A 72,089-nucleotide genomic window follows, 5' to 3' on the forward strand; every position below is an offset into this window, starting at 1 on the left:
TTTTTAGTTTGATATAATCCCATTTGTTTATTTTTCCTTTGGTTGCCCGTGCTTTTGGGGTCGTATTCATGAAGTCTGTGTTCAGTCCTACTTCCTGAAGTGTTTCTCCTATGTTTTCTTTAAGAAGTTTTATTGTCTCAAGGTGTATATTTAATTCTTTAATCTATTTTGAGTTGATTTTAATATATGGTGAGAAGTATGGGTCTAGTTTCATTCTCCTGCATATGGATATCCAGTTATGCCAGCACATTTTGCTGAAGAGGCAGTCTCTTCCCCAGTGTATAGGCTTGGTGCCTTTGTCAAAGATCAGATGGCTGTAGGTGTGTGGGTTGATTTCTGGATTCTCTATTCTATTCCATTGATCAGTGTGTCTGTTTTTATGCCAGTACCATGCTGTTTTGGTTATTATAGCTTTGTAATATAGTTTAAAGTCAGGTAGTATTATGCCTCCAGCTTTATTTTTTTTTGCTCAGAATTTCTTTGGCTGTGCTGGTCTTTTGTTATTCCATATAAATGTCTGGATAGTTTTTTCCATTTCTTAGAAAAATGTCTTTGGAATTTTGATGGGGATTGCATTGAATTTGTATATCACCTTGGGTAGTATGGACATTTTCACAATGTTGATTCTTCCAATCTAAGAGCATGGGATATCTTTCCATCTTCTTGTGTCCTCTTTAATTTCTCTCAACAGTCATTTGTAGTTCTCTTTGTAGAGATTTTTCGCATCCTTGGTTAAGTTTATTCCTAAGTTTTGTGTGTGTGTGTGTGGCTACTGTAAATGGGCCAGATTTCTTGGTTTCTTTTTCTTCATGTTTACTGTTGGAGTATAGAAATGATCCTGATTTTTCTGCGTTGATTTTGTATCCTGCAACTTTGCTGAAATCATTTATCAACTCTAAGAGTTTTTTTGTAGAGGCTTTAGGCTGTTCAATATATAGAATCATATCATTTGCAAACAGGAACAGTTTGTCTTCTTCTTTTACATTCTGGATGCTTTTTATCTCCTTCTCTTTTCTGATTTCTCTGGCTTGTACTGCCAACACTATGTTGAATAGGACTGATAAGAGTGGGCATCCTTGTCTGGTTCCTGTTCTTGATGATATTGGCAGTGGCTTATCATAAATGGCTTTAATTGTGTTGAGATACTTTCCATCTATACCTAACTTGTAGAGAGTCTTTACCATGAATGAATGTTGAATTATGTCAAATGCTTTTTTAGCATCTATAGAGATGATCATATGGTTTTTGTCTTTGATTTTATTGATGTGGTGTATCACATTTACTGATTTGCGTATGTTGAACCAACCTTGCATCCCTGGGATGAATCCCACTTGATCATGGTGTATAATTTTGTGTATGTGTTGCTGTATTCTATTAGCTAGTATTTTATTGAGGATTTTTGCATCTATATTCATCAAGGATATTGGTCTATTGTCTTCTTTTTTGTTGTACCTTTGTCTGGTTTTGGTCTCAGGGTGATGTTTGCCTCATAGAATGAGTTTGGGAGAATGGCCTCTGTTTCAATCTTTTGGAATAGTTAGCACAGAATTGGTATCAATTCCTCTTTGAAAGTTTGGTAGAACTCTGTGGTGAACCCATCTGGTCCTGGGCTTTTCTTTGTTGGAAGACTTCTGATAACAGCTTTAATCTCTTTTATTGTTATTGGTCTATTCAGGTTTTCCATACCTTCTTGGCTTAGTTTTGGTAGTTTGTATGTGTCCAGAAATTTATCCATTTCCTCCAGATTTTCAAATTTGTTGTCATGTAGTTGTTTATAGGAGTTTCTAATGATTCCTTGTATTTCTGAGGTACCAGTTGTAACACCACCATTTTCATTTCTAATTTTTGTTATTTGGGTCTTCTCTCTTCTTTTCTTAGCCTTGGTAAAGATTTGTCAATTTTATTTATCTTTTCAAAATACCAACTTTTTGTTTCATGGATCTTTTGTATCATTTTTTAGGTTTCTATTTCATTTAGTTCTGCTCTGATCTTAATTATTTCTTTCCATCTACTAACTTTGCATTGGAATGTTCTTGTTTTTCTAGTTCTTTAAGATGAAGTGTTATGTTGTTTACTTGCCATCTTTCTGTTCTTCTGAAGTAAGCATTTAATGCAATAAATTTTCCCCTTAGTACTGCTTTTGTAGTATCCCACAGGTTTTGGTATGATGTGTCATTGTTTCCATTAGTTTCAAGAAATTTTTTGATTTCCTGTTTAATTTCTTCTTGGGCCCATATGTCATTAAGTAGAATGTTGTTTAGTTTCCATTGTTTGTATACTTTCCAGAGTTTCATTTGTTATTGATTTCTAATATTAATCCATTGTGATCAGCAAAAATACATGTAATAATTCCAAGTTTTTTGAATTTGTTGAGACTTGACTTGTGACCTAATGTGTGGTCTATCCTGGAGAATGTTCCATGTGCTGATGAGAAGAATGAATATTCTGAGGTTGTTGGATGGAATGTTCTGTAGATATCTGCCAAGTCCAGTTGGTTTAAAGTATTGTTTAGATTTTGTGTTTCTCTATTGATTTTTTGCCTAGATGATCTGTCCAATGTTGAGAGTGGTACGTTCAGTTCCCCCATTATCATGGTGTTAGTGTCTGTCTCATTCTTTAGGTCTAATAGTGTTTGTTTTATAAATCTGGCAGCCCCAATGTTGGGTGCATATATATTTATGATTGTTATGTTTTCTTGATGGGTAGATCTTTTTAACATTATATAGTGGCCTTCTTTATCTCTTTTTATGGTTTTTGGTTTAAAGTCAATTTTATCTGATATAAGAATAGATACTCCAACTTGGTTTTCATTTCTATTTGCATAGTATATCTTTTCCATCCTTTCACGCTTAGTCTATGTGTTTCTCTACAGATGAGATGAGACTCTTGAAGGCAGCATATTGTTGAGTCCATTTTTTAATCCAGTCAGTCTGTGTCTTTTGAGTGGGGAATTTAATCCTTTTACATTTAGAGTTATTATTGAAAGGTGTTGATTTACTCCTAGCATTTTATTGATTTTTGCTTAGATATATTAAGTATCTTTTGTTCCCTTCTTTCTGATTTTCTGTTTGTGTTCTGTGTTTGTTGGTTTCTTGGGGTGGTATATAAACTATTTTTTCTCTTTATTGTTAGCATTTTTGTTTTACTGGTGGGTTTTATACTTTCTTGAGTATTCATGACAGTGATGGATTGTTTTTCAGGTACCAAACCCAGTAATCCCTTGAGAATTTTCTGTAAGGCTGGTCATGTGGTAGTGAACTTCCACAGTTTTAGTTTGTCTGAGAAATATACTATTTGTCCTTCATTTCAGAAGGATGGCCTTGCTGGGTAAAGTATTCTTGGCTGGCAATTTTTGTCCTTTAGTATTTTGAATATATCTTCTCATTCTTTTCTGGCTTTTAGGGTTTCTGACCAAAAGTCTGATGCTAGTCTGATTGGGGCTCCCTTATATGTGACTTGCTGCTTCTCCCTTGCGGCTTTTAAGATTTTCTCTTTGTCTTTGAGTTTTGCCAGTTTGACTACAACATGTCTTGGAGAGGACCTTTTTGGGTTGAATATGTTTGGGGATCTTTGGGCCTCCTGAATCTGAAGATCTGTGACTTTCCCTATACCTGGGAAGTTTTCTGCTATTATTTTGTTGAATATGTTTTCAATGCCATTTCCTTTTTCCTCCCCTTCTGGAATGCCCATGATTTGAATGTTTGAGCATTTAAGGTTGTCTGTTAGCTCTGTATGATTTTCTTCAATTTTTTAGGTTCTTTTTTCATTTTTTATTTTTGGTCCTCCTGTGTTAATTCAAACAGCCCATCTTCAAGGTCAGAAATTCTCTTTTCTGCTTGATCTAGCCTGGTGGTTGGACTCTGTGTTGTGTTTTTTATTTTGTTGAATGAATGCTTCAGCTCCACAAGCTCTGCTACATTCTTTTTCAGGGCATTGATTTTTTTGTACATTTCTTCTTTCAGGTCCTGTATATTTTTTCTCATTTCATTGTGTTGTCCAACTGAGTTTTCTTGTATCTCATTTAGTTTCCTTAGAATTGTTGCTTGAAATTCCTTTTCAGTCATCTCAAGGACTTCCTGTTCTATAGGATCTAGAGCTTGAGAGTTATTATTTTCCTTTCGTGGTGTCGTACTTTCTTGATTTTTCATATTTTCTGGTATCTTTCCTTTGGTGTTTAGTCATTGTGGCAGGGGTTATCATGATCCACTTGTTCCACCCTGATGTCTGGCCTGGATCCCAAAGGGACTGCCAATTCTGGGCATCAGGGACTGGCCTGGGCTGGGGGTCCTGCGGCACCTGCTTGTTCCATTGTGGCTGGCTCAAGGCATTTGGGCCTGGCAGCTCTCAGGCCTCTCTGGTTTGGGCTGGGGGTCCCTTGGCAAGTGGTGCCTTCCTGTCCTGGCATGGCTGACTTGGGGCATGTGGGCCTTGCAGCTCTCGGGCCTCTCTGGGCTGTAGGGACTGGCCTGGGCTGAGGGGGCCAAGGAATGCAGCTTCTGCCTGTGCTAGCATGGCTCTCAGGCCTCCTGTTGTTGCTTTTTAATAGTTGTAAATTGGTTGATTTGTGGGACAGAGTGACTCTAGGAACCATCTATTCTGCCCTCTTGACCAGAAGCCCCTATGACTTTTTAATTGGAGCATTTAAACCATTTATTATCAATATGTGAGGTCTTACTTCTGTAATTTTGTTAGTTGTTTTCCAATTTTTTTGTTCCTTTCTTCCTCTCTTAATGTTTATCCTTGCAGTTCAGTGTTTTCTGTATCAATAAGGTTTGATTCCTTTCTCTTACTAATTTGTGTTTCTACTCTACCAGTAAAATTGATATTTTCGGGTATTTTCATGATGTTTATGATGTTTCATGATGTTTCATGATGTTTCCATTCTCTTTAGATGTAAGACTCCCCTAGGCATTTCCTATAAGGCTGGTCTGGTGGGGTGCTGAATTCCCCTAATTTTTGCTTTTCTGAGAAAGACTTTATTTCTCCTTTATTTCTGAAGGATAACTTTATTGGATATAATATTGTCAGCTGGCAGTTTTGTTCTCTCATTACTTTGAATGTATCATCCCATTCTTTCCTGGCCTTTAGGATTTCTGCTGAGAAGTCTGCTGTTAGTCTAATGGGGATTCCCTTATAAGTGACTTGATGTTTTCTCTCACTGTTTTTAGAATTCTCTTTGTCTTTAACTTTGGTTAGTTTGACTACAGTGTGTCTTGGAGATGACATATTTGGGTTGAATCTATTTGGGGACCTTTGAGCTTCCTGGATTTGGATGTTTGCATCTTTCCCAAGACTAGGGAAATTTTCAGCTATTATTTCCTTAAATAGGTTTTCAATATCCTTTTTGTTTTCTTCTCCTTCTGAAACACCCATAATTTGAATATTTATTCAGTTTATAGTATCCCATAGATCTTGTAAGCTTTTTCATTCTTTTATCTTCCTGTGGAATTTCAAAATTGCTGTCTTCAAGATCAGAAATTCTTTCTTCTGCTTGATGTAGTCTGTTGTTGAGACTCTCAGATATATTTTTTTATTTCATTCAATGAATTCTTCAATTCCAGTATTTCTACTTGATTTTTTAAAATGATCTCTATCTCTTCGTTGAATTTCTCATTCAGATCATGAATTGTTTTTCTGATTCTGTTGAACCATTTGTCTGCATTCTCTTGTATCTCAGTGAGTTTCCTTAAGATAATTAATTTCAATTTCTTTTCTGGCAAGTTGACAATATCTGATTATTTGGGATCAGTTACTGGCTCAACATTTTGGGTTTTTTTGGTGGTGTCATGTTATCTTGGTTTTTCATGTTTCTTGTCTCCTGTTGTTGATATCTGTGCATCTAGTAGAACAGTCATCTTTTTTGAGTTTTGTAGAGTGTCTAGTGTGGGAAAAGACTTTCACATGCAAATGCATCCTAGGATATGGATTGGGTAAGGTGCATGCTCGCTGCAGCTTTTTTCATGATAGAAAAGATTGGGAACAAATGTTCATCAACAGGAATATGAATAACCATATGTGATTGACTAGTATTCATCACTAAAACAATGAACTACTGATACATGCATGAAAGTAAATGATATGAGAAGTATTCTAATCAATGAAAAAATTGGACACAAAAGAAGACTTACTGTACAATTCCATTTCTATAAAGTTCAAGAAAAGGCAAAACTAGTCTATGGAATAAAAAATCAGAATAGTGACTATCTTTGGAAGACAGAAACCAGAAAAGGATGTGAGGGAACTTTCTAAGGTAATGGAAATGCTTTATGCGTTGATTGGGGTATAAACATTTATCAAAACTTACCGAACAGTACACTTAAGATATGTACATTTTACTCTATGTATTTATACCTTAATTTAAAAAATAACTTTATTAGAGGCCTAAAATTAATGTACATTCTAATGCTACTTTAAGCTCTATCAGCTTGGAGACCACGATAAATGCATGCCTTAGCATGGGATATGTTTAGTTTACTGTAATCAACTAACTCCGCACATGGACACAAGCATGGATCCGCTGGCCAAAGAATGTTATCATTTTGAGGGAAACAAAAAGAAAAATTACCCTTTTCTGTTAGATCATCTTCAGAATTAAATTCAAAATAGCCCACAGTTCTCCATATAGTGTTGTCTTGCAGGTTAGATGCTGCAGGGACCAATGCTCTCCATGTATAAGGGTGCTTGGAAGCTTCACGTGGAACCACAATTTTCTTTCTTGTTGTGCAAGTTATAAAATGTAATTCCATTTGTACTGCCTAGGACTTTGGTGTGATTCTAAAGAATAATGTAATGCGAACACAATTGTAGGATAATAGAAGAAACCTAGTAGTAAGAAGTAGGAAAATTGATTTCTAATATTCTGGAAATGAAATAAATTCATGTATTTGGGGTTAGTAAAAGCATTTTTCATAGGTCTAAAACAATGAAAAAATATTTCTCAGTTCAACTGAATTCACATTGAACACCCACACCATAACCTTAAAAAAGTATTCTAGAATGTATTTTTTTATTTAGTTTTGATCAGTTTCCTATCTGTTTTTTGATTTTAAAAAAAGAGAAAAATGTCATGAAAAAATATTGTAAAAGGCCTCGTTTGATGGTTTGTTTAGACATTTTAGAAGAAAAATGTTGCCCTGCTACTAGTGAGCCTCTTCACACAGAAATTATGAAGAAAGTCCTTATTTTAATTGTCTCTGTTCCCCCAGCATTTTTTGGTGCTGGGCCTGGTATATAGTAGTTGGAAACAATGGATGGATCGATGAATGAATGGGAAAGAAACTTTGGAGCATCTATTGCCTACAACATCACAGACTTACAAAGAGAATTGGCTTCTGTTACTATTAATTCATACAAATATCAATTTGGATTTTATGAAAAAAACTGAAATTAAGAGGCTACAAATCTTCTACTTCAAAGGGTACCTTTACAGCTGTTAGGTACCACAGTAAGTCTCTGGACTGCTGGTGTTTTGTGAACTGAAGAAGAAAATGGTCCCTTGGTGAAGGGATAAAAGTTCTGAACAATGTCCAGTGTAGGTAACAGAAGTGAAAAAGACAACCTTGTAATTCTCCAAGGAAGCTAATTTCTTTCCTTCCTTTCCTCATTTCAATTTTCCTTATTCAGTTTTAGCTGCAGAAGTTATGATCTAGCAATAAGAAAAATGTGGAAAAATAATCAATAAAACCACGAAATCATTTAAAATTTACTCATCAGTATTCAACTTCATTCCCATGTGTCTTGTGGATTACTGCAATGGTCAAAGGAGAAAACTTTCTTGCTACTGCTCTGAGGTTAAAAGGCTATTGTCTCAGACCGATAGTATCTGTATGGTAATTTCATGTAAGTTGAGGAACTTAGATATTTTGAATGCACCCCTCTATTAATTCCTCCTTATATTTGTAAGAAGTCATGTTTATTAATATTATCTGTACAGAAGTAGCAACTAAAAAGCATGAATATTTACCAAATAGCACAACTCTTCAAACATTTTAGGTTTAGAGATTTTTAGCGAATACTTTATTTCCCCAGAGTTTTTATGTTGGTCACAAGAATTAGACCTGTCTTTAAAATCAGGAGGGAAAGAAAACTATATTGCTCTAAAATCTAGATGTCCGATTTACATCAATTTCAATTTCCTTTGTTATTCTGCTAAGAGTGGGTAATAGTCTTGTGGGTGAATAATGAACTACCTCATCAACTTGGGGTTGACTCCTTCACTATCTGAGTAGATCTATAGGATAAAGGTTACACAAGGCAACAGAAAGTCATCATGATCAAGCTATTTATCAAAACATAACTTTTGTTATATGGTTTTTATAAAGAGTAAATGACAGTTGTTCACACATAGAGATTACTTCTTGAGTGTTTAAAATGTCTTTGCACTTACTGTAAAGGGAATGACAGTTTACTGATTAGCCAACATTAAACCCAGTAATAAATGAAATAAAATAGTTATATCAATGTAAGTAAAAGGGAAAGTGAAGTAATGCAGAGGCAGTAGTGAAATATTATTGCTTAGCAAGAATGTGTTTCAGAAAATTGTAATCTTTCCTTTTTTAAATTTTGGAAAAAATGGCTAGATTGTGTTAACCAAACTCCGTCTTTCTTGAAATATGAATTTTATTTTAGGAAATGAATGAAGCAAAATTCTTTTTCTCCCACTAATGTCATGGAAGAGCATTGTCAAGCTCTGAATTTTCCTGTGCCTTTCTTGTGATTACACTCAGTGAGGTGTTTAGATATATCTTTTTCTGCCACCATTTTTTCTCCCACCCCTGTTACCCCAGCTGTGGCTGGTATTGTGCTTGGAACTTCAGGGGCAGCAGAGCTGGACATTGCTCCCCTTACAATCCAATGCCTCATTTACTACACTCTGCTGCCTTCTTTGTAGTCCTTTAGAATTGGTTGTTGCAAATAACCTATTTTTGTGTGTGTGTGAAGCTCCTCTCTAGTCTTGAATAGTATCTACTGTCAATTTTAAAACACCATATCCATAGGAAATTTCTGTCTGTCATGGTGGTCAACACTCCTTCTACCAAAAAGACCAATTCTGGCCACTTGTGGGTGGCAACTTCTCACTGTTTGACACAGTAACACCAATAGAAGCAAAGACTCTGCCCGTTTACCTTAATAAAGTATGAACTTGAACATGGAGCAGAGCTTTTGAGCTATTACAGGAAAATGTAATTACAAGGAGGATTTGGCTCTGGTTTTCAAATCAGCCTGAAATTGTAGGCAAATCTCGTGAATCCCACCCTAGATGTAAAGCCACAAGACCAAGGGAGGACACCAGATCTTGATGCCAGCTCATCAGATTTAAAGAAAAATAAGGAGGTCTATGTGTTTTTAAAGGTCTTCTAACTTTGCAGAATTAGATCACAAAACTTGAAATTTTAATGGGCTCTCCAGTTCACCATCCTATAATTATACCTACTATTTTCTTTATACTATGGAAAGTGAATCTGGCCTATTTTGTCTATTTCTATCAAGGAATGATTACTTCTAAGTTTTTAGATATCACTCTCTAAAAATGAAATACACATTTTTTTTAAATATAGAAATTATTCTTCTTCCAAAAGGGAGACTTTGCTAGGTATCAGGTGAAAATTGGCATTTCAACATTTTTGATGATGCTGGTGAGGATAGTGACAAATGTTAATGTGTTCTAGAGTTATTAAATTTCTTCTTTAATCTGATATATTTTATTTCTGACCTTGGCCTGTTATTTAACTCATCATCACTTTATTTCACCTGATTTTATTATAAATTATTTAAATTATTTTTTAATTTTCAAAATTGAGGAGAGGCATGTGGTCTCATCCTTTGCCTCTGAACATGGCTGGGTTTGGAGAATGTAAAGGTATAGATAACTATCTTGGCTTTAAAAGTCCCTCTAAGAAATGCATTTTTATGTATTTAAATTTTAGAATCTGAATAACTGATATTTTAATTTTTAGGGTTGTGGGTAGGGATTAGGAGGAGGACAGAACTTATGTCTCTAGCTCAAATTCTGGTATAGTAGGAAGACCTTGTCCTCAGCAACAAGGGTTAACTTCTACTACAAGAAATTAGTCATTCAATCACTCACGAAATATTTAATAAGCTCTTTTTATATGTGTAGTACCATGAAAATACAGAGAGTTATTTGGGAATAGAGAAAAGCAATGAAGCAACTAAAAAATGTCAAAAGAAAAAAACGCTAAAATTAAAAATTTTTAGGACAGTGGATCTATATGGAAGTCATGGTAGGAAAAAAGAAAAAAAAAATCAGCTGCAAGAAAATGAGACATATAAATAGAGATTATTCTTCCTAAAGGGAGAAACTTGCCTGGAATGCACTAGGCCAGAGGTGTCCCTAAGAATACACATTGGACATATTCAAGCAGAAAATACCAACATAATTCCCAATAAATGTCCTCCAAGTGACCAGCTGGCGTCAGATGTCCAATGAGTGTTGCAACCTTTATGGTTGATGCAAGGGAATGAGCCATATCATACAAAATTACAGCAAGACCACAACTAAAGACTGGCAGTGATTTGTTTTTGTGGAATCACAAACTATTATTATTGTGGATCATGGCAGAAGGTCTGGGGCAGTGGAAAACCTAAGGAACAGCAAAAATACAACCCAGCTAAGTGACTAAAAAACTATATTTATCATTTTGGAATCCCTGACATGATGATTTCTGAGAACAGATTTGTCAGTTCTTCACCAAAGTGTGCTGGTCTGATAAAAACATTAGGCATTTTAACACCATAAAATAAACATTCATGAAACATTTAAGTTATTCACAAAGTAACTGAGTAAGCAAATAATACCATGAAAGCTTCTCTCTGGTAAGTAAAAATTTATTTCTTGCTGAAAATATAGAGGGTCAAAGAAAATTATTACATTAAGAACAAGATCAAAATTATCTCTCAGTCTGTCCATATGTAGAAAAAGATTTTTGTTTGTTTGTTTTTCCCTTAACTGTGTTAGTATAGAACGAGGAAGAAATTCCTAATGTTTTCTAGAAGGCTGGCATGTCTAAGCATGCCAATAAATTTACTATTTGTCACTTGTTCTATGTCCCTGAATAAATGGCAGTCTCCATCTTCTCAATAAGAAGATTATGGTGAAAGTTTCTTGGCCAACTTTAGTCTAAAAATGTTCAAGAATTGCTAGTTTTCAAATTTTTTGTTCAATGCTTAGGATTAATCATGTTTTTTAAAAACCTAAATATTTCACTGGAAAGAAAATTATTCCCTGTTATGAGGGAGCGGATTCAAACCAAAGTTCAAGAAATCACACATGATTTTACCAAAATTTATATTCATTCAAAGACTAATGTAGATGATTTTCAACACCTTCCTCAAGTTTTTACTAATTACTCATTACTGACTTACTTATTACTATCTAAACAATATATATTTACATATTTATTGTATTTATCATCTGTCTCCCCACTACAATATATGGAAAAGATTTCTGTCACTATTATATTCCCAGAGCCTAGAACAAAGCATGTAATGACACGTGGTAAACACTCAGTAAATATGTATTGAGTGAGTTAATGAATGAGAAATCATTTAACTTTGAAGGACTACTTCTTTAGCTTAATAGTTAGTGAGAGAGTTTATACAAAATATTAAAAACTTTGATAGTGCTTACTCTCTAAGTATTGTCAAAAAGGATTTCCAGGAAAAAAAAATTTAAATGCCATACTCATCATTGGTGAAATCACAGACATACTTGTTTAGCCTTTGGTCCCAGAAATTGTGGGTGCACAAACAAATCACCAACCAAATCATTTACTCATGTGTGAGAAACAAGAGATGCAACCTTGTACAGTGGTTGAAAGAGAAAGAAATGAATAAGAATCTAGAGGTTTGGCTTAAACTATTTAATTGTTCAATATAAAGGAAATCAGCAAGTGCCCCATAATATGTGAGAGAATTTGCAAGACAAATTCCTCTCAGTGTCTCCCCAAAATTCATGTTAAACCCTAACCCCCAATATGATGGTATTTGGAGGTGGGGTCCTTGGAAGGTAATTAGGATTAGATTAGGTAATGGGGGTGGGACCCTCACGATGGATTCATGACCTTGAGAGATCCATCTCTCTCCACCATGTGAGGATATAGTGAGAAGAAAGCCATCTGCAAACCAGGAAGAGAACCCTCACCAGACACCAGACCTGCTGGCACCTTAATCTTAGACTTCCCAGCCTCCAGAACTGTAAGAAATAAATGTTCGTTGGTTAAGCCACCCAGTTTATGGTATTTTGTTATAGAAGCCTAAACTGACTATACCCCTGAAGACAAATCCAGCAGGAAAGAGAGGTATAAAAATTTCTAGAAAACATCTTGATGTCTTCGATTTCATTGTCCACAAACCTTTTCAGAAAACACATTCTTTGATGGCTACCAATATTCGGACCTATCCTGAAGAAATTCTTAAAATCTTAAAGGGTCAGATTTACTACAACTTACTCATTTTACAAATAACAGATGAGCTACAAGCTTTTTATTCAATCTCTTAAAGCAAAAAGTAATACAAATAGACTATGCATTCTCAAAGAGGACAGTATTACCCCAATGGGGAAAAAATTTGGTTCTTAGGGGTAGAAAAATACCTTAGATATTACAATAGTTTGTGGCTACCCAAACCATGACCCTAGTCAACAAAATTTTATTCCTTAGTATTTAATTTTTCTCTTTGGGAAGGCTTTAAATTTAATTTAATTTTGCTTCTTAGTAGAATGATAAATTTTAAAAAAGGTTGAGAAACACTGTGATTGATGGTCTTTCATTCATTCATTGTTAATCAAGCATTATTTCAAGAATATTTTTTAGATACATGCCTCTATGTCAGGCACTGTGCTGAGTATGTAATGGTAAACAGACCTTGTCCCTATTCTCAGTAACTCCTAATGTATCTTGAGGGCATGAGACATAAGTGACCAGACACAGCAGAGAAGGATTGGTACTGTCATAGAGGGCTATGGAAATGTATAGAAGAAGTATCCAACTCAGCCATAGCTGGGATGGGAATCAGGGCAGGCTTTCTCCAGGATGTGACTTCAGAACTGAGTCCTGAATGGCAGGCCAGAGTTAGACAGACAAAGGTAGCATGTGCAAAGGCCCTGAGAAAAAGGCATGGGGTGCAGGGAAGGAAATGAAATATTTTAGTGTGGCCAAGCTTAGTGGGAGGGAAAAGAGTGAAAGTGATGAGGTAGGAGTCATACGTAAGAGGCAGATCATGAAGGGCTTTCGATGCAACTCTGAGAAGTTAAATGTTTTCCTGAGGGTATTAGAGTCATGGAAGATTTTAAGCAGAGATTTAACCCAGGTGAGGCAATAGTGGCCTTAAGTAAGATAGTGATTGTAAGAGGGGTGGATAGAAGTAAGGTTTGAGAGTGGAGAACGGACAGGAATTGACAGGTCTACATGGAGGTGAGAGGGGTAAGCTATAGGCAGATCATAAAGATGACATCCAGATTTGATCTTGAGCAACTGGACAAAAAACACAGGAAAAAAGGCAGTTGAGAATTTGAGGTAATTTTTGAACTTCCAAGTGGAGATGTCCATTATAAGTTTGATATATGACCCTGAAGCAAAGGAGGAAAATCTGTATTAAAATAACAGACATGTAATTGAAGCCATGAGAATGAAAGGGATCATCTAGAGAGACTGCAGAATGAGAAGGGGAGATGGGCAAGGACAGAACCCTGAAAATGTGGACATCTAAAAGACAGGTAGAGGGAGAGCAGCTCATAAAGGCAGCCAAGAAACAGCAGGCAGGGAGGGAAGAGGAAAACCAGAGAGCGCAGTACTACGGGGGTGACAAAAAGGGGACTGGAAGGTGTCCATTCCAGTTAACAAGCAAGAACTCATTGTTTAACAAGAAGGAAGTCATCGGTGACCTTTATGAGGCCAGTTTCCACAGAGCTGGGAGGCAAAGGTCACACTGCAGCAGGTTGAGAAGTGAGCAGTAGATGGTAAAGAAATGGAGCCATCGAATGTTGGCAACTTCCAGAAACTTGGCTATAAAGAGATAGAAATATATAAGTAGCTAGGTGAGAATGCATATGGGTAAGAGAAGGTTTTTGTTTCTTTGTTTTATGGAAGAGACTTAACAATTAAATGCCAAAGAAAGAGAATCAATAGGGTGAAATTGGTGTAGTAGGGACAGATAGGTACCTGGGAAGGCTATCTGTCAGTCCAACAAGTTTTGACCCTTATTCATTCATTCCAAATCTTGAATAAAGATTTGGAAGGAGAGAAACAAATTCAGGAGCGTTCCCTTGGAAATACGGACCATATCATGGAGAGCAGTCTACAAGTACCCTGCCCAAAGATCCACCAGTGGAAAGCTCAATAATTCAAGGTTTGAAATTGAACTAGATATATGGGATTGAATTGAACTGAAAGAGCCTATCCAACTTCTCTTTTTATGAGTTAATATTTTCCAAGCAAGCTTTCAGAAGTTAAAGATGATTTATCCAAAGAATCTGACAGGATGTCTGGAACTTGACTTAAAAATTATATTAATTTTTGGTTTCTCAAGTTGACTTCACAATTGGAGGGAGAATAAAGTGACTGGACAAGGAGAATATGCAAATTCCTAAGCTAGATTTTCCTTTGCAAATTAAAAAATTAGTACTTTAGTTTATCAAAACCTTGTGGTTTTGGCTTAATAAATCATTTCGATAACAGTAAACCACTCCTGCCAGCTCTAGTCATTTATTCGATACACATAGGAAAAAAACTAAATATGAAAATGAATAAAAAAGAGGTATATAGAAGCCCAAGAAAATAAAATGAGGTGGCCTCACTTGCACAAAAGGCAGGGGCCACATAAATGGACAATCTAAAAAGGTTTATTCTACAAAACAAAAGATGAAATCTTTGCATTTCAGTAGCACGATCCTCAAAAGCTCTAACTTTTACTCTCAGCATCATGTTTTAAGAAATATATTTTTAAAAGTCTGATTTAATCATATCAATTTTAATTTATAAGTCACTGATGCATTTTTCAGGAGAAAATATAAAATAATTGATATTAGAATATTAATTGTTTATCAGCTCCTTTCTATTGTTTAATTTATTTCTTCTGTTTTTTTTAACTAATGTTTGATTATAGCTGATGACTGTAAGTTTTCCTTACTTTCAACAAAGTGAAAACTTGTATAATTATAAAATTTTTAAATGGTTAAATCTTTTGCTATTTATTTTAATTCAAATCCAGTATATTATTATATATATTCGGAACTCAAAGTATTCATCTTCATCTAAACCTTCAATTAAATTGCACAATGCAACCCTCTTAGCACTAGAACTACGTTTCATGTTTATTCAACTGAGCCCGTGTCTTGAAAAAGTGTTGAAGTTTGGGGGTTTTTCTGGTGAGAATCCACATTCTGACATCACCTTACGATGGCTGTGATTGGTTGTTGGAAGGCAAAGAAGAGTTTATAGCCAGCAATAGCAAGTGCAGGAGAGAGTGAGACCAGAGGAAATAATCTGTGCCACTCACTCCTGTGAGCCTGCCTCCTCACCCCAGGACTCCCAGAGGGTAAGATTCAACATGACAACTTCATTATCTTAAAATCACACTCCACGGTTTACATCTCTGAACTTGGCTTTGAATGTTTTATTTAAATATTAATGTTATGGCATTGTGTAAAATGGCTATATGATTTAACGCTTGCTTACTATTAAACTAGTACCTCAAATTTTAGATTTCTTCCAAAAGGCTAAACTTGTTCATTTAAACATATGAATAAGTCCTTAATATTATTCACATGAACTAGAAAGTTATGCTTCTTACTTTCTCTTTCTTCACATCCTAGATAACTGTTTGTTTTCTCATTCTGCTGCATTCAAGATAACCTGAGTAAAATACTCTTTTTTTCATTTGCAAATCTGCCTACAGACATGTGGATTTCTCTGTAAATTATACCTGGTCTGTACTCCAGTTATATATAATATCTTTTCAATATATTATACAGTTGGTTTCAAGTGTTAATATCCTATAACTCTAAAATCAGTATGAAAAAGATATAATACTACAGAAATAAATAATTTTGGTAGTTTATTATACTCTTCCCAATAAAAACTTATAATTAAATTCTCAAAACTACCTTTAAGAATGTTTGACTTGTTAGCTGGGTTAGTAGTGGTCACTATAGCGGTCTTTGCTTTTTTGATGAATCACAAAGTAAATAAAATGAGATTTGTGTAGGAGCCAATTACTGCCTACGTGGATCATTTGGTTCTTTTTTCTTTCACATTATCCCACTGTGTTTTCATCTGGTTACATTTATGATTTGTTATGAGAAATTTATGCAATCAAAACCCCTTCTACAGTTCTATGTATTTAAGTTTTTAGCTCTATAAAATATTATAAATATTTCAACCCTTTTCATAAAGCTGCAAAGCAATAACCTTCCTGTTTGCTTATGGCTCAACCACAGGTGGCAAAGTTCAAAACTCTGTTCAAGAGCCCCAATAGCCATGAAAGCTTCTTAAACAGATGGGCCCCCTTCAGAGACAAGGCCTCTTTATTCCCATGTGGCCGTCAGGAACTTTTACTAAGACAGAGAGGACTGTGAGGAAGTGTGTAGGCATCAAAATCAAAAGACCTGCTCTGCCACACAGATAGAGTGTGACTTTGGACCCAAGACAGCTTCTCCAGGCCCTGAGCCTTCTCCCATGATATGCTAATTTTAGTGTCAGATGCTCTATATGGATGCAATAAATCTTGGCTGACAATGACAAAATACGAAATCTACCTGCAGGATACAATATATGACTGGGTTTTATACATTTTTATATATTTCTCTTGGAAGTGTGTTTGTGGGCAATTACCATCACCATTACATATTGCTCCCAAAATGTTGCCAAAGCTTTCACCACGTATGAGAAAGCACTATCAGTTACATGCGTATGTAAATGCAAGTGGGTGGGTATTAGTAGGCTTTCAGCTGAATTTGTTCAACCTCTATTATGGTAGAAATTCTAAGCAGGATTTTATTAAATAGACTGCAATTAAAATAGGATAGGATTTCACTATCTCCTTTTACTTATGAGGAATCTATGTGGAACTGAGGATCTTTGCATGGCTGCAAACCTCCGGACTATTCAGGAGCTATTCCCATGCTGAGAGTTGTGTCTTCAATTGTTCCATAGAATTGAAGTCTCCATTCATGCCCATCATCCCGACCCCGGAGAGCCCCTGTGATCAGCCCCTTTACAGTCTCCCACACTAGCGGATGGAAAGCTTAAATGGAGCTAGAGAAATATCTAGTCTGAGAAAATTTGTCCCTGACATCCCGAGGTGAAACTCTGAAGAACTTTTCTCATAGAGTCATCCTTAGGCATGGTTGTTGGGTGCTACATGCTAGGAGAACAGTATTTCATATATTATGGATTGTTTCTCTCTCTCTCTCCCTCTCTCCCCCCGTCTCTCTCTCTATCACACACACACACACACACACACACACACACACGTACACACACACACACACAAATACTAAGTATTCCGAGATATTCATAGGAAAACAGCTCATACTCTATATTTTTAAAATGAACTTTTAGTTCAAAACCTATACAGAAGTTGGAAACTGTCTGTAGGATCATTGGCATAAAAGCAATCATTTAAATGTATTCAATTTTTGCTTAATTTTAGTTATAAACAAACAGGGCACATATGACTAACAATTCAATTCACTTAGCTGACACTCCTATGTCAGTGATATTAGGAGGCTCCCTTGGCCCTGTGTGAAGGACCCTAAGTATTCAAAGCTCCCTGTACTGATGAAATGGTCTTCCAATGACAAATCACAGCAAATGGGTTAAAACCAAATATGGAATTCAAGATTATTCAAACAGATGGGTAAGTTCAGTCTTATACTACTCAACTGGAAGGAATAATTTAAAAACAAAAGCAGAAACTGGGTTTTAATTAGTCAAAATTATAATTAGATAGAAATAAAAACAAACTAAATTCTTCATCTTTGAGTATGAGCAAAATGTTATGTTCTTAGTTTTAGTATTTATTAACTTTACCACTTCATAATTCCAGAAGCAATCACCAAAATGAAGACTGCTTTAATTTTGCTCAGCATTTTGGGAATGGCCTGTGCTTTCTCAGTAAGTTCTTTATTAAAAACCTACAGTTATTTTTATTTTTGTCTTTTAATGTAAAAGAAAGGATATGTAATAATTAAATGTTATTTTTCACAGATGAAAAATTTGCATCGAAGAGTCAAAGTAGAGGATTCTGAAGAAAACGGGGTAATTAATTTTAGCATACTTCCTTGGCCTTACTACACTTACTCTAGATTTATTGCACATTAACATGAATATATTATTTATTTCATTTATACAGGTCTTTAAGTATAGGCCACGATACTCTCTTTACAAGCATTTCTACTTTTACCCTCCTCTAAAACGATTTCCAGTTCAGGTAAGTTTAAAAATTATTTTTCCTTCTCACCCTTTACAATTTAAAGGGTATCAAATTTAACTACAAAACACCTGAATTCAACTTTCACTGAAATTCAGCCAGAAATACTGCTTACTACAAAAAGTTTGTTTTTTGTATAATAACGTTCATTTCTTTGTTTTTTTTTTTTTTTTGTCTTTTTGTGACCGGTAAGGGGATCGCAACCCTCGGCTTGGTGTCGCCCGCGGCGGGAGCGCTGCTGCACTCCCAAGCGCTGCACTCTCCCGAGTGCGCCACGGGGCGGCCCTAATAAAGTTTATTTCTAAATCCTCTTTTTAAACACACAGAGTAAAATCATTTGGGCTCAATCTAGAATGATATAATAAAAATAAACACTTTGGTACATTGAGTTCAGGTGTTTTCACTAATTTACTGACAAAAGTGACAATTAAGTCAGTGATAAGGTCACTAATTTTCATAATTGTTCACTTCATAATTGTCATAATTATGTAACATAATTGTTCATAATTGTCACTAATGATAGTTGATTCAATATTGTCATATAGCTGTTTTACATCTGAAAATTCAGAGTCCTTTAATTGGTAGGGGAGAAAATTGACTTCATAAGCAGCAGAGACCATTAAAAAACAAAACAAAACACCTTGATAATCAATGGTATTTGCAAAGATTTTCTGAACCTTTGACCTGTGTAGGCTACTAGAACAATATGTCATACACTGGAGCATAATTATAATGGTAGTGTGGCCCAAGAACTGCAGAGGAAAAAGAAATTCATGGAGTGCACTAAAAAGCTTATGAGAAAAACAAGTTCCTAAAATTTGTAAACAAAAAGAAAAATAATCAAAACTAAAAATAAGAGTTTCCATTTTTGCTGGGTTACCTGTGAAGAGGGCCTTTGAAAACCAGAGGGTGTGGTGTTGATTTTAAATATACAACAAACCAGAGTTGCACTATTTTTATTACCATACAGTTTGGGTTCAGGGCACCAATTATGCACCATATGACCCAGGACTCTCGAGACACTAAAAACAGTGAGGATGCTGAAAACGATGCCTCAGCACAGTGGCTTGGCAGTGCATCCTACCATATGTCGGGCTAACCCATCTCTCATTCATACAATGATAGGAAATGATAATCTTAAAGTATTTCTAGCACCATCATAATTATGGGAAATTCGTGTGGCCACAGAAATATGAGCATAAATGATACATGTGCTCTGGATTTGCAGAATTGTTTTCCATTCTTTGGTTCACCTCAGGCCCCTAAATAAACAGTGCTCATTTGAAAGTTTGCTTTGTTCTCTTTCTTAAACCAAATGGAAATGATAATAAATTCAAATTTTTGACTAGCTCCTCAACTTTTCTGAAATATCAACAATTAGAGATATTTAATCCCACCTAGATATTTTACAAACATATAAATATGTGGTCCATTTAAAATATCCATAGTGAAATATTAAGAGAAGTTGCATTTTTCACCCTGATAGACACAAAGTTCACAGATCTTTAAGTAGATCTTTAATACACATTTTTTAAATAAATTATATGCAGATAGGTCCATCTAAGCTAATGTAGAATTTGTAAGATAGTTGTTTAAAAATAAAATTCAATAATATGTATCTCCTCATTCAACTGTCTCACCTAGTATTTGTAATCTATTCTCCTACTTTGCAAAGTTTGATTTCTCTTAAGTATATTAAGCTAGATATTTAGCACCAAAATTGTCACCCCAAAATGCATTACTCTGTGTTGGCTTTTAAATTCATGTTTTATTCACACAAATCTGTGTTTATATATAATCATTTCTAAAATACCACCGTGCATGAAATATGTAATATGAATTGCAAAGCTATCGGCAGTCTACTGTAGCTTATCTTTCTGCTAGACTACAGAAATGAAGGTATAAATAAGCTTAATATCTTAAGTTGCTTTAATTGAGAAAGTTGTTTTTTTGATTCAAATGATATTTGATTAGTGTATGAACTCTTAGAGGGAAAGAACTTTATCATATATTTCTTTTATCAGGCTTATCTCAGTTATACAAGAGTTGTAGGTTTTCAGAATTGTCTTCCATTTCAAAAGTCTTTCATATTTATATAGATATATGAAAGACCTCTGGAAGAATCAATAGGGCTTAGTGACAAACTGGTGACAAGGCATAAATGAAAGAAAGCAAATGCCAAAGCTTTGAGGCATTTTGTACAGCTTTTAAATTGTTCTCACTGCCGGCACTGATTGAAGACTGATGTGGTTGAGTTAGGGAGAAAGCTAGAGGTAAGGAAGCATGTAAAATGACTAAAACACTTGCATTGAGAAAAACAACGCTGATTGTATAAATATACTGTCCTCCATATTTAATTTAACTAACACAAAGAAACAGTTGAAGTATAGTATTCTGCTTTATTCAACCTCTGTACTAGAGAAGGAACAACCATTAAGGTCATGGCAGTTAAAAAGCAGGTCTAACTATTCTCTTAGAGGTTATTCTTGGCTCAAGGGGACAAGCATTCCCTTTTCTTGGATGAACGGCATGGCCATCTGAAGAATGAGGCCACGAGGGACAGCCTCAAATGGGACTGGGACATGGGTGTTTCCTCACATCTGATCTCTAACCCAGAGATTAGAGGTCTTTCTGCAGCTATATATTCAAATGCAGGATACTTAACTGGGACATCAGAATCAAAGCTAAAATTTGTAGGGCAGGAAATGACAGAATCTCAAGTTTGGTATCCATTTGTATACCTGGTGCCATTGGGGATGGTTACAGAAAAGGAAGGAAAATTCAATTTGGATTAGTATTATTGAGAGAAAGATGAAGAACCTTCTCTATTGTCTTTAGGGCTCTGATAGCAGATGTTTAGATCTATATTTCCTTTCAAAAAGTAGCAACACTCGTTAACTTATAATTATGTTTTTAATTTACAGAATCCTTGGTTTAATTTATTCTTATTCAGTACTGAGCTCTTTAGAGGGATGGTACTCCATAAATCTAAATGAACTGAGTAAAATTTTCTTTTGTATAACTTTTACCTCACATATCTAAATTAAGATCATTTTAGGGATTAGTCTTAATTAGTTTGAAAGATACTAAAAATTATATGCAAATTTAATTTCTTTAAATCAAATTATAATTTAAATTCACCCATAGTGCTAGTTATTTAATAGAATCATTCAGCAACAACTTTTATAATAAGCTGAACCATAATTTCATTTACATGATATAAAGAAAACAAAACAATGAAATCTGTGTTAGCTGAAGATCTGCCTTGAACTGGTTGGAGAAGTCACAACTCTTTGGGGCTTCTGCCTTCTTCTTTATAAAATTTAAAAATCTTACCACATGCTTCCCTCATTCTCTCAGAGCTTAATGGTTCTGTGATTTGTTGCTCTAGTTTTTACACACATGTTTCAACATGTTGTCAATGCTTTTGGGGTTGAAAATGGGGTATCCCAATTCATATCTTGATCATTGTAAAATGCCTCTTTCTCTCTAACCTCATTTTATAAATGCCCAGTCTCCTCCTATTTTTCTCACATTAGCATGAAATCTGTTGTAAATCAATCAATCAATCAAGATGGTAATACTAATTAGTCTGAGTAAATACTTGTGTGTATTTTATTTTAATCAGCAGGAAATGTTAATTGCTGTTGAATATATATGTACACATATATGTGTATGTATGTGTGTGTATACATATACTTTTTTTTAGAGCAGTAGTGACTCATCTGAAGAAAATGGGAATGGTGATAGTTCAGAAGAGGAGGAGGAAGAGGAGGTAAGGAATTTTGCAGTCTTTTCATAACAAACCAGACAGCACAAAAAATAAAGAGGAAGCTAGTCTACTGTAGGCTGGACTCAGCAAATAGCAGTTGCCACCTTACCAACTGCCCCCAGGCTTCTATTTTGGACAAGTGAAATGTTATTTAAATTAGAATCAACTAAAATCACCCGTTTAAAACACAATTGCAGTTTGGGGTTAAAGTTACCAATAAGTGGGGCACAAAAACAAAAGTGTCTCCATTTTAAGAGACAGAAGTATAAAATCTGATAAAAAGCAACAGAACTTATTATTTGCATTTGTTGGATAAAACATGATGGTAGAAAACAAGTAAATAATAATCCTAAACTTGGTGAAATACTTGTTTTAAGGACTAAACTTTAAAAATTCAACTTACTAAGTGGGTAGTAGGTAAAAGCTAATTTATATCCTCTGTAGTATTATTGTGATTCATCTGCCTTTTATAACCCACATCTTTTTAGTAGCAATTTCATATGTCTTTTTGTCTAATAAATTAAAAAAATAAATTAAATAAATTAAATAAATCTAATAAATTAAATAAATTAAAAATTCATGTTCCTAAAGAAATGCAAATACTCAGGATGTATAAGTATCCTTCTATACAGTTCTACAAATTAGTGTAGTCTGTGGCTAATGTTCATCTACATATCTTGGAAATTCTGCTAACATGTTTATAACTGACACTCTTGCCTAAGGAAACATACAAATTAGGATGCATTTTCTTGGATTGTCAATTATAGCCATCCACTGGTTTGGGAACCTTCTAAATTCAGGTATTCTTAGGTGCTATTTATAAATGGACGATGACAGTCAAAAATGGATCATATTTAAACATCAGCTACCTTGAAAACAAAACCGTGTGGGGACTTGAAAGATGACAAATCATTAGTACTATTTTTTTTTAACCATAAAGGTAACATTTCCCGTACCTTAATTTACACTAATAGCTTGAAGGAAGGCCTTATAAGAATGTCAAGCCAGTACCGGGAAAAATGCCACCTACTAAATCCCATGAAATTTTGCCTGGAGTTCCACACAGCAATCTTACACAAGAACTAAGCTACGGTTACCCATTTCACTACAGCTATTTGCTGTGTGGCGATTGTAAAACTGCCTTGCCAACTAGGTTTCCCAATTAGATTGTGTACATTTTGGCAGTAATTCTTCATTGCTGTGGTTGTGGTTGAGAATGGAGGAAGATTAGGACTCCTTTGAGGATCTGTTAAAATCACACACACCCAAAATTTTGCCAACAATCCCTGAACATTTGTGGTTCTCCCCAAACTTAGCTGCAAACTCCCCATGACCCAGTGGACTATAGGTTAAAATCCCTGCTTCGGGGAATAACTGTGTTGTACTCTCTTTTATGTCTCCTCACATTGCCTAGCACAATTTCTTAGACATATATGGTGTCCTGTAAATATTTGGTGGGTTGATTGTGAAACTTCAGAGGAATAAATGCTCCAAAGATCATTTATTAAAAGTAATAATGGAAAAGTGGATGAATAAAACTGACAGTTTTCCATCCTGAAGAGATTCTGGAACCTCTTTTTTGCCCATTTCTTCCCTAAAATACCATTGGTATTTCAGGATAAATACAGAGTCCCCAGGAACTATATTCATATGAAAAAGGTACTTACGCATATTTTCTATTTGGTGATCATACATTTTTTTCCCACTCCTAAACTATCCAATCTCACTTTTCAAAAACTTTTATTGAGGTATACATAATAAAATTACCATAAGGATGCAGTTCATTGAAATTCCAGAAATGGAACACATCAGTGAAACCAGCACTCATATCACAAAGCAGCAAGTGCCTTGTGCTCCGTCCCATTCATTAACCAACCCTCACCAAGGGCAACCACTGTTTTTATTCCTAACAGAGAGATTACTTTTGCCTGTTTTTGTGTCTTCTATATGTGGGATCATGCAGCATGTACTCTTTTGTGTGTGGCTTTTTCTGCTCTCAGCTTCAGAGATTCATCCATATTGTTCTGTAGTTGTAGATCATTCATTCGCATTGTCAGTATTTCATTATATCAATGTACCCCAATGTATTATTCTTCTTTTGATGGGCATTTAGATAGTTTCCAAGTTTGGGATATTGCAAAGAGTGCTACTGTGAACATTCTAGAATTTCTTCTGGTTAATATACACATTCATTTCTGGCGGCCATTTTACATAAAAGTGAAATTTCAGAGTCAAAATGTGTGCTTATGTTCAACCTTAGTAGACGGAACCAAACAGCTTTCCAAAGCAGATGGAGTAATGTAAACTCCCACTATCAGTATATGAGGGTTCCAGTTGCTCCACATTCTTACCAACAATTGCTTCTTTCAATCATTTTAGCAATTCTAGTGGGTTATTAATACCTTTTTAAGCACAAATTATTGCTAATTTTTCTATCTAATAAGATATTTAAAGTCTAATACCCATCAACAGACTGACCTATTTTCCTTTTTAACTCATTTGCACAGGACATCAGTAAATAAAATATCTAGGAAAAGAAAGGGTGTTGTAGGAGAAAACACAGAAGTTGGGATATTGGGCCTTTGGTCATGGCCTGCCACTAATGAGCTGTCATCTATTTGACCTCATATGAGTCATTTATCCCATTGGACCTCAGATTTTCCACTTGTGAAATGAGAGTAGAGGACCCAACTAGTATATTCTCCTACTCAATGCATCTTTCCAAGGATACTAATATTAATTTATCTTTCTACTCCTGAAAGATTTAGTCTGTTGGAATAAAGCATAAATATGAAAAAAATAAACAGCATGGTATTTGTAGGATATTTGACACAATTAGCTTGGAGACTTTTCAGGTGAACTCTGGTAGTACCAAAACCCTTTTTTGAAAGAATGGAATTTATGAATTTGATGAAACAAACATATTCTGCTTCAGTCACTTAGTTTTAATAAAAAGGCTGACTAAATCTGGGTTTGTTTGTTTGCTTATTTTGAAGTCTTAAAGTTATCCTAACATTACAATCTCTTTAAAAGTACATTGAAAAGAATTCAATTATCAGTACTCATTTACAGTAAAGAAATTCTTTATATACAAAATCCTAACTTTTAATATTAGCTATGAGTTACATTGGGAGATTAGCTCAGTGAACAAAAATTGCCAAACAACATTGAATAAAGAGAAAAACTATGAAATGTTAAAGATTATGATAAGCATTTATTTGAATAGTGTTAATTTTTTACAACATCTTTGTGCAATAACATGCCACTAAGAATTTCCTGGAGCATTGTTTCTTCTTAGTACAGGAAAATTGATTGTGTGTCAAATGCCTGAAACATAAATTTTTTGAATTGATAAAATAGAAAAAAGAACTATCTAAAACACACCATTGGTGAGGTAAATAGGATTAAATACCTTTGAATTGAGTTCTTGGAAGTAAGAAGTACCAGTGACATAAAGGGGGGCAGCACTGTCAACTTTGGGTGATGAGACAGTTGAGGGATACAAAGTTTTTCCAAATAATGGTTCACCATGCCAACAAATCTTGAGCTATCTTCCAGCTAAAATAACTTTTCTTGCTGTGGATATTTTCACCCGGAGACTTCAAATGAAGAAGAAAACAATGAAAATTCTGATGAAAATGAAGATGAAGAATCTGAGGCTGAGAACACCACACTTTCCACTGCAACGCCTGGCTATGGAGAGATCACACCTGGAACAGGGATTATACAGTTAGCTGCAATCCACCTTCCCAAGAAGGTAATAATTCCTCCAAAATGGATATTACCATTAATAATAACGGTAACGTTAAATGTGTTTTTGTTTCTTTACTGAAGTCTAAGTTTATCCCAACACTATACATGTGACATTTTATAACATCTCATTAACTCATTGATAAAGCAGAGCAGATACAACTTTCCTACTTACAAACAAGGATAGATCTCCCAGAAAAATTCTCTTCCCATGTTATTATGCTGACTTTTTTCATTATAACAGAAGACTAAGGACAAGCATCTAGGATAGAGAAGAGGTCCTGAGAGATACCATTGCATTTCAGGGAAGAGGATTCCAGGACAGAGAACGTGCATAGTAAAGCTATGGGAAGTATCTCCCCCAGAGAAGGCTTATCAGGCACATTTCCCCCCATCAAAACCCATGACAAAGGTACTTACTCTGAATTTTTAAAGTCCTCACCAATCCTTTTGTAAGTTAAATTGTCTTCAATTCGAAATGACATTAGAATGACAAGGCCACTCCTATACAATATTGTGTTGTATAAAGCACGACCTTCAGATTTATATTTTTCACACCTAGACTTGGATTTTTTCAAACTTTTCCTTTCAGGCTGGAGATATAGGAAAGAAGGCTGCAAAACAGGAGGAAAGTGATGAAGAAGAAGAGGAGGAAGAGGAAGAAGATGAAAATGAAGAAAACGAAGCAGAGGTGGATGAAAACGAGCAAGGCATAAATGGCACCAGCACCAACAGCACAGAGGTGGACAATGGCCACGGCAGCAGTGGCGGAGACAATGGAGAGGAGGATGGGGAAGGAGAAGGTGTCACCGATGCCAATGGAGAAGGAACCACAGCGCCTGGAGAGTGGGACAATGGCAGCTCTGAGACAACCACCTCTCCAAATGGTGGGTTTCAACCTACAACCCCACCTCTGGAGGGTTATGGGACCACCCCCCCACCATTTGGGAAAACCACCACCACCGAGTATGAGGGGGAATATGAGCAAACTGGCACCAATGAATACGACAATGGGTACGAAGTCTATGATCATGAGAATGGCGAACCTCGTGGGGACAGTTACCGCGCCTATGAGGACGAGTACAGCTACTACAAAGGGCGTGGCTACGATGGCTACCATGGTCAGGATTACTACTACCACCAGTGAAGGCCCAGCCTGGGATGAATTCATCCATCCTGGCATTGCATCTGGCTGCCGTGTTGAGAGTTAACTCAGGAAGGTGCAATCTAACAAGTGTGCATATTATAATGTGGAATGGTCCTATCGTTCTAAAGTGGTCTCCTGCAATTGCTTCTGTGAGTAATGGGCTTCTTGTTGCTTTTCCCCGGTATGTTATCAAAAGGTCATTGTAAATCAGGGCCATTTATCAAGCGTTACACCAATCCATGAGACTGAATATGATGGAATGTTTTGAGGTTGTGGCTCTATAAATAGCATTTTTAATGTGTGTGCACCATTGCCAACTGCGAAAACATACTCTTTGTACAAGATGTGGTTCTGAGAAGAGATTCAGCGACATTACTGACACTGTATACAATAAATGTGTAGTTCCTTAATCGTACTACCTATCCAACACTGTATATTAGGTTTAATTGTTATCCTCATGTATTTTTATGTGACCTGTATGCATATTCTATCTATGGGTTTTATCACAAATAAAAATGCAATCCTTCAAATGTGTTATAATTAAGAAGAAAAGTGAGAGATTCAGAATGGAAAAAGGTGAACACATGGGGGACAATTCAGCTAAAGCAGGTAAGCTTATTTCCACTATGGTTTAAAACTTAGAGGAACCGTAGACATTTTCTCTTGAATTAATCAACATAACTAAGATTTGCTATGCTTGTGGGCAGGATCAGCCATATACATAAGGGGAATGAATGGCTTTTATCAGAGTTGCCAGATTTAACAAATACAAATATAGAATGCCTACTTAAATTTGAATTTCAAATACACAGTGAATAATTTTTAGTATAACTATACCCCATGCAATAGTTGGACTCCATGAAATATTTGGGACATACTTATGCAAATAAACGATTTACTATTTATCTGATATTTAAATTTAACTGGGTGTCCCATGTTTTATCTGGCAACACTGTTCCTACATGATTTGATTTTAGGTGGGGTAAGGGTAGGAGGTGGAATGGGGTACAAAAACTCTTACACACATAACCACACCCACACATACACACACACACACACACACAAAGGAGGGTTGATATACAAAGCCTTAACAGCAATTTACACCTTTAATCTGAACTTAAAAGCAAATTTCAAATAGGAGTAGTGAGGAAAGTAGATAGTGTAAAGGGACACGAAGAGCAAAGCTTCATTTGTTTTATTAATTCGTTGATAAGATGCACTGAACATCTACTATGGAGCCAGGCCACGTATAGATGCTGAGCGTATGAAAATGAAGGACCTGTCCTCAGAGTGATTTTAGCCTGATAGCTGCCAGTTGTAAGGTGTTACATCAATGTCTTTAACTTTTTATTTTGAAAAATATCAAGCCTTCGAAAAAGTTAGAAAACTAGTACATGAGCACATTTATTATGTACCTTTCACCTAGATTCACCAATGGCTACGTTTTGCCATATTTGCGTTCTCTGTTTTTATTTGTGTGCCTCTCTTCATATATATACTTTGCTGCCAAACCACTGATACGAGGTTGCAGACACCATATCATGATGCTTCTTTCCTAAACACTTCAGCATTTACTATAAGAACAAAGAATTCCCCTATAGAGCCACAATACCATTATCATTATTATCTCAAAAAGTTAACATAGATATGACATTTTCTTACAGATAGTCCATATTCAAATTTTCCCAATTATCCTAATAATGTCCTTTATTATTAACTCACTTAATCCTCGCAAAACTCTATCAGGTAGGTATTATCATCCTCAATTTTACCAATGAAGGGACTGGGGCACAAAGAGGTCACAAGCGGTAGAACTGGGGTTAGAACAAAGGCAGACTGGCTTTGGGATCTGTTCCTTACCATTCTGTGATATTCTCTAGTGTAGATTCGTCAGCAGTGGATGGGCGGAAAACCTCTAATCATGAGAACATTGCTGAAAAATGAGCTTTGTTCCATACCACAATTTGCTTAGAAGCAGCCACATTTTATAACTTGAATCCTGAAGAATATTTTCAAATCCAGGATCTTCTCATATTTTTGGTACATCTTCCTATATAGGCAACTTGGTATTGTGCAAAGGGCATAAGCTCTGGAGTCGGATGGAATTGAATAGTGGTGTTACAAGAGTGAATTAATTTACTTCCCTAGTCTTTATTCCTTCATCTCCTATGTAAGTATCATATTCAGTGGGTTGCTGTTCAGAGTCTGACATGTTTTGAGGTGCTCAACATCATCACATCTCTCCTGTCCTTTCCTCTCCTTTCCTCACCTCTCCTCTACCTTTCTGTGACCCATCTTAACACTTAGGTGTATCTGATTGTAATAGAATTAATAGAATTAACTGGCTAAAAAATGGTGTTTTGGGAACCAATAGCACATTTTTTTCTTGCTCTAATGCATCTTTGTAGAATGAAATGTTTTGATGAGATTGAGGCATTGGGACCAGTGTGATCAATGCTGTTTATGGGTAATTTTTACTATTTATCTTACTGTCACAAAATATCTCAATATGTCATAGAGTCATCAAGTGTTAAATTTGGAAAGGATCTTTAAAGTCTATGAAGTTACTTATTAATGTTCAGAAGTTATTCATTTTTATGTTGTAAAATCCATCAATTTTTTCCTTCATGCTTTCTTCCTTAGCTTTTGGCCTGTGTAATGTGGATTTCCACTCCTCACTATCTTACCTAAGGGATTTGAGCAAGCTCCTTCCTGTCTCCAAATACAGAGTGCTCCCCACCATTCCTCCAAGCATCTAGGAGTCTCCTGGAGCCTGGAAGGTTTTCTGAGGGGACTATAGTAATGCATACACTTGGATTAGCTGGTCACAGCAGAGAAAGTTTCATGCCTCTGCCAGACAGCAGCACAAGTGGGCAGTCAGATAGTCAGGCTTGTAGACAACCAGCTCACCCAGGGCCTAGGCGAAGGAAGAATGAAGTTCATGGATGAAGACTAAGGGTGGGCTGGCGAGGGCTGTGTTTAACACAGATTCTGGGAACTCCAAAAATGCCTCACAGCAGTTCTCTCAACCAAATCATGCAAAACCTCTGCACAATAGCATCTCCCTCCCTCTTGAAATATTTTTCCTGCAAAGGACCAAAATTAAAGTTCCAGCCTCCTTCTGCCATCCTGCTAGCCTCCCTGGCTTCTTGCTCCAATCCCTTTGACCTCCCTGACCAAAGGCTCTCTTTTCTATAATCCCTGATAGTATCCCTTGATGGTCCATCTGGAGGAAACTTGATGAAAATCCAAATTATTAGAAAAGAAAGAATATTTTCATTCTGTCCAAGGAAAGATAATCCTTCTCTGAAAATGAATCAAATGACTTCTTTAAATGGAGAAAAGACAAAAGTTGAAATAAGCTATGCTCATACTTGAGGGAAAAAATGAAGTTGGATGTTTATATTCCGCTACTCATAAAAAATGTTTTTGCCATTGTTCAAATGTAGAAGCCAGCCTGTAGCTGTGGCAGAGCTCCTGATGCCCGCTAATATCCGTTCTCCTTTCTCTCTCACACATAATAGAAACCTAGTTCTTTACCTGGGCATGTGGCTTCCAATTCCCTTGGAGCTAGATGTGGCCATTTGATTTAAGTCGTGTCCATGAGTCCATTTGATGTGTACAATTTCTTAGTTGTCTCCCTAAAGAGGATTATTCTCCTTCTCCTCACCCCAATCTCTCTCTTCTTGTGTTAGTCTGTTTTTTGTGTTTTGTTATAACAGAATACCTGAGACTGGGTAATTTATAAAGAACAGAAGTTTGTTTGGCTCACGATTCTGGGACAGCTGCATCTGGCGCGGGGCTCAGGCTGCTTCTACTCATGGCAGGGCAGCTGGTGGGTGCAAGGAGATCACATGGTGATTGAGGAAGCAAGGTGGCAGGGGGCTGGGTAGCTGCCAGTCTCCTTTAACAAGCTGCTTTCATGGGGACTAATAAGGCAAGAACTCCCTCACTACCCACCCCCCACCCCCACTGGGAGGGTATTAATCTATTCATGAGGGACCTGCCCTCATGACCCAAAACTGCCACTTTGGGGATCAGATTGCAACATGAGCTTTGTGGGGACAAATGTATCCAAAGTATGTCACTCCTATTGGAATTCAGCCACGTTGGTGAGCTGCCGGTGATGGTGCTCATGAAGACAACAATGGATGACAGGGTGACAAGACAGAAAACAGTCCGACTCCAAGGAGCCCACACCAGCCCTGGACACCCAACCTCTGGAAATAAACGTCTGTTTTCTGTAAGCCGCTGTGATTATGGGTCTCTGCTATTCATAACCAAACTGTGTCCTAACTAAGTAGTTCTTCAAGTGCTGTCCTCGGGTCCTCAGCAGCAGCATCACCTGAGACCTTGTCAGAAATGCAAATTCTGGAACTTTACTCAAGACCTACCACATCAGAAACTCTAGGGGTGGACAGGTAATTCCAGAGCACTTTAAAGTCTGAGAACCGCTATTCTCATTAATATACTAGCTAATGCTTATTAAACACTAACTGCATGCCAGTGCTGTGATAAGCACCCAGTTTCAAAGATGAAATTTAAGAATTTTTCCTCATTTTTTCCCCCAAGATACTGTTGTCATTATACCATGGTTATGTACCCAGAATGGTCTTGTTCTAATGTGGGACAGAGAGTTTGGGATTTAAAAATCTCACCCCATTTTCCCTCCTGGAATCTCACCCCCTGCTTCCCAAAGCCTGTTCTCTCTGTCAAAATGGATTTCCTTCTTGGCAGTAGGACCACCGCTCCTCAGTCAGACCTTCGTCTCAGAGTCTTTTATGCTTATGTATTTATTTTACATTTTTAAAGTAGGAAGACGCCCAATCAACTCACTCATCATGTTTTCCAGTATAACCCAGCTAGTTTTGGGTAACTCATATAATAGGGTGGGTTTTAGGATTCTTCAGTCCTACCTGCATGTGAACTTCCAGTACTTTCCCCTCATACCTTGTCAAGCAGTCAAGTGGTCCCTTAGCAGCAGTGTGGTTGGTAACAGGACCATGAGGACCTGCTTGCAGCTATTAGGTCTTCATACCACTCTCCATAGGTCCACCAGTAAGGAAACAATGAGCTCAGATGGAGTCAGATGGTTCATTACTAACACAGAACAGAAGCAGGATCAGCTCAGTGTCAGCTCCCTGCATCCCTAGTCCCACAGGATGACAAGAAACCAGATGGGCCAGATGACAAATGGCACTGGTGGTAGCTCCGTCTGCTGTGGAGGCACCAGCTCTAACTCATGGCCAAGCAGACAGAGTTACACAGAAGTCTGCAGTTAAACCTTAAGGGGGCAAGGTCAAAAGTCCTGTGCTGAACTAAAAGTAGAAAGATGGATGAGAAATGGCCGTGTGCCCATCTCCCATGAGATGGGCAGGTGGTGAGAAACTGCCTGTGGCATCTCTGCACCAGGCTGCTTATCCCTGCTTGCTCCAGAAGGAGGTGTAGGGCACTTCGTCAAGGCTCAGGTTGGACTGCCGTGAGTTCTTGCCCCACTCGCAATCCACGTAGACGTGGCCTATATGGAGTCATATAAGACTGTCAGGGAGCTGCAGCAGAGCTGCTCCCCTGTGCACCCCTTCCAGATACAAGGTGTGAGAAGCTGTGAGTGTCCAGACCATTCTAAAGGAGGCTGACCACACAGGAGAGTTGGGATGGGCTAAGAGATCTTAAAGCATGAAAGAGGGCAACTTCTACAAGATGATCCATGGCAGACATGTGGGTGCTCACCAGGCAGTGGTGTGCCAAAAAGCTTCTCAGTACAGGCCACACTGTGTGGTGGGTGGTCTGAGGGTGTTAGTGTGGCCACCGGGTAGCTGCTTCTCAGAGACGACTCTGCCCCTTCCCCTCTGGTCACCCAAGATCCTGCTCCCTCATTTCATGTCCCTCTTACTTCCTTCAACATGATGTCTCAAACAAAATCCTCCCCAGCTGGCAGCCCAGGTGACCCATATTTAATCTCTGAGGAGCACTGAATGTCCCCGCCCCTTTTCCTTTTATTATTGTGACAGAAATTCTGTACCCTGCATCTTTTCATGGCTGTCTGTGTTGATTTTCTACTACCCTTTCTTTTCTTAACAAAACTTTGTCCTTGCAAAACTAAAGCTTTGGCTTTTGAAATGATCGCTTCTGATGTGGCCTTCAAGAGTGTATCTACACAGTAAAAAAGCGAACATTGACTTTCTTTCCATTTGGATTCTTTTTATAAAAAACCCAATTCTTCTCCAGGCAAAGTGAGTCCTTCTACATGATGAGAAGAGCAAATAGTGGAAGTGTGAGAAGGGCAGAAAAGTGAAAACATGCTCTTTTGAAGAGGAAAATTTAAAGTTAAGAAATGTCAGTCTCACTTTAAAAAAATAATCAAGATTAATTGAAAGTAAACCATGAAGCAACCACTCGGACCTTTTGTTTATCCAAGAGCAGTGCAGTAAATATTTTCTGCCCTTAGATCTTTATAATACTCAGTGGGTTAGAAACTCGTTACCTTGATTTGTTGGTTGAAGAACAAAAGTTCTCATGCAAATTATATTGTTTTATTTTGTTTTTTCTCAGGAAGTTTCTCTTCTTGTATTTCATGACTCTCAGGGTCCAAGGAGATAAAACCTCCAACAACACGTACAAAAATTGTCTTATCTCTTTTTAAAATACAGATTCAATACTCAGTATTTTAGTCAGGAGTCCTCAAACTTTCTCTATAAAGCAAAAGTCAGCAAACTTTTTCTGTAAAGAGTTAGATAGTAAATATTTTTGGTGTTATAGGCTATACAGTTGATAATTATTCAACTCTGTTACTGTACAGAAAGCAGCCATAGATGCTATGGAAACAAATGGGCATGACTGTGTTCCAATAAAACTTTATTTGCAAAAACAGGTGACAGGCCATAGTTTGTTGACCTCTTTTTTAGATGATTGTCAAAAGTCATAAACCATACATTTTTATTTTAAAAATTAGCAGTTAATTACTTCATATATAAACAAACTAGCAGTGAACTCACTTTTTCTTTTCTTTCCTTTTTTCCAACTTGAAGCTTTGTCCTTTGTTTCTAACTCTATTTTAAAACTCATTAAACTTTCCAATGTTTGATACAGCAATCTGTGGGTTGTCTCCTTTCTTCAGCTGTTCAATAAAATGCTTCTCACAGTTCCTGGACCTAAACACAGCAAGAAGTATTATATTTGATAAATAATATTTAAAGATAAACTTTTCACTATACTCACTGCCATTTGAAATTCTGTAACAGAGATGATCAGGTATGTCTCACCACCGAGCCAGCTGAGGGAAAGCTTGATCTTAATTCTAGCTGTAGGATAGTTGTGTAAAACCAACGGCACAAAACAACCATTTCTTATGCCGCACAGAATGGACTATTATCAAATCCAGTGCACCAAACATTTTGGGAGTGACTTTCAGTGAGTACTTGATACCTGAATTGCTACCAGGGAATGTCCTGGGCACATAATATTCTCCAAAAGTGGCTGCAACATTTCTCCCATTCCACAAGCTCCTCTGCACTTTGATGTTGCCATTTCTCCATCAAAGTGCGGAGCCTATTTCTGCACCTCCCTTCAATCTCACTGCTTCGACCAGTCTGTAGAGAGTGACTCTGTAACTGTCCCAGGTTTAGCCCACAGAACCAGCCTGGCAATCTCTTCTTTCTGCTCTTGAAAGCCTGGGACTCACAAAATACAATAGGAGAATCTCCTGAGAAAGAACAGAATATAACAGAATGTAATTTGCATGGGAGCTTTTACTCTTATAGCAACAAGTCCAGCTGATGAGTTCTGAACCTACTGAGCATGTTCAGTCCTGAACCACCATGTAGGAAGGCCAGCCTGTCCTGCCGGAGAGAGAGGTCACACGGAGAAGCACCGAGGTGCCATCTTGCATGGGCAGCCCAGGCAAGTTTGGGGAAGACTCCTGCACCTGCCACTGTCTAATTGTGCCACATGAGAGATCCCAAGTGAGAAACACGCAGCTGAGCCAAGTCAACACAGAGAACCTTGAGAAAAAATAAATTGGTGTTTCGAACCACTAAATTATGACATGGTGTGTGACATAGCAATGGATAAGTGGAAGAGAAACTGACAAGCATAGACAAAATCTAGGTTCATGAGTGTTAAAGTCATGGAAGAAGAGCTAAAATAAAATGATAATGAAATGCAGATAAACATGAAGTTAACAATAAAGAACCGAGAAAAATAAAGACTAGATATATCCTAATAGGGTAAGAAAATACTAATATGTATCCAATACAATGAATAACTTGCTGGTAAATGTCCTCATGTTCTGTTTCCTGAGGAGAAGATTCTTGGTTCTGAAAAACAAAACGGCAACCTCTGAAAAAGACTATTTTGAGAGTGAGAGATGTTTTCCCCTTGAGGTCACAAAGCAAAGTTTTGCAGCCACTTCCAGCAATGTTACCATGTCCTGAAGGAAAGGGCTGCTATTGTTATAATTACATTTTAACTACATCCTCTGAGCTACATTTTAAGGTGTAATAAGACATCTTTCTAATATAAAAATAAAAGCAAATTATATTGACATGTCTTCTCTCTGCTAGTAATAGCTGAATGAGTAAACAGCCTAGAGAAATGAATACAGCTAGCTTCACGTTGTTCTGTGACCCTCCCTGGTTCCGTATCTGGCTGAAGTTTTTATGTACTTCTGTTGAAATTCCCAAACACTGAGGGGAAAAAAATAGCTAAAAATAAAAATAATTTGGGGTTAAATAAGAAAGTTGGTTGTAAGTGATGTTTTAGAAAAAGTGAGCTTTTCCTAGCCCAGGATGAATACTGACACTCGTGAAGGAACATAATTAAAACAAAAACATTTTTTTTTCTGCTAAAAACAGGGAAAGATTCCCAGAACACCCATTCTGGACTCTATTCTGAAGGTAAATTCTTCTACGAATCACCTCCAGCCTTGACAAATCTAAGCGTCTGTATGGCGAAGAGGAGACAGGTCAACAGAGGCCCCTCTGTTTTACTCACAACACCGTGAAGATCACCCCACTGATTCATAATGAGAAATACTGTTTATTTGCTGTGTATACAAATTAGAGAATAGTTATTTCAGTTAGTCAGAACACATGGAAATATATATGGTATAAGTTTACCTCTAACTGCCTAAGACAACAAAAGAGAAATGTGTTACCTAACAGTGTTAAGAATAAGTGGAGATCAAGATCCTAGAGGAAAAACAGGTTTCCTATAATACTAAGTTTTAAAAAATGTACAGTAATTCCCCCCTTTTTACAGTTTCAGTTGCCACGGTCAACCTCAGTCCAAAAATATTAAATGACAAATTCCAGAAATAAACCATTCATAAGTTTTTAATTGATCCCACTGCTCAGTAGTGTGATGAAATCTTGCACCATCCTGCTCCAACCTGCCCAGGAGGTGAACCATCTCTTGGTCAAGCACTCCCCACCCATTAGTCACTTAGTAGCCGTCTCAGTTATCAGATTGACTGTCACAGTATCACAGTGCTCGTGTTCAAGTCACCCTCATTTTACTTAATAATGGCCCCAAGGCACAAGAGTCCTTTGCATAATTTATAAATTAAACTTTATCATACATATGTATGTATAGGAAAGAACAGTGTATATAAGGTTCAGTACTATATGCAGTTTCAGGCATCCACTGCAGCTCGTGGTATGTCTCCCCCGCGGCTCGTGGAATGTATCCCCCATGGATAAGGAGAAACTACTGTATGTCAAAGCAATTAGGCCTAGAGTACAAGTACAGAGCAGATGGGTGGGACATCCCAGAAACAGGAGAATGAAACAAACCAAGTAAACCTTCTTCCTGGTGAGGGTCCGGTGTCTGGAATTGGTAGTGTAGGTCCCCAGTTAGCTAATATTTTATATGATTGTTCACATTCAAGTGAGGTGTAACAAAAAAAAAAGCCACCACGAGATGAAACATGTTCCGTGGACTACTTTCATTTAAAATCTCTATGAGGAGCAACGTTGCATGTCAGCCTCGCCCAGGAAAGCCAGGCTAGGTGCATCATCTGTGGAGGTATCCGTTCCTGAACCATCAACCAAGAACCAGAAATTCAAATGTCCATTTCTTGCCCATCTCCCTGGCTTCTTAGTTTTTTGTTTTGTGTTTTTTGTGTTTTTTTTTTTTTTTTTTTTTTTTTGCAGTTAAGTAGAAATGGTGTGAGGATAGATAACCCTTTTTATAGAACCCTGCTCTTTATCTTTGGTTATTGGTTCCTAAGAAATGTTATGGCAAAACTCTTTATTATACAAAAACATTTAGGAAACTTATGGTGAGTTTTTGAAGTTCAAGCTCAACACAGAGCACAAGTTTCAAGAGGGTAGAAGTAAAATTTCTGCTTCACAGAACTGTAGCAAATGATTGCTCTTCTAATTTTTTTCCCCAGAATCTCTTTTCTGCAACGTTCCAGCCAGATAGGCTCCCATTCTTTTTGCTTTTGTCAATTGCAGGTTCTAAATTTGACTCAAGTCGAATTTTTTCTTAGCTTTGAATTCATTTTAGCTTTGACAGCATGAATATATTTAGCTGCTGCCAGTTCATTCCTTGGTAGGACTAGTAGCTAGGTCAGTTTTTTTCTCTTAAAATTCTATGAATTTTCTCTTTCTAGAACACAGATTCTTCTACAGCAGAATTAGATACTTTCTCATCACTTAAATGAAGGGGAAATCTCTCTCATGCATACTAACATTCTTTTTGAAATAAAGAAAAATGGAAGAAAAGCAATATCTAAAATTATTTATAAAATTATAGCAATTAAAAAAACCCCAACATTTTCTAAGGCTGTGCCAAATATGAGGCACATACTAGGTGCCTCTTTTACCTGGATCATTTGAAATATAAAGTTAATGTATGGAAGAGTGTAATAGCTTAAAACACTGCATGGCTTGCTAATTGTTGTAGAAATTCCTAAATTATTCATCACTTGAATAGAATATCCAGAGTTGAAAATGAACGTTTTCTGGTTTTCACATCTGTCTACTGTTTATGAAGCTTTATACTCTGTTCAGTCTTACAGCCCGCTGAACACCCTTGTCTGTTGCCTTTGCTTCCTGGAGTTCCATGTTCTTGTCAGCCTCTTTTCATATCACCCAAGTCCGTTGGATGTCACTGAAATTCTGGTCATGAATATTTAATGTCTAGAGACGTTGTCTTGAATGTCAACTCTATTGTTTCTTTCAATGTTTCATTGTTTTTGCCCTCACATTAAATAAGCCATAGAAGAAGACATTGTAGGAAAAGCAACAGAGGACAGAAAGGCGATACAGAAGGACATATCCTTCATCTGATTACCAGATTACCATTAATGCTGTGAAGAATGGGTGGGATTGGTAGCTACTTATTTAATTGTAAAATTAAGCACTGGGCTAAGTGCCTTGCAGAATTTATTCATTTAATGTTCATGCTGACCTTATGAGACAGTATGCACAGTGGTTTGAAAAATTTTTTTGGAGTCAGATTGCCTATTTACTCTGGCTTTTGTACTTGCTAAGTATGTGACCCTAAGCAAGTCACTTAAATGCTTAATGTCTCATCACTAAAGTCAGGATGATACTAATAGCACCTACTTTAATAATAATAAAAATTGTTATAAGGGTTAAATGAGTTAATGCATCACACTTAGAACAAAGCTTGGACAATAGTAATCACTCAATAAAGGTTTAGTTTATTACTATGCTTCCCATTTTCAGATGAAGAAACTGGGGAATAGAGAAGTTCTGTTTAGTTTAAGCAACTTCCCCCCACAAACAAGCAGTAGAGTCAGGATTCAAACTCAGGTCTGTTGGACTCCAGAGCTACTAGAGTTAGAGGTCTCCATTGTCAATGACAATGTTCAAATATTCTAAAGCCTATGGTTGAATGACTGTGAATCAACAGTCACTCCAGCCAAACAGCTCAAACTTTAGCCCTGGCATGTGTTTTAAAAACCAGCTCTGCATCAGAAAAATGCAAATTAAAACCTCAATGAGTTATCTTCTCACTCCAGTTAGAATGGCTATTGTCAAACAGACAAAAAATATCCGGTGTTGGAGAGGATACAGAGAAAAGGGAGCTCTCCTACACTGTTGGTGGGAATGTAAATTGGTGCAGCCATTGTGGAAAACAGTCTGGAGGTCTGGAGGTTCCTAGAGAACTAAAAATAGATCTACCTTATGAGCCAACCATCCTACTACTGGGTATGTATGCAAAGGAAATGAAATTAATGCATTGAAGAGATACCCGCACACCCCGTTCATTGCAACACTGTTCACAATTGCCAAGAAATGGAATCAACCTAAATGCCCATCTATGAATGAATGGGTACAAAAAAACCTGTGGTATATATACACAATGGAATACTATTCAGTTATTTAAAAAAATGAAATACTGTCATTTTGCAGCAACATGGATGGAACTGGAGACCATTATGTTAAATGAAGTAAGCCAGGCACAGAAAGACCAATACCATATGATCATAATCATATGTAGAATCTAAAAATAAATAAATAAATAAATAAATAAAAAGTGGTTCTTCTAGAAGTAGAGAGTAGAATAATGATTACCAGAGGCCAGGAGGGGGTTGGGGAGAGGGGAAGTAGTGGATTAGCCATTACAAGCTGTGCTATCTATTCTAAGCGAATCAATGTACAGTATATGCATGTATTGAGAACACACTGTACCCCACAAATATGTACAAATGTTAAAATTTAAAAAAATAAAAAAACTTTAAAAACCAGCTCTGGACACTCAGAAGAGGATCTACAGAACTTGAATAAGGCACAAAGAGGGATTTGGCCTGAACTAGAAAAGGCACCATTCTTTCAGCCAAAACTGTCCAAGGGCTGTTTTGTCTTATTTTGGCTTTTGTTTATTTTGAGAGTTAGGAGAAATTAAAAGTTTACACGTAAATCTCATTATATATCATTTATGGTCTGTTAAAATTGTGTTTAACTGTAGGTAGTTCTTATCACAAAGTATAGTTTAATAATTCTTATATAATCTTTTATTGATGTTTTCACATATGATTCTCATGTAAATAACACCTCCAGGTATTATAATACTCTTAGACTGAATGAAATCTCCCAAACTATTGTATTCATGATTTCGACAGCCAGTTTTGGCAAACAGGAGAGAAGGCAATTGCCCTAGAATAGCTTATGCTGACATGGGTGTTCTACTTGTTTCATTAAGAAACTCAGTGTCCTAAATTGACTATTTCATAAAATTCATGTCCAAATAAATGGTGGAAAAGTGGAAGGACAAAAAGCCTAGCTAGTTTCCTCCAGCCCCTTCAAAGGGTCACTATTCTCACTCGTGAGGGCTCTGCCTTTATTACTCCATCTCCTGAAGGCCCCACCTCTTAATACTGTCACACTGGGGTTAAATTCCAACATACAAACTTTAAAGGAACACATACACTCAAACCATAGCAAGGTCTTTACTCAGAAGTCACCTTCTCAAGGAGGCCTTCCCAGGGCTCCCTATCGAAACTTTCAACCCAATGTTCCCACCCCAATGCTTGTTACCCACCCCTGTAATGCTTTTTCTCCTTAGTCTATGTCACTGTCTAATGCAGTATATTTTACTTATTTATCTTGTTCATTTTCTGCCTCCCCCGCTGGATTCTAAACTCCATGAAGACAGGGATTTTTCTCTGTTTTATTTATTGCTGCTTCCCCGTTGCCTGTCACATAGGAGGCACTCAAAACATTTTTGTTAAATGTTGCTGAATTTCATCCAGACAAGATTGAGATCATAAACTTTCTACATGAAAGGATAGCATAAAGATTTTCCATTTATACAATTGTTAGGTATTCAGTCAGTCCTAATTAATAGTTTTGAAATCAATTCTAATTATCTGACAACATGATGTCTAAACCGAGGTATTTATATTTTCTGTTTATCCCACTTTCTGGAACATTTGATAGCAGCTTTCTACCACAAAAACATTTTTAGATTAAAATTACTTTGCTCCCTATGGTTATCTGTGGGCACTTGTAACAAATTGTTTGCTAGTGCTAAAGATGCCAGTGCTGATTGGCCATTGGGAATGCTAAAAAAACTTTAAATTTCAGCAAAATGCCCAGAGACTGCCAATCCTGCAGAAGAAGCCAGGTATTCTGAAGGGAAAAGATACCAGGTAATTTGGCTCTCTTAATGTTCTTGATAGGAAATAGCTTTATATCATAGTTGTTTACATTTTCAAGATGCTTGCCACCAAGGTAGGTTATTCCTTTCAAAAATAAATGCAAATTGAAAATATCCTCTACTGAGCACAACTGTGTAATATTTAGTGCTTTGTTTTATAAAATAGGAAGTTTATTACTAAGCTCTAGAAATCATCAACTAAAACTGATAGTTTGATAGCAACTTTCTCTTTGATTTGACTGTCAACATTATAAAGATCCACAGAAGCTCAAAGAGTGATTTTACTCTAACCTTCACTTACAAACCAGGATCAGGAGAATCTGATTATACTCTCAAACATTCTTTATGCTGATATTTCTGCTGATCAGCATTAAGTCATTTGATAAGTAACTTATATTGTCCTGATCTAAAAAATGCTTAGGAGGCTAAACAATAGTTGGAATTAAGGTTCTTGTAATTGTATCAGTTGAGAAGAGAATAGCCTAGCATTTTAGAATATATTTAATAGTCATACTTATTTCTTCAAATAAAAGTTCTTATATGGAAATGTTTAAATATTGCAAGAATATTTAGATTATTTTTCCCATTAAAAGTGTTTTTCCTCTAAGTAATAGCAAAGAGTGGCAGTTAGTGAAATATTTAATGTTCATCAAAACCAACAGATTGGTAGTCCAAAGCTACATTGGCTTTTTTTTTTTTCAATCCAATGGCTATTTGACTTAAATGAGCTTGCTAGATCCTGTTAGTATATTTAAATATAAATATGTGCCTTTATCCATCAACTAAATGTTAGTGTTTTAAACATCATTTTGTGGAGCCCAATATAAAATATCAAGTGCATTTAAGTCAACTACATATAGATTTTTCTGAAATAAGATAAAAGAATAGAAACTTATTTAAAGTGATACAGAGTCTTAGTTCTATAGCTCTATAGTTACATTGCCTGGATATTAATCCCAGTTCTGCCCTTTAATACCTGTGAATTCTGGGGCAAGTTATTTGACTTTTCTGTGTCTGTTTCCTAATCTATAAAACAGGCATAGTAATGCCACCTAACTCATAGGGTTGTTATAATGTTCAAATAATTGAATACATGTAAAATCCTTAGGATAGTACTTGGTTCATTTTAGTATTCAATAAATGTTAGCTATTAATTTAAGTATTATATAAGTTGTTTCACTCTCCAGCTCACAAATGACTACTAATTCAGATACATTGGAATGAATGTGAGGACATATATTGGGGCAGAAGCCTGGAGGCAGATAAGCTTTCATTCCCCATAGACTTCAAGAATCTGTTATGAGGTTCTACATTAATTTAATGTCATTTTTGAGTTATACAAATACTTAAATTAAATGAGCTTTTTCTAAAGACAAGAGAAAATTTAGGGCTGACAACACAGCAACTAAATATGAGTCTATACAATTTATTTCTAGCAACTGACTTTATTCTAATGACATTAAACAATTTCATTTTCACATAGGAATAACTAGACATATGAAGGTTCTTAAACTGAAATATCCACACTTGGATATAAACTATACATAGTTTTATATATATTTATGTAGTGTGTATATATGGATACACACATTTGTATATGTATATCACAAAAGGAAATGGATGCTAGGAAGAAGGATGTTTATATATACCTCAGTGTTTTATTTCTTCCTATGGCTGCGGTTCATAATTGGCAAAGCTTTGAGGTACAATATTATTGTCTTTTCACAGAGATTCTTAAAGATGCAAGTTGTCTGTGTGGGACTGCTCCTTTTCAGTGTGACCTGGGCAGCACCAGTAAGCATTTATAAATTCATATATGTTTCAGATGATGTCTTGCTTTTTTATTTTTCTTTTTAAGCAATGTCTATTTTAAATTAGTAGTATTTATCTAATTCAGTGACAATAAGAGACCAAGCAAATAGAAAGCATCCAGCAATTAATAAAAATACCTGCCACCACGAGGCCCTCGACAAACATGCACTGAATTACAAGATAACACCGTGTTGCTTTTTTTTTTTTTTTTTTTTTGACTGCTGGCTGGTATGGGGATCCTAAACCTTGACCTTGGTGTTACTAGGCAGCGCTCTAACCAACTGAACTAACCAGCCAGCTCCATGTTACCTTTTAAGCAACACTGAAAACAATATTTTTGAGAATACCAGCAGCCAGCCACAGTGTTTCACATTAGCTGACACTAATGAGTAGTACTCAAGGACTCAAATTATAACATGTCAAAAGACCTTTCAATAGTTTACAAAAATTTTAAAGAATCTGGCGTGAATATTTTAAAGCTAACCAGTTAGATTTTGTAAATAGATGGCAATACAAAGGGATGAGAACTTGTCTGTATTTCTTGCAATGTCCCAACACTGTGGGATCTTTTCTCTTCATCAATGAGGTTAAAGATGGAAAGCAGTGCCCCCAAGCTGAACTCAAATTAAGCTCCTATTCCTTTTGTCTTTTCTTCTCTCTGACTCACCCAGATGAGTATTCAGGATGTGACCAAATTATCTTGTGAAAATGCTGAGTGTTACAGATATTTTCTGCAATGCAGTCACAGTGCTAATTAGATAATGTCTGAACAGCATCCTAACTTCTCAAAGTAACCTTTTCAGTTGGAGAACCGTGGAAACAAGTAGTCACTCCATTCCCAGTCATAATTAAATATAGGTCCTGAGTGAGTGGGTGGCCAGGTGGGTAACCAGACTGACAAGGGTGAACCATGCATTTGGTGAGGATGGAAGAAGTTGGGGAAAGTATGTCCCCTCTGAACACACATCCTTTCCCAGTCCTGTAGGGGCTGGACTACCTAAGACAGACATCTGTCAGGCCCAATCCACACCACCTAGCTCAATGAGGTCAGGGCTTAGAGGCAGGCATTTAGGCACGATGGCAGTAGAGGGGGTCTTGCTGACCCAGCTCAATCCAACCAACTGCAGATGAGTTTATTTTAAGCAACACATTTCAAGGAACAACTGGAGTGGTGCTTCCTGACCATTTTCCAGTAAACGTGCAGTGTCAACATCAATCCAGTGACCACTGGTCCAAAGAGGGTGTCAGTTTTCCTCTCCAGAGACAGACAATGCCATCTCCATCATAGGGCCACATGCAAGCACAGGAAAACTGCCAAGTGGGTTTGTGGGAAGAAGGGAGGGCTGCGTATTTCAAATGAAATAGGCTCAACAAGGACACAGAGACAAAATTTTGGAATTGTGAATAGCTAAATGTGATGTTTTCTCCCAGATATATGGATTCCATTTTAGCAATTACCTAAATTATTTAATAATAGATTGGTGATATAAGAAATTAGTACATACTGAGTCACTTACATATGACTTGGAATTATAAGCCAAATTCCAGGCAATGTAAAAATGGAAGAAAATAAAAAATGATTATTGGGCCATGCAATTCAACTGATATTCATCAGTGGGCCATTAGACTACAAAGACTTTGTTATAAATCACAATAAATTATGTACTATACTAAGGTACTCTATACCATCAAGTGTGTTTTTAGTACAAACATGTGTGTGTGTGTATGTGTGTGTGTGTGTGTTCTATAAGAAGATGCCTAATATTCCACACTGTCATTTTTTTCTTTTGCTTAATATCTATCCATTTCATCTTTTCTTCTTCCTATAGTACTATTTCCAGAACTGTTTTCATATTCTTGAAGAATGAAACAGTGGTCTAAATTTATATTCACAAGTGTTTTAGTCCGTTTGTATTGCTATAACAGAAATACATGAGACTGGGTAATTTATAAGGAAAAGAGGTTTATTTGGCTTACGATTCTGGGACAGCTGCTTCTGGCACAGGCCTCAGGCTGCTTCTACTCATGGTGGAAAGTGGCAGCAGGTAGCTGGTGGGTACAAGCAGATCACATGGTGAAAGGAAGCAAGAGAGAGAGAGAAGGTGCCAGGGTCCTATAAACAACAAACTCTCGCGGGAACTAATAGAGCGAGAACTCACTCACTACCCCTCCTCCCCCAGGGAGAGCATTAATCCATTCATGAGGGATCTGCTCCCATGACTCAATCAGTTTCCAACACTGCCACATTGGACATCAAATTTCCACATGAGTTTTGGAGGGGACAACACATCCAAACTCCATCAACAAGATCATATAAGAATCAGCATAAGAAAGAAATGCAATAAAGAATAAAATTATAAAACATGTTTTGAAGATATTTAATATAAACTTCAGGAACATTTCCTTTTATTACTAAATATTTTTTTTCATATTTAAACATAAAAGCTGATTAAATATTTATTATTTTCACCCTGAGACCTTGAGGCAGAAGATTTAGGTTAAAATATCTTCTCTGCTTTTACTACACTACTTGCTGTACAAGTGCAGACAATTTTGTTTCTTTCACTGCCTGTCTCATAGGGGTTATTATAGGATTTGAATGAGATTATATATGTTAAAGCAGTTTACAAACTGTAGAGTACTGTATAAATTGTTATTGTATAAGAAGTGTTATTGACAAGTGTTATTGACAAACTATCTTTTGCTTCTAGAATGGAATAGAATATGAGGCAGATATGCATTGGAGTCCAGCCAAGGGCTATTTCTAATATAATTTTATCAGTCAGAGGCAACCCAGGAAAACAAAGTCCATGGCAGGGAGTCCAGTAGATGAATCTTATTTGGGGAACTAGCTATAAGGTGTAGGAAGAACAGAACAGGCAAATCAAGGGCAGTGAGGCAAGCCAAAGATTGAAGATCTACTAGAAGAACAAACAGCCAGTGGTGTTCCTAGTCCCCTTGGTGGGGGCCCCCAACAGGAACTAGGACCACAAAGGAAATGACTCCAATTTTAGAGATGCAGCCCCAAACAGAGAGAGCAGGGAAGGACATACCTTGGCTTCTCTGCCCTTCCACCTTCGTACACCAGGTCTCCATCAGCCAAACCCAGACTGAAGCCAGAGGCAAAGGTGCTTGGGATATGAAATTTGTAGAAATCAGCCGAGATTGAGCAGGAGAAATATAGGATCTGAATGCAAGAAGAATTACCAATACCTTACTGCAAGGAACAGACTCTCTGTATAAAACAAAATACAGAACTTTACAGTTTATTCAGGAAAAACACTCTCCAGGTGAACAGGACAGCTGGCCTGAGTGGCCCTCACCCTGCTTACCTCTTTATTTACTCTTTCCCTGGAGCGTGACTCTCCCTTGTATGACTGACCCACCATAATGCCTGCTTCCACCGTGGCACACGCATTTAAACAACAACCAGTCTGACTCATTGGATCCCCTTGCTGCATCTGACACAAGCTAGGAGTTTCAAAAAGCAACAGTGAAATAAAATTGAGAATAAACAAATTGTAGTATCTGTTCCTTCCACAGCAACTTGCTCCAGGATTCTCAGGTCCTGTTCTGCATGCTCTCCTGTGACATCTAAACTTCAGCCCAAAGCTCTGGGACAGCTGTCTGGGTCTATTCCTTCTTAGTTTCCTTTATCCACCTCAGTAGCTACCCTTCAACCCAGGTATCCTCAAGAAATTTTGACACTTTTATGCCAAACCAAGAGAAAGAATTTGCCCCACTCTGCTGGCCACCTGAATGTTCTTTTCCCTGAAGGAAACATCTGGGCAGGTGACTGGTGACAATAAGATTCCATCGCTAGGTATGACCTTACCCTCACATGCAGGGCTATGATTTTACTATTGCTGGACCATCAGCAGCATCACATCTTAATTCAATATGATGATTACTAAACTTATACAATCAATGCATTTATGAGGGGTATTCAAAAAGTTCATGGAAAGATTTGTATTATCTTTTAATTCCAGTTTTCCATGAACGTTTTGAAGTACCTCAGACAATCTGCATTGGTGAACTCTGATTTTAGTTACCTTATATTCAACAGCTCGCAGTTTGCCAGTGACAACTTTTTTTTCAGTGGATACCAGTGACAGCCAAGCTTCTTCACCTGGAACGCCAACCCTCCCGCCTCCCTCACCACATCCACTCTGTGCTTTGGTTCTGTACGGAGGTGGTGTTGTCTCTTTCTGGGGGAGGAAAGTGACATTTTCTTTCCTAATACTGAAACAAATATTAAAGTGATAAATGTGTCCAGCTTCTTTGGGTCAGAATGATTTTCCACATTGACTAATACAATCCAGTGAGAGAAAAATAAATGAAACATTGGTTGTTTGATGAAATGAATGAATGAATGTTTCATTTGGTGAAGTTTTGTTTCTTGTTTCCTTTCAGACATTTCAACCACAGACTGAGAAAACTAAGCAAGTCTGTGTGGAAGAACAGAGGGTAAACACAATTTGTCTTCTCAAATAACTCTATTTCTGCTCTGTAAAAAAAAAAAAAGTCAGTAAGAAAATTTTAACTGTCAAAATAGTCTCGGGTACTGAGAATGGAAGTGGAGACCACATAATTTTGGCATGCTCTAGTTAATCAGGTATTGTAGTTCATACCATGCTTGAGGAAAGCATTTTGAATAGAAATTTATTTCTTTTCAATGTGATGTCTTCCTCCAAATGAAGCAATGGTTTGGTCGGGAACATTCAAAGGGTTAAGTGAGTAAGAATTCTGGGATATTGTTACCAGCAAACAATATTTTCCTACACATGCACATGAGAGCAAAGTGATAAATGATGGAGAAAAAGGAAAGGCAATTAACAGGTCTTAATGGGGAATCCTGTTTACATAGAGTTAGTTTTCCATATGCATCCGGAAAGTTAAACAAATCCTCTCAGCTTTGCATGTCACCAAATTGCAGCTTACTTCTGCCTACCACGATTTCTCCTGGCAGTCTCAGAAAATTCTGCTCTAAGAACTAACAATCTTCTGTTCTTTACTTCAACTGAATATTACTAAGGCCAAAATTGCAAACTCAAAAGAGACTGAATGTTCATGCTGTGAGTTTTGCCGATTAGTTATCAGACACGAATATTATAAAATCTGCCTTTCTCCTAACCCCCTTCTCTCGGAAAATATTTCTACTTGCTCTATTTCCATTGAAATTTGGTAGTAACATTGATACACCCTGCGAGAGGCAGCAGGGTGTTTTCGCTGTCAGGGAAAACAGATGTAGAGCTACGTAGAAAAGAGAAAAGGACAAGCTGCTGCTTCAGGAGCTGGCTGCCGCGCGCCCTCCTGTGGCTGCAAGACGTATTACTACTCGTCAGAAGCAGAATTCGACTTGGCTCAAGTGAAAAAGGATCTTGTACTGTCAAAAAAAGAGTCAGAAAACGTCTTAGTAAGAGATCAACCCACATTAACGTAACATTGTGGTTTTGTAGATAACATACAAGGGCCACCATGAGAAGCACGGGTATTTCAGTTTTAAGTACGTTTACACATCACCTGGGAAGAAAAATGACACTGACATGAAGAAGGTAAGCTGAATCTCTGCGTGACGGTCCTTCTCATGAGCCCAACTCGGGACTAACCCCGGGGGAAACTGCAGGGGAGACGTGGTTGACTTTTGCCTACTCTGGGCTTTCTGTCTGTGGCTGGCATCTTTATCCCTTTCTCCACACTCCCGGGCTCCTCAAGCCTCTCTGCTATGGAACTCTGTGTTCCAGAATCTTCCTGATCCGTGTCCCATGCCCTGGCCCGTTGCGGCTCTGCTTCAGGACTGGCTGATGCGGACACAGTACTGATAGACAGCAGGTGCCCACAGACTGCATGTTACTGCTTCTGAGTAACGTTTGGTCTCTTATGAGGTTTTCTGGACATGTTCTACATGTGCTCTAATGGTGGGGATTTCACCAGCGGAAGGCTAATAAGAAATCATTTTGGCCTAAAGAGTGACATATTCTAGTGTCCCTTAAATTCATTCCATGGATGACTCCATCTGTGCTGGGATGCTCAGAGAGAAAGAATGAGGCCCTTGTCACTGGGATAACAATAATTCTTTTCACTCAGTGCCTTCTTGCAGATTCATTGGCCAGAGAGCTAGAAATAGCTTAAAATGCCATCATCGAAAGGACTATTTACTTTTTCCAAATCTGGCTCCATTTCTCATGGAAGTAGTAGTTTCCGTGCAGAATGTTATTTTCCTCTTTAGATGGCATCTCTAAGACTACATCTAACTGTCTATTAAAATAAGTTACAATTTATTTGTTGTGGCAAACACATGTTGAGCTTTTTCTACTGTTTAAGATACTATGTGAGATAAAATGATTGAGAAAACTTAATTATTTCTCTCCAGGATCTTAGAATTAGAAAAGAAACAAATGTCACTTACAAAAATCATTATAACCCAAGACAGAACATGGAAGGTGCTATGTGAGTGGTACCCAAAAAAAAAAAAAAAAAAAAAATCATGCTTTAGGGGCTTAGAGCAGAAAGATTAAATTAGATTAGATTAGATCCTGGCCATGTGTTCAGGGAAAGCTACATAAGGGAAACAATTGAGCTGGGCCATGGAGGATGAGTAGGATTTAAGCAAACAAAAGTGAGTGCGAGAGGCCATTCTCCATAAACAGCATAACATGAACGCAGGCATGGAGACAGAAAAGCAGAGCGTAGGAAAGCAGATCAGCCAACTGATACATAGCCCATCATACATTCAAAAGTGCAACCAGAAATCATTTAACATAAACAAATGCAAAAATCAAAGGATTTTTTTTTCTATTTTAAAATATTTTCTCCAGGGGCCGGCCCGTGGCTCACTCGGGAGAGTGCGGTGCTGATAAATATTTTCTCCAATGCAAAAGTGATTAACTATCACATATCACAGTTTCATGTTTCAAGCTTCCATTTTTAAGAGAACTTTCCTGAGTCTTCTAATGAAATGCACACAATTCATTAATATACATGCTACTCTTTTAAAAGCAGTCGAAGCACCAAAAATAAAACAAAACTTCCCACTTCAGAGAGCAAAAAAAAATTGGAAAAGGATTATTATATAATCTACTGATTGTCTAACCCACTTGTTTAATTCAAAAGATTGTGTTAGCAGTAAGTGAACTTGATTGCAAAGGAAAATATGAATGTCCAAGTAAAATTCTTCAAAACACAGTGACTTAAAGTAAGTTAAATGTTTAAAATATTTGTTATTCAGAAATAACTCACTATGAAGCTTGCTTCTAGTTTATTTTTTTTTTCTTAGCAAAATTACCGCTTTTCAGAATCAACCCACCAATATAAAAACTAGTGAATAATGGTGTCACAACTTCCACAAATAAATCATTCCAAAATATGTCTTGAAAATACCACAATTTGGCAGTTTTGCAGACCACTTATTAGCCAGATTCCTAAGAGTCAAGAGCAGTTCCATAAACCATTTTTATCTTGAGATTCAAGTGTGAGCTGATTCAACAATTTCCCCACTGCTTCCAACAGATAATAAGACACAGGAATAAAAACAGTCTTCCAAGTAGAATGGTACTTCTATTTGGGGCCCAAAAGAGAGAAAGAGAGACAGTGACCAATCAAAATTTATTTTAGATAACACAGCATCAGGGGCCACATGCTTGCAGCACCCACAGCCAGAGGACAACAAGGGCAGAGAGGTCCAGAATGGGCCCACCTCTATCTGCTGTGGCAACCCATGCTCGAGAAGTCCAGAGACCGGTGAACAGCTGTCCATCCTGTAGTCAAATGGCTACCACTAACATTATGTAGGACAACGAACTACCATTCAGTAAGGGGCTCTATACAGTCCTGTATAAAATGATAGTTACTATCATTTATCTGGAACTTGTTTTATAATAGACATTTGCTGGATGCTTTACATGCCTTATATCATTTCATAAAATCATTTAATTCTCGCAACAATCCTGAAAGGTAGTTGCCATTTTTCTTATTTTACAGCTAAAAATGCTGAGGCTCGGAGCAATAAAATAAGGCTCCCAAGATCACACAGCTCATGGATGGCAGAGCTGGGCAACTGATTTTAACACCTGTGCTCTTTCCATAGACCAACTGCTTTCAATGAGAACTAGATTGAGAGATCCAAGACTGTTTGGCAACTCCTGCCTGCCGTTTCACTCCATGCTATTCCTATGATTCTGGCTTGCCTGAATCTGGTTTTTTCTATCTTTGTTGCTATCTTCCCTACACACTTACCCCATAAGTGTGAGCTTCCAGCTGAGTGCTCTTTTTTCTCCATCCAGGAGCTCTCATATATTTTCACATCCTTAACACATCCAAGAACACGTTCACATGCTTGATGAGAGCCCACACATTGAAGTGGTGGCCGAAGAAAGACAGGACAAATTAAGCTATAGTAAAACCGGGCTGCGTCCAGGGCAAGGAAGCTGATAGATGCCATGTGCTTGGAGCTGATCAGGCCACATCAGAATCTGGGGCTGATTTAGGACCCCACAAGCTATAAAGGATCCACAGTCAGATGATGGGTCTGAACACAGAGACCATAGCAGAGAACTGCAAATAGAGAACTGCAAACCCCCCATCCTCCTGCGGGACGACAGCTTTTGCCATTCAATAAGCCATCAGGTATTGTTTAGAACAGGTAGAACCCAGCCCAATTTCTTACATGTCCTGGTCCCCCAATAAATGTCTCTTATTTTGATTTCATATTACTCACCAGGTTAAAGGCCTGTGTAGTGGTGTTATAAATTCTAGCTCATTCTACAATTTAGGGATGGAAAGAAAATGTGGAATCTATTCTGTCTATAATTTTTCTGTTACTCAGGAGCTCCTACCTGTAGGTTAATGGAGGGGCAAGGGAGCGTGCAGAAATTAAACTCAACCTGTTTAAACTTATAATTATAAGTTATCTTATAATTTAAATAGTTCTTTAAAGAAATTCTTCAGTCTCTTTTAGATGAAAATGATCTCAGATCTTCACTTCCTCTCCTTCTCCCTCTAAGGTGGCATCCAGGTGTGACTCATACCATGCATGACATACCATACACCATATGTACAAACATGATTTATACCATAGTGGAGAGGGAGACGTGAGAAATGTTGCCAACCACTTGTGGTTTGTGTGCCCTGATGGCATCATAAGAGGAGTCGTTGCCTACCATAGCTTAAGATACAATCAGTGGTGATTCAGCCTCTCTTTCCTCTCACGGGCAATTTATACCCCTCTTTCTCTGGGGATGACTCACATTTGTCCCTGTGCATGCTCCATCAACATTGCTCCTTTTAGAGCCACCCAGCTCCCTCTATGATAGCATCCTCTGGAAAGCTCCAGACCAGACTCTCAGATACTTCCACATCTAGCCTATGCCACAGAGAAAGCCCTCTTTCTCCCTGACCACGTCTTTCAGTAAAGCTTATTGAAACTTGGCTGCACCCCAGGCTGGTAAAGTGCAGAGTATAAAGCAGCCACTTCACAGATCCCCACCCTCCCCCATTCCTGACACACACCCCACCAAAAAAAGGACAAGTTGAGACACAGGCATAAACACTTTATTCTCCTCTTCCACTTTCTCTTTCTCATCCTGTTGTTCTCTCAGGGACTTTTCTTGCCTGCACCTCTGTTACATAAGCTTATGATCTAGAACAGTGGTTCTCAAAATGTAGTCTCAAGACTAACAGGATCAGCATTACCTGAGATTTGTAAATAAATTTGTAAGTTCAGACCTACTGAATCAGAAACTCTGGCCATTGGGCCCAACAATCGTTGTTTCAGCAAGCCTTCCAAATAATTCTGATAAATGCTAAATTTGAGAACTATTGATCTAGACTATCAGATTTATCTTATTTCATGACAAATAAGGGAGAGAACAAAATTAATGAATTTTTTTAGACAATAACTGGAATTGCAAAACTTGCTGCAAAATCCTTTGGATGTCAGAAGCTGAGTATTACCTAGATTCTTCAATTTGCAGATTTTCTGTAAAAAAAAAAAAAGAAAGAAAAGAAAAGAAAAGGAAAAGAGAAGAAAAAGAAAATCTTCCTTTAGGCAGCTGAATACCTCCGATGATCAGAGCACAGGGCAAGAGAAAGAGAGAGAGAGAATAATTGTTTAAAATATGAAATCCATTTCACTTGCAATGACTCACTATTCACAAGATGAAGACAACACGCTTTAATCACGATGTTCTTAAATTCAGGTCCTCCTTCAAAATCAGGCTTTAATCAACTTTTCCAAATTTATTTCTTATTCTCTCCTTTAGAATTTCTTTACTCCAGCCATATAGCTTTATTCATATTATCTTTTGATTATTTCCTGTTTCTAAACAAGTGACTATGCCACTTATTGTTAAAAGATTCTCACCCCTTTCCTTGCACATATCTGAATCCTACCCGTCCCTCAAGACCAGCTCATTATTCATTTCTTATGAAACCTGCTTTGGCCATTCCAGACTGATATCTACCGATAAACCTCTATTAAGTTAATAGACTCTTTTTATTAAATATCTGGCAGTAGGTTTTTTATATTACCTAGGAATTATTCAATTTTTAAAATTTAACACAAAATAATCACTTTATGTTAAAAATTGTACTTTAACAGGAAGAAAAAAACAAAGAAAACAAAGACAATATTGCTCTTCATTTTGACAAGAGAAGTCAAGAATCATCCAAAGAAAACATCATCCAGGAAAGAGAAAAAGATTTGTCCCTTTTTGAAGTCAATGAAAATAACCAAAGCAGTAAATCCCAAAATTTTTTTGCAAATAGACAGACACTGAATAAAGGCTATAGTATCAATAACAGAAAGAATGCCTACGATGACCTAAAGATGTCCCTTTATACTGAATCCACTCAGAACAAAAGGGTTGAGGGTAGAGATGATGCTATCAGCAAACTACATGACCAAGAAGAATATGGCGCAGCTCTCATCAGAAACAACATGCTACATGTAATGAGGCCAGTGACTGTGATTAAAGTCCTGGGGGAAGAAAATAAAAAGAACAAACCTAGACATGTTCTGAGCAAAATTCCAGCAGGGGTGAAGTACGATAAAGCCCACTCAAAAGATAAAAAGACTCATCAAAGAGATCCCCAAGTCCGGAATACTCCAGTAAAAAACAAAAGCACCCATCATACCCAACACAACACTGACTATCTAAAACAGCTCCCCAAAGTCAAAAAAATCCCCAGTGATTTTGAAGGCAGTGGTTACACAGATATTCAAGACAGAAAAGACAATGATATCTCTCCTTTCAGTGGGGATGGACAACCTTTTAAGGTCATTCCTGGCAAAGAAGGAGCTACTGGTTCTGACCTAGAAGGTACAGATATTCAGACAGGGTTTTCAGGCCCAGGTGAAGCTGAGACTATCAGTCCTGACACAAGAGGGCCAGGTTATAATGAGATCCCAGAGAGAGAAGAAAGTGGTGGAAATACTATTGGAACCAGGGAAGAACCAGTGAAGGAAGCAGATGCTGTTGACGTTAGCCTGGTGGAGGGCGGCAATGACATCATAGGTAGTACTAATTTTAAGGAACTTCCTGGCAAAGAAGGAAACAGAGTGGATGCCGGCAGCCAAAATGCTCACCAAGGGAAAGTAGAGTTTCACTACCCTCCGGCACCTTCAAAAGAGAAAATAAAAGAAGGCAGCAGTGATGCAACTGAAAGTACCAATTATAATGAAATTCCAAAAAATGGCAAAGGTGGTGCTAGAAAAGGTGCACAAGGCTCAGATAGGAATCAAGTGACCTTGAATGAAAAACAAAGATTTTCTAGTAAGGGCAAAAGTCAGGGTCTGGTCATTCCTTCTCATGATCTGGATAATGAAATTAAAAATGAAATAGGTTCCCATAATGGCCCCAATAATAACAGGAATATAATAACACACAGCAGAGAAAATCACTACGTACCCCACAGACAAAATAACTCTGTACGAAATAAGGATATGCCACGAAGGAAAGGCCCCTGGGGTTATAGAAAAACCCATTCCAACAGGAGTTTTGGCCCCTCTGAAAAGGACGACAGTAGTGACTCATCCGACAGTGGCAGTTCCAGTGAGAGTGATGGTGACTAGTCCACTAGGAATTCCCAGCAGGGTAGCAGTTCGAATACCCAGTCCTCTGTGAGTTGATGCTGAAGGAGAGCAGCTGACAGCAGACCCGATGAAGAGAGGACAGAGTGGGGACCTGGGTTAGCCTAGGAGCCTGGTCTCCTTGTGGGAATTTTTGCTATTTTAATCATCATAGTATAAAACTCTATTCAAAGTTATAAAAGTCTTTTTAAACACACACACAAACAAAAATCTCATTAAGGATTTATGAACTGGTCACATTTGAATAGGTGTCCTTTAAAAATAGTTTGTGAATGTCACAAATGGCTTGCTGTGTTGTTTGCTCTGTAGACATGAAAATAAACAATATCTTTCTATGATAATCTGTAATTAAATGATCTATAGGAAACTCTGTTGTCTGTGGTGCTTCATTTCAGAGTCAACATGACTAGTTCTGCCTCCGGCAAAGGCAATGCCTGTGAGATGAATCCTCCGGATAAAGTCTGAAGGGCGCCCCCAGCCCAGGCTCCTCCAGCCAGCGTTGCCTTTTCCCCGGACCTTCCTCTGCTCTGATAAACACATCCTACTTCATATCCTTCTACGCTCCTTCCTCTGCTGCACATTCACAACTTCTTACAAGGCAAATATTATTTTCTGAAACAAATCTCCACACTATCGTTTTTCTCAATTCTACCTCCTTCCAGACAAAGAGGAAAATAAGGTGGAGGTGGCAGGGAGGATTTGAGGAGAAACACAAATGCGAAGCCCGAAACAAAGATTTAATTTGGCAGATAATATTCATCAACTGATCCCCAAACATTTCCAGCTTATTTCTTTCCCTCATCTTTTAGTATAGATGCTTTTCCAGCTGATGACGCCTGTGACCATTCTGGAAATTAGACCTAATCTCCTGGTAAGGGAGGGGAGCAGAATTCTGGAAGGCTTTGCCTCTTCCTGAGAAGAGGAACTTATAGAGCTGGTAAATTATATAAGTTCTCTTCCTCCTGTCTTACCCTCTTCTTGACTTAATATGAACATGATGCCTGGAGGTACAGCAGCCATTTTGTGGCCATGAGGGAAAGGACAAACTCATCATACAGATGTCACTGAACCAGCTTCATCAGCCTCCTGCCTCCAGGGTCCTTGTTCTGTGAGAAAAAATAATTCCCTATTTGTTAAGCCATTGCCCTTTTTTTGTAATTGATCACTAGATTGAATTCCTCATCGATACACCTTTCTATTCCTGACATTCTTCTAAATGAGGAGAGCCAAGAGAAAGAGGAAGGGAGAGGTAGCACATAGAAAAAGAAAAGTGCATGTTATTTCTCTTATCTCTGTAAGATGTAAGTTCCCAAACAGCAGAAATTACAACTGGCACATTCTGTGCAGCTCCTAGATTATTGAGTTGAATAATGTATGTAGCAAAAGTGAGTACAAATCAATGTCATACAACATAATAGAGCCTCTTAAAACCTGAATTCCCACATTAGGTAGATAAAAGATTTTTTTTACTAAACAAAAGTGCCAATATAAACTATGGAATAAGTTAGATTCTCCACATACACACAAATTATAATTGCTGACATGATTTACATATTTATCATGTGCCATGCTCAGTTAAATCTTGTAATCTGCTCAGCTACACTATAGTATGAGTGCCATTATTATCCCCATTTTACAGATAAGGAAACAGAAACACAAAATCGTAGATAAGTGTTCCAAATAGTAAGCTAGGATTTGTACCCAGGGAGTCTGTCTCCAGAGTCTTTGCTCTTAAACACTGACTATACTGTCCTATATTACATAGATAGTTGTATATAATACACATACATGAATGTATGTATATATAGACATATATGTATATACACAAACATGCAAACATGGAGTGTGTGTATGTTCATGCACATCTATGAATACATGTGAGTATATGCGTGTATATGCACACACACATATGTACAGTCATGCGTCTTTTAACGACGGGGATACATTCTGAGAAATGCGTTGTTGGGCAATTTCTTCGTTGTGCCAATGTCGTATAGTGTGCTTACACAAACCAAGATGGTATAGCCTACTACACACCCAGGCTATATTGTATAGCCTGGTGCTCCTAGGCTACAAACCTGTACAGCATGTTACTGTACTAAATACCATAGGCAATTGTAACACAATGGTAAGTATCTGTGTATCTAAACATAGAAGAGGTACAGTGGAAATATGGTATAAAAGATAAAGAATGGTGCACCTGTACAGGGCACTTGCCATGAATGAAGCTGGCAGGACTGGAAACTGCTTTGGGTGAATCAGTGAGTGAGTGTGAAGGTCTAGGACACTGTACACTGCTGAGGACTTTATTATAAACACTGTACACTTAGGTTACACTAAATTTATAAAGAAATAAAGTACTCATGCTTTGACATTACAACAGCTACCATGTCACTAGGTGATAGAAACTTTTTAACTCCATTATAATCTTATGGGACCATCATCATATATGTGGTCCATCATTGACCGAAACATCATCACGTGGCACAAGACTATATATACATATATCTACTGTATATTTATACATAGAGAGAGAGAGAGAGAGACTTGAAGGAAATGCTAACTAGAACCTGAAAACAAGAAATACTTTTTTCCGTTATTTGTTCTCCATCTTCTGGACATAGCAGACATCAGTATCAACGAAAAGACTTAACATAGCACCCAATGTCACCATCAGAATTTCAGAATAAACTATTCCTAGTACTTTGTTTCTTTTATAAAAGACAACTTGGGGGGGGGGGAACTGGAGGCAATTAATGAAGTGAAGAAAGCTATATCAGAATTTAAATTGCAAATAAATGGATTGTAATCAGTCTGCTGCTTATATTCCAGGCTATATCAGACTTTTATGTTTGAATGGTCTGATCACTCGATGTGGTAAAGGAGAAATATGAACTGATGGAGAAAACAAATGCTTTCTTTGGGTAGTTACAGGTGGGACCTTCCAAAGGCCATTTGTTCTAGTCTGCTGTCTAGTGGAAAAACTGCATTTCAATTTTCTCATCAGATTTTGTTTCATCTCTCCAAACTTGAGTGTTCCTGGATATTTTTTCAAAACACAGACAATGTTCATATTTTCTTCATCCATTTAAGGGAAACTAGAAAAGTTTCGATAGCTGCGATGCATTGCTATGGGATGCAGACATAGAGGACTTAGTTCAAACGTGGAGAAGGACCAGATATCCACAAGGACAGCCTGCAGTCAGGAGTGTGGCCTGTGGCTCATCCAAACCCATGTTTCAGCCATCAAGCTGCACTATCTTCACTTTTTTAAAAAAATAAACATAGATTTCCAAAATAGGGCAGAAAATCTCAGCCTCATGGAGCTGCCTTATAAGAGATGATTTATATGGACGTAGTCTGCCCCCTTGTGCCCAAAATGAAAAGGTTTCTGGTCGCTGTTACCAGTCCTGGGAGGGGACTGCAGGCTGCCATTTATTTGCATGCCTGCTACTCCCTCTAACCTCACCTTCCAGATTTCTCTGCTTGTAAATATCTATCTCGATTTTGCAGCCCTAGTTAATCTGTTCTTGGCAACTCCAGCAAGGCAGGTCGAGATATCTGATCCTGTTTGGCATAACATTCAACTCAGCTGAAAAACATTTACTGAGTGAACACATTTTATAAAACTCTGTGGGGATCAAAAGAAGAAGAAAAGAGATGCTCCTGGCCTTTATCAAGACTGCAATTTAGTCAAGGAGAAAGGCATACAAAAGATATAAGTCAGAAGGTGGTGAAAATAGAAATATCAATAAAGGGATGTAGGGGTTCTGAGGAAGGGGATGAAATCTAGCCAAAGGGAAGAGTGAGCACACAGTAAAATCCATTTCCCTCAGGGCATTACACATTTAGAGAGGCTGCAGACAGTAAGTCTCAGCAAGTAAATAAGAGCTTCACAGTCTGTTACCGGCACAAGGTCCGGCTGCCTGCCCCCTTCCAAAAATAAACCACTCAAAAGTCAAATGTTGGTGAAAATGGAAGTCAGCTTTTACTCAGTTATACGGTTGACCTGAGAGAGATGTTAAGCTCACCCATCTCTCCTTTAAACTTGAAGGAGAACGGCCAGACTAAAACCATCTCGAAGACCCTTATTTACTGAGGGGTTTTTAAAGAGGGGGCTGAGGGAATAGAACGTCTGCAAATGAAAAGCAGGACGGAGGAGACATGAGCAGCGAGGGCTTCATGCAAGGTCTCAGGTGCAGAGTCCCGCCGAGACTCCGTGTGGTTTCTGCTCCCGTCCTTACCTCAGGGTCCAGCTGGATAGTAGGTGCCTTGTTGCGAGTCTGCAGCTTCAGGCTGGCTGGAAAACAACTTTACATTCATGTACATAATGTCATCGTGCCCCATAACCGAGGTTCAAAATATCAAATAACCGTGGGAAAAGAGGGAAGTCAGAGAAATGCATGCCAAGAAAAAAAACTGTGTCCTTTTAAAATCTTTCAGAACCCATGCAGTTTCAGGTCCCAGTACAGCTTTAGTCCTGCTCACTCCAACAACTTGATGACCTTACATGACACTAGATGTATTTGAGAGCTTAAAAAGTTTACTGCAAGCAGAAGACTGGAAATAATGAGTGAAGAAGAGATCAGGGGAGTTGGGAGGAAAAAGAGGAGTCATGAGGAGGTCACTCACAGGCTGTTGCTGTGGTCTAGAAGAAACATAATGTCATCTCCCCACTCAGTCTTTCCCACCTGCTTTAAGCTAAGTAGGAGCTCAAGACGGCGTAAGTGTCAAAGACACTATGATGCTTTCATAGAAGCCCACCTTTCAAAAATGACTTCTAATGAGGTAAACTCTGCTAGTCAAGTCCTTGATACTTCTAGGTGTTAAAATATAGCATTAGATGGCCCAAAGGAAAAGGAGAAGAAATAGCCAGATCTGGATAAAAGTCATGGAAAGGGAATTGGGGGCAGAAAGAAAAGGGGAGAATGGATAAAGGATTAGAAAACCTTAATGAGGAAGTCTGGGAAGAATGGAGAGCAAAACTCCAATTCAATCTCAAGGCCAGAAACCTACATGAGAAAAAAAGTAAAAACGAGTGGACTCACATAACATCTGCAAGAAAATCTACCTGAACATACGCGTTTTAGACTTTAGATAACAAGGACAAGAGAGCTGCAAGTCTGCTCTTTTTCATTAAATAAACAATACTTTATAAATTTGTGAGGATAGCTTAGTATAGGATATATGCTCCCTGTTTAGAAGTATGGCTGTCGCTAAATTCGAATTTTAAGTAGATCATTATGATTGTTAGGTTAATGGATTAGTAACAGAATTTAAGCCATTTTAATTTAAACAATTTTTACTTAAAATAATAAGGATAGGGAGCTTCTGTGGTTAGAGTGCAGCCTTATAACACCAAGGTGACATGTTCGCATCCCTGTACTGGCCAGCCACCAAAAAACAAACAAACAAACAAAATAACAAAACCAAAAAAAACCAATAAAGAGAGAGAGCCTCTGGAAGATACCCCAAATGCGTTCAATGAAGAAAGCAAGCTGTATATGTAGCAAAGAGTGATTCTGATGCAGGTGGTCCAGGGCCAGTCTTAGAAACACTGCATTAGTGAATGGATGGGGTATTAGTTGGGATGTGAGGCTGTGAATGGGGTCCAGGGATTTTTATTTATAATAGGTTTTTCAAGTGATTTTAATACAAGCCAAAGTTTGAAATCACTAGCATGGGTGTCTCTCCTGGTGACCTTCAAGTCAGTCTCCTGGGTCTCCTGTAGTTCTCTGGCAGGTCCAGACCTTCCCTGTATTAATCTGGCATTGTGGGAATGTTTCAGTCTATGATGAAAAGATAACCTGTCCTTGTGGATTATCTTATATCAAGAAATAAATGAAAATATGAATTAAAGGGAATTTACAAGACACCATACAAAAACGGACAAGCTCTTGTGAAACAAATTGTTCACACAGTGTATGTGTAGCTTCCCCACTTTACTATTCTATGGAAATAACCTGGTGGTTATAGAACCATGGGGTGCCACAGGTCACGTACAAATCAGTCATTCTAACAGGATATGATCACAACTGCTCAAAGTTATGTCTCTCTGCAAAAGACAAAACAGAAAGTGTGACAAAAAAAACAAACAAGGAACTGAAGGAGCAAAAGTTGAAAGTACACAGAGCAAAAGTCACAATGTGTTGATTTGAGATTGGGTTTGCTGCCTCATCTTGCTCAAAAGTGTGAGTTCTGGGAGATCCTTCCCTGTTAATAGAGCCTTTAGTAGAATTTTTCAGCAGTGATCCATGAATATGGAGTGTTCTGTAAAAATCTGCCTTTGTCTTTGTTGGAGCTCTCTCCTCCACAGAGATCCAGGTTCTTGAAAGAATGGAGCCACTCCCAGGGAAGGGCCCCTCAGTTGCGCCATCATGTTTTATAACAAGGGGCAGGAGATTGGTGGGATCAATGAAGACGGAGAATACAATGAAAGCCCCCTTAACCCCCCAAACGGAAACGAGTCTCCATTCTGACTCTTCAGTGGCACATGGTTCTTGCAGCGATAATTGAGTAAATGAGCAGGCTTTATTATTTCAGCTTACTCTTGCTTGTTCATCTAGCACTTACTAAAAATCATGTGGGAATAAGCCTCAAATCAATTTGCATGTTTTGTGTTTTTTTCCAAAATGATGTTTATGGTTTCTCTGATTATTAAAGGTAAGAAAAAGTCAGCATGTAAAATTACAAAAAACATAGAAAGATACTAAGGAAAAATTACAGTTTCATCACATTTTTCCTTCCAGTCCTTTTTCTAAGTATACACTTTTCATATCCATTTTAAGAAAACTGGTATCTTACTTCATACTCTTTTGTTATCCTTCTCTGTTATCTTAATGTGTCATTTTGCCACATTACTAAATATTCTTAAATATTATTATTTAAATCTACTGCAATTTGTTCAGTCTACTACTAAAGTATTAGTGTTTTCCCAATTGTTCTCTGTTTAAAACCCTCATTTTTTTTACATTAAATCTTAATGCCACTGGTATTTTGCCATTGTCCATAACATTGTTTCTCAGCTTTATTGAAGCATGATTGACAAATAAAAATTGTATACGATGGCTACCCATTCTTTTCAAATAGCTACATAGAATTTCACTGCTCGGATATACCGTCATTTTTTAGCCAGACCCCTACCAATGGACATTTAAATCATTTTTAGTTAATCGTTATTAACTAAATAAGTAGTTACAATAAACAGCATTACAATAAACATCTTTGGTTGCATATCTTTGTGTATAGCAGTGGGGTAAATTCCCAGCAGTTCCGAGCCTATTTTATATATCACATACAAAGATGCAACACCAAGTTGCATGTGCCTGAAACCAGGTTCTTAGAACAAGTAGGTGAGCACTGGACAATTCAATTAACAGAGCAGTTAATTCCAAACACTGGTGGCAGACTAAGTCTAGTAGAGACATCTGAAGATTTTTATAATAAAGCACAACCTCTAGAGCTCCATCTCCAATGATTCTGATCCTTTGGTGGGTTCTAGGAATCTGTATTTTAAGAAAACTTCCAGGTGATAACAAGCACAGCCAGGTTTTAGAATCACTGCCATGAAGACCCATGTTCAAGAGCCTCTTAAGTTGAAAACCAGAAAACAGTCACTAGATGGCAACCTCACTCACTTTTTTAGAAGTATTTTGAAATAAAATTAAGCAGATTTTTTTTTTTACTGTCATTCACAATTAAATTTGGAAACGATATCTCCCCACAGGAAGTTATTTTTTAAAAATATACAGCAGGTGCCTTTCTTATAATGCCCATATCCCAGTACTTTTAAACTCCATAATCAAAAACAAGGGCTCTTTGGTTTGAATAATAATAGCCCCCCCGGAAACTTTCAATCCAGATTTTGTTTGCACACATCTCTCCTATAAAACTCTGAATTTCCTGTTTCCTTAGATAATAGCTGGAACCTATCTTAACTAAAAACATCTCTTCTTTCTTACTAGTCCGGACCTCATTAAAGCCAAACCAGCTGTGCTCAGTTTTGTGCGTCTAGACCACCTGACATTAATGCTTTGCCATTCTCTTTCTAACTCAGTCTATAGCTGCGCAGATTCTCAGAAGGAAATTTACAGGTCATCTGGTCTAGCGCCCACCCAGAACAAAGAAGCGCTTTGTTTTATTTCTAATAGCTCGTCATTTTCCCAATGTTTACATAGTTGCGCTAACAGGGAACTCACTATCTTACACTTCTGGCGCTAAGCAGAATGATTCGTTCTTTTCTACATGATATCTTTCATGTTTTCTACCCATCTCCTTATCAAATTAAACATTTTTCAATGACTTTTCATGGGCCCCTTCACCATACTTGTCACCGCCAATTAGTTGGGCACAATATTCCACATATTATCAGAGCTTCTCAGCACACAGTGTGACAGTTCCCGCATTTACTCTGGAAACTTACTCCCGTCAATATAGTCTACGATTGTGCTAGAGTCCTTGGCATTTACAAAATGCTTGTGCCAGTGCTTGGTCCAAAATACAGGCTGAATTAATATCAGTTTCCCTTGCTTCTTATTTAATTTCTAATGTTATAAGTATTTACCTCCTGTTTTTTCTTTGCTTGCTCCCTAAAAACCAATATTAGACCGGCTCTGCCCTTTACAGCACATCATATCATTTATTTTCCAAAATGCATGTTATATATTTCATAATGCTATTTTATCAAGGTTTTTTGAATCTCGATTTTGTAATCCTACATATTAACTATCGTTCCCAGTTTTTGAGATGCAGATACCTTCTGGATGTTCATCTCAGCTGTTTGTAGGAACTTGGAAGAGGCAGAGGTGAGGCTAAGACGGTGCCCTGTGGCACAGTGACTGATGTTGGCTCCCCTGGAGACTGATGCTGATCCATTAATCAATATTTTCCAGGTGTAGCTGTTCAGCTGAGTATAAATATGGCTCTGTTATTACCTAGACTAGATTTGCCCACAAGGGAATGTTCTCACATGCCTTGCTAATATCAACATGTGGAGCTCTATCTTCAAAATCTTCAGGACCATTAATACTATCAAAAGATGGAATCAGAATAAAGACAAAACAATATGAGAAAATTGTGATAATGTAGACTTCAAAAAATACAAAATTGTAGAGAGACAGGAGAATAAGATTTAACGTTCTACAGCAATACAGGGAGACTACAGTCAACAACAAATTACTGAATAACTTCAAGTAGCTAGTCAAGAGGATGGTGAATGTTCCCAACACAGACAGGTGACAAATGTTTCAGGTGATGGATATGCTAAATGCCCTGATATGATCACTACACAGTGTAAATGTACCCAAATATCACGTTGCACTCCATAAGCATATATAATTGTCATGTGTAACTTAAGAAAAAATAAACTACGAAGAAAAAAATTTCAAAGACAGAAGTAAATTAGAGGTTACCAGAAACTGGGGGGAAGAAATAATGAGAAATTATCATTTAACAGATACAGAGTTTATGTTCAGGATGACAAAAAAGTTTTGGAAATAGATGTGGGTAGTGGTCACACAGCACTGTGAATACATTAATTCCATGCAACTGTATGTTTAAAAGTGCTTAAAATGGCAATCTTTATGTTATATATATTTTACCACAATAAAATAAATAGATAAAAGAATAATAGACGACTTTCACTTGTGGGACAGTAGTGTAGAGGTTCTTTTCTCTGTTCCTCCCACTAATTTCAACTAAAATCCCGGGACACATGTAAAACAAACCAAAGAAAAAGGAAAGGTGGAGAGAGTTAGGCAGACTGGCCAGGGGCCTTAAGATCCAAGGAATGACAGGATGTGGTATGCTCCCTGTTTTGTTTTGTTTTTGCCTCATATCTTCCAGATTTGGACCTGAAAATGCTGGTAACCCAGAAATGCTAATAAGTACGGGCAAAAAAAAAAAAAAAAAAAAAATAGCCAAAGGAACAGGAAAGGGGTAGCCCAGAAAGACTGAAGACTTTTGAACAATACTGCTCTAGTCCAGTCAAACACCACAGAAAACACTGTGCCCCCTGCCCCTGCCACTTGCACAAGCCAAGGCTGAGTGGGGAGCCTTAACTTCCACCCTCAAGAGGCCATCATGAGGTGCCTTGACCCCATCAACCACCACCACCACCAGGACAGTGTCAGAGAAGGCTGAGGAGGGAGTGGGGACTTTCATTCCAGCCAGCCTATAAGGAGCTGGCCCTGTGGTATCCATGGAGACCACATGGGGAACCTGGACTTCACACCCACCCAGCACCTCCCTGCTAAGGGGGTACATTAGAGGTCTAGAGAAGAATCAGGACTTTCACCACTACCCAGTGGTAACAATGCCACCCACCCATGGTGCCAGCGGGGACCGTGTGGGGAACCAGAACTCCCACCTCTGCCTGGAGTAATGAGGACCCCTCCACCCACACACACGCATGCACACTCAAATGTGAGGGGAGCCAAATGGGAAAGCTGGGCTTCTACCACCTCCGTGCTAGAGTGGTGTCAGAGAAAGCCAACTAAAACAGAAGTTAGATAAGATCTAGAGTCTCATAACATAATAGGAAAATACGCAGGACTCAACTGAAAATCACTCATCATACAAAGAAGCAGGAAGATCTTGCACTGAATGAAAAAAGGCAATCAATAGATGTCAACACCTCAGTGGCTGTTAGAATCAGCTGTTAAAATTATCTGACAAATCATTTTAAAGCAGCCATCATAAAAACGCTTCAGTGAAAAATTTACTGGGAGGAGAATCAAGATGACAGAATAGATGGTCCCCAGTGTCAGTCTCTCCCACAATCAGCCAATTTACAACTATTAAAAAGCAAAGACTCCCAAGCAGGGCTACTAGAACTCTGGGGAAGAGGAGGAGAGACCTATGGAGTGCATGACAATGGGAGAAGCCACGATGAGAGAAAGAAAGCATTGCTCGGACTGTTTCGAGCCCGAGCAATTTAAGGCTGGCCCTGGTGAGCACACAGAGTAGGAGCTGGCAAAAGTCACAGCTGTGCCCTTTGTGTAAAGTTGCTTGGAGACTAAAGGGGAGAGGAGGGCCTTGGTGGCCCCCAGGTGGGCACCACTGACAGGTTTCCCATGGACCCACGTAGGAGTGAGGGGCCACAGACAACTGAAAAAAGGAGCCACTCAAAGGCCGATAAGTCATCACAAAGGACCAGCACATGACCTGCCCCATGGGAAGTGTTTTGAGTGTGGGGGCTGGGGCAGACGGGCCCATTGGAGGAACACTGGGGCACAGCAAGGACAGCTGATCTGCTCCCCAATCAGTGCAGGACCACTCAGTAGGGACTGCTCAGAAATACACACCTGCAGGGGGTGCAGTTTACTGAAAAGACTCAGGCCCAGAGCACAGTTTCCACACAACCCAGATTTATCAAACCTCACAAAACCCAGAAGTGCTTACAAGGTCAACAATTAAAACCTGAGCTGCAGAAATAGCCTTCCCCAGAGAATCAGCAGCAAAGCAGCAATTTAGCTCAACCACAGGGCACAAGTGCTAGTACCCTCAGGAAGTTTCCTCATTTTAGAAGTAACCAAAGGACAGCAAATTCGTTCTAGTGCAGAGTTTTAAGTGGTGGGGGTAACTAATAATACAACACATAACTAAAAGAAAACAAAACACACCCACAGATCAGAGACAAAGTAACCAGTAAAGGTCTAATGCCACCAAAGAACACCTATAAAACCTAAAAGAGCCAGGAGCCCCCCAGGCTCCCAAGACAGAGTAATAGAGGCCTGAGGGCTCAGCTATGCCCTGCCCAATAACTGCATCCAGCCCAGTGACAATAAAGCCTCCACAGAAGCTCCCCAGCCTCCTGAGCCAGGGTGGGGGGGTGCTGAGGGCCTTAGCCACACCTCCTGACAACTGTATCAAGTCCAGCTATGACTGCACCGCCATCAGAAGACCCCCGGGATCCTGAGCCAGGGTGGGAAGGGGGGTGCCAAGGGCCTTGGCCAATCCCCCCTGACATTTGCATCTAGCCTGGTGATGACTGTGCTGCTGCCAGAAGCCCCCCCAGACTTCTGAGCCAGGGTGGGGGTTGCTGAGGGCCTCAGCTATGCCCCTAGATGTTCGCATCCAACCCAGCAACAGCTGAGCCACTGCCTTCTGGGCTCCCCAGCCAGAGTAGGGGTAGGGCCTAAGGCATGCCCCCCAACCCTCCACAATCAGGCCAGCAAAGGAGCCGGCTGTGAACCAACCCCACCCCCCATCCCCACCTGTGTCCCCTCCCCCCTTCCCCCTCCCCATCCACTGCTCTGTAACATCTTAGAATGTAAAAAAATAATAATAATGATAAATTTTTAAAAAATTATTAACACTTTGCAAACAAATGAAAAATGGAAAGTCCCAGTAGAGAAATAAATGATATAAAAAAGAACCAAATGGAAATATTAGACCTGAAAAATATAATAAATGAATTTTTAAAAACTCAGTGGATGAGCTCAATAGAAGAATGGAGGGAAAAGGAGAAAGAACCAGTGCACTGGGCGATAGAACAGTAGAAATTACACAATCTGAACACAGAGAGAAAACAGTCTGAACCCCCCCCAAAAAAAACAAAAAGTGCAACCAAGAACAGAGCCTCAGGGACCTGTGGGACTATAACAAATAATCTAACATTTGCATAATTGGAGTTCTAGAAGGAGAGGAAAAAAAGGGCAGGGCTGAAAAAGTACATGAGAAATAATGGCTGAAAACTTTCCAAATTCAATGAAACACAAAAATCTATAGACATCAGATTATGTCTACAGTGGAGTCTATGTTCCCACATAGTCTCCATTGCTACCACGGGGCCAGCTCCTTACAGGATGGCCGGAATGAAAGTCCCCACTCCCTTTTCAGCCTTCTCTGACACCACCCCAGTGGTGGTGGTGGTGATGGGTTTGAGGCCTCATGATGGCCTCTCGTGGGTGGAAGTCCATAGGGATGTCCGGGGAACAGGATAAAGCTAAAGAAACCTACAGCAAGCTAGAAAGATCATACAGGTTTCTCTTTTCTAAATGAACACAGTAAGAGAACCTGGTGTACACTGTAACCTAATTCTCCTAGAGTAGGGTCATCTGGTCTCCCAGTTAGTGGAGGATTCTATTTCCTGACCTAATTAGTTTAGCAGAACTTATCATCAAAATGTTACTGCATTTGCCTAAGAGTGCATCTTTCATGCCAGGTACTTGTTGGAGAGCCCAAAGGACAGGCAGTGGGACGTCATCATGCCTAAAGGAACAGGCTTCTGGCTGTTTTTGCCTATTATCTAATAAACACTTGAACATGTGGCAGAATTCTGTTTTCACTGATATATACCACCATGGAAGCAAAGTTGTAGGGAAGGAGTTCCGTAGTTCCCAGCCGTTCCTACTGATTGGATGTCACCAATGCTTACCAGAAGAACTGGATAACTGAGAAGAATTGAATTGACTTAGGTCATTCACAGCAATGTAGCACCAAGCACCCCTAGTATAACAAGCAGCCTAAATTATTAGGATACATTTGCATAGGTTATAACTTGGAATACATTTAGCCTCTCTTCTTTAATGACAATACAAGGGTACTTCAAAAAGTTAGTGGTAAAACAGCATTAAAAGATAATATGAATCTCTCCATGAACTTTTTGAAGTATCCTCATATACTGTTTTCAGAAAAGGTCAAATCATGTGGTTCAGATGGAGAGGGAAAGAATATATACATCAGATACTGAGAGTATGACTTAATTCATAAATATTTGAACAAAAATTAGGGTAGTGGGCATAGCACTTGAGTAGAGGCTCCTCTAGGGACTTGAAATAAATACAATAAATGACAGGAACTAAAGGAAAAATTTTAATTTCTAGAATTGGAAAACATGAAAACCAATGTAGGTTTGAGTCAGCAGGGAAATATATTTATAAATATCATCAAACCACCCTAAAACGTTTGGAATTAAAACGAGAAGCATTTCATTTAGCTCATAGCCCTTCAGATTGGCTAGGTGGTTCTTCCAGACTGGACTGCTCAGCTAATCTCTCTCGGGCTCTCTCACGCATCTGAGGTCAGCTGGCTGGTCGGCTGGGGCTGGGTGACCTAGTGTAGCCTCACTCACCCATCTAGTGTTTGGTGGCCTGTTGCCTCAGTTCTCTAGCTCATGGCCTTTCATCCTCCAGCAGGCTAGTGCAGGCTCATTCTCATGACAGTCTTCTGTGTAAGCACTTTCCAGTGCCCTGCTTCCCTCACGGTTGCTCATGACCCATTGGCAAGAGTGAATCCCAAAGCCAAGCTCTGAGACACACAGCTACTTAAGCAACAATGACCTAAGTAACTAAGGGTGGTTAGAGGAAGGGAAACACTGCAGTCATTTCTTTATCACCCTTGAAAGAGTGTGCCAACCATGTGAAGGAGTTCAGGAATGCCACCCCAAAATGACTCTCTGGTATGGTTGGTATGATTGATGATTCCTTTGAACTGAGGGCACTCAGGGAACAGCAGATGCAGGCAGAGGCTTTCTCTGAGCTCCTGTTATCTGCATAAAGACAGATCCGCTGAAAGGAACTTGACTGTCGTGAATCCCCTCTCCTGCCATCTTATCAACCAGGGAGATTAACTCAGATCACAGCAGAAGAGACTGGAGGCTGACACCATGCCCAGACAATCACCTATTCTGAGGGCAGCTCTGAGACAGCTCTTTATTACCTAAGAGACTTTTGATTTGCATAACAAGACAACCTTTAGTCATCATACATTCCTCCCCTCACCCTTCAGTCACTTGTGTTCCCATCACTTCCCAGAAGCCCCAAGCTCCCATTCCTTTCTGTAGCTCAGGATGCTACATAAGCTTCCATCATCTGACCCTTCTTCAAGTCTCACATTCTGTGGGACTCCCATACATACACAAGTAATTAAATATGGTTTTTCTCCTGTTAATCTGTTTTATGTCAATTTAATTTGTATTTCAGCCAAAGAACTAAAAAGGATGGAGGGAAGCCATTTTTTTCCTCCTCTACACATGCATATTATACTAATTTATGTCAGTCTTTGTCTACTCTCCTGCTGAATAATTTTCTTGCCATGAAGAAATAACCTTCTTTTAAACTTTAGTCTGATCCTGCATATAAATTAATTTTTAAATGCTTCATGATTCAGATTTGCATAAGCTCAAAAAAATAGTATGAATTTCATTTATTTACCCAACAAATATCTATTTGGTACAAGGCAACGAGGACACTGCAATGAACAAAATAAGCTAAAATTCCTGCCTTTAGGAGGTTACACTTAGGATGGATATAGGCGATAAGCAAGTTAAATAAAATATATAGTATGCTCTATAGTGACAAATGCTAAGGAAATGACTAAGTTGGGGAAGAAGGCTAAGAGCATGTGGGAAAAGCTAACATTTTATGTAGGGTGGTAAAGATGAATGAAAAACTAACGTTTGAGTAAAAACCTGAAGAAAGTAGGGAAGCGAGCCAAGATGATATCAGTTTAAAAATATGTTCCAAGCAGAGGGAACAGCAAATGCAAAGGTCCTGAGGCAGAAGCGTTGCTAGCATGTTAGAGGAACATCGGGCATGACTTGCATGGCTGGTGAAAAGAGGGTAGTCAGAGTAGCAAGAGAGGAGGCCAGAGGTGTAATGGAGTTGGGGCAGGAGAGTGCCAAAATATAAGATTTTATAGGTCATACATAGGCAATAGTTTGGCTTTTTCTCCGAGTGGAATGAAAAGCTGTCAGAGTGTTTTGAGCAGGGGAGTAGCATCATCTGATCACTCAGCTGCTGGGTAGAGACTGGGACAAAGGCAGAAGCCATGGGGCAGGTTAGGGGACTGTTGAGACAAACTGGGCGAGAGGTGATGGCGGCTTGGAGGAGCAGCAGAGTTGGAGGAAGTATGTGCGTCAGGATGTATTTTGCAGGTAAAGGGGACAGAATTTGCTGGTGGACTGGAAGTGGGGTGTGAGAGATAGAAAAGACTCAACAGGGCCTCTCAGGTTTTCAGCCTGAGCAACAGAAAGATGGAGCCGCACTGTGAGAGGGGCAGGTCTGCCAGTAGTGCATATCAGAAGACGGGTTAAATTTGAAGTGCCTGTGACAAAAGTGGCTGGTGCCCCCGTGTGTCCTATTGCCCAATCCAGTGCACAACTATCCAACTTCCAATGCCAGAACTTCACATCTTTGCCTGAGAACTCTCTTTTGCTTTACTACCAAAATTGGCTGGAAGTGCTGAGGAATTAATGCCCTCCAAAAGCAGCCTTCCAACAGTAACTACCAGGATTTGGTGTATAAATACCCCTTTGGCTAGAATGACTCCAAGGCTTGTGTTTTCTACTGGTCCCCAGAATTCCCTCAATAGGATTATACTGTAGTTGCCCATGGTGGTAGCAGGCTTGGTAACGAATCCTTTTTAGATTTCTTCACTTCTTTGTGTCCCTTCCCCATTTCCTTACCTTTGTCTCCCCCTCTTTCAAAATAAAACAAGCAAAAATGAGAAAAAAAAAAACCCTACTAGTATTTGAATGCTTTTTAAGAGTCAGTTTCTGATGCAGCTGAAACTAAGACAACACCTACCAGACACCCAAAAGGCAATGTCATGGAAGGAGACGGACACTCAATTTTTGAGATGTAGGTAACAAGCAGGCTAGGGATATAAATTTGGGAGTGATCAGCATATGGACAGTTTGGGAGTCATAAGAATGAATGAGATCATCCAGGGAGTGAGTGAAGACAGAAAAGAGAAGTGGTCTATGGATGGGTTAGAACCCCTGGTCACACTAAAGGTTAGAGGTCAGAGAACTGAGGGGAAACCAGCAAAAAGTGCCAGGAAGGAGCAGCCAGGGAGGTTGGAAAAACTCAGACAAATGAAAATAGTATTTCCAGGAATGAAATGAATTAATTCCTGGGTCCCTGGTTCTTCTGATCTTCCACAGCAGATCAGAAGAACTAGGATCCATGTTCTTCCAGGTTCACATTGCAAAT

The 72,089-nt window shown here is 38.2% G+C and overlaps 2 protein-coding genes across 3 annotated transcripts; both read left to right on the forward strand.

Moving 5' to 3' along the window:
- The first annotated feature begins 18,080 nt into the window (after positions 1–18,080).
- Positions 18,081–27,119, forward strand: IBSP (integrin binding sialoprotein). Its single transcript, XM_063108775.1, has 6 exons — positions 18,081–18,134; positions 18,228–18,278; positions 18,373–18,450; positions 22,160–22,225; positions 25,821–25,979; positions 26,565–27,119. The coding sequence occupies exons 1-6, from the start codon at positions 18,081–18,083 to the stop codon at positions 27,117–27,119; spliced, it is 963 nt and encodes a 320-aa protein (XP_062964845.1).
- A 15,873-nt stretch (positions 27,120–42,992) lies between these two features.
- Positions 42,993–55,134, forward strand: MEPE (matrix extracellular phosphoglycoprotein). Of its 2 annotated transcripts, XM_063108705.1 has the most exons (4): positions 42,993–43,046; positions 47,478–47,531; positions 48,524–48,619; positions 53,662–55,134. In XM_063108705.1, the coding sequence occupies exons 1-4, from the start codon at positions 42,993–42,995 to the stop codon at positions 55,132–55,134; spliced, it is 1,677 nt and encodes a 558-aa protein (XP_062964775.1). The 2 variants fall into 2 exon arrangements, with proteins under 2 accessions (XP_062964775.1, XP_062964776.1); XM_063108706.1 differs by lacking the exons at positions 42,993–43,046; positions 48,524–48,619 and having other exon boundaries at positions 47,460–47,531.
- Positions 55,135–72,089: the final 16,955 nt, after the last annotated feature.

This window comes from Cynocephalus volans, chromosome 9 (genome assembly GCF_027409185.1).
Source record: "Cynocephalus volans isolate mCynVol1 chromosome 9, mCynVol1.pri, whole genome shotgun sequence".
In the NCBI taxonomy this organism is placed as follows: domain Eukaryota; kingdom Metazoa; phylum Chordata; class Mammalia; order Dermoptera; family Cynocephalidae; genus Cynocephalus; species Cynocephalus volans.

Excerpts from the sequence above, each read along its gene's own strand:
- IBSP (XM_063108775.1), top strand. The coding sequence starts at position 18,081 with ATGAAGACTGCTTTAATTTTGCTCAGCATTTTGGGAATGGCCTGTGCT. Across the intron at positions 18,279-18,372 it reads AGGATTCTGAAGAAAACGGG|GTCTTTAAGTATAGGCCACG; the intron begins GTAATTAATTTT and ends TCATTTATACAG. Across the intron at positions 25,980-26,564 it reads CAATCCACCTTCCCAAGAAG|GCTGGAGATATAGGAAAGAA; the intron begins GTAATAATTCCT and ends TTTTCCTTTCAG.
- MEPE (XM_063108705.1), top strand. The coding sequence starts at position 42,993 with ATGCAAGTTGTCTGTGTGGGACTGCTCCTTTTCAGTGTGACCTGGGCA. Across the intron at positions 43,047-47,477 it reads GTGTGACCTGGGCAGCACCA|ACATTTCAACCACAGACTGA; the intron begins GTAAGCATTTAT and ends GTTTCCTTTCAG. Across the intron at positions 47,532-48,523 it reads TCTGTGTGGAAGAACAGAGG|ATAACATACAAGGGCCACCA; the intron begins GTAAACACAATT and ends GTGGTTTTGTAG.